The 72,089-nt window shown below is 42.2% G+C and overlaps 4 protein-coding genes across 5 annotated transcripts; 2 read left to right on the top strand and 2 right to left on the bottom strand.

The window, feature by feature from the left end:
• Positions 1-17,625: 17,625 nt before the first annotated feature.
• Positions 17,626-20,090, top strand: LOC117473479. The gene is given in 5 exon segments (XM_034119068.1): positions 17,626-17,719; positions 17,858-18,363; positions 18,427-18,508; positions 18,600-20,022; positions 20,024-20,090. Coding segments are annotated over 5 exon segments (2,172 nt in total).
• A 4,867-nt stretch (positions 20,091-24,957) lies between these two features.
• zgc:171971 (uncharacterized protein LOC569690 homolog) lies at positions 24,958-35,998 on the top strand. Of its 2 annotated transcripts, none has more exons than XM_034120014.1 (8): positions 24,958-25,771; positions 26,319-26,365; positions 26,927-27,084; positions 27,701-27,825; positions 30,370-30,472; positions 30,641-30,909; positions 34,656-34,805; positions 35,015-35,998. In XM_034120014.1, the coding sequence occupies exons 1-8, from the start codon at positions 25,580-25,582 to the stop codon at positions 35,153-35,155; spliced, it is 1,185 nt and encodes a 394-aa protein (XP_033975905.1). In that variant the 5' UTR covers positions 24,958-25,579; the 3' UTR covers positions 35,156-35,998. The 2 variants fall into 2 exon arrangements, with proteins under 2 accessions (XP_033975905.1, XP_033975904.1); XM_034120013.1 differs by having other exon boundaries at positions 34,653-34,805.
• Positions 35,999-36,842: 844 nt separating this feature from the next.
• tfam (transcription factor A, mitochondrial) lies at positions 36,843-45,395 on the bottom strand. The gene is made up of 7 exons (XM_034120043.1): positions 45,142-45,395; positions 43,922-44,064; positions 43,614-43,684; positions 41,241-41,390; positions 39,888-39,983; positions 38,439-38,495; positions 36,843-37,990 (listed from the first exon to the last, which is right to left on the bottom strand). Exons 1-7 carry the CDS (start codon positions 45,225-45,227, stop codon positions 37,766-37,768), a joined length of 828 nt encoding a protein of 275 aa, XP_033975934.1. The 5' UTR covers positions 45,228-45,395; the 3' UTR covers positions 36,843-37,765.
• Positions 45,396-46,959: 1,564 nt separating this feature from the next.
• LOC117473848 (ubiquitin-conjugating enzyme E2 D4-like) lies at positions 46,960-53,035 on the bottom strand. Its single transcript, XM_034119776.1, has 7 exons — positions 52,831-53,035; positions 51,452-51,515; positions 51,178-51,209; positions 49,607-49,684; positions 49,003-49,108; positions 48,116-48,209; positions 46,960-48,018 (listed from the first exon to the last, which is right to left on the bottom strand). The coding sequence occupies exons 1-7, from the start codon at positions 52,852-52,854 to the stop codon at positions 47,973-47,975; spliced, it is 444 nt and encodes a 147-aa protein (XP_033975667.1). The 5' UTR covers positions 52,855-53,035; the 3' UTR covers positions 46,960-47,972.
• Positions 53,036-72,089: the final 19,054 nt, after the last annotated feature.

Here is a 72,089-nt window from a genome sequence, read left to right as displayed (position 1 = left end):
GACACGAATGGACACCCTACGACAGGATCTGCCGATCACTACGCTCTTTATGACACTTTCCATGAGGCAAACACGAAAGACCCTAAAGATTGCCTAAGAAAAATTGGCCTTGTCCCAGAACTCCGCGGCTTGATCAACTCTCAAACAGCTGAGCAGTTATTCTCCAAAATGAGAAAAAATAACTATTTTCTGAACATGATGTCTCCGGGAAGCCATGTCTTTCTCATGCGATGTACTATTCATCATCATAACATCCAAAGAAATGAGAGAACCCTGACCGAACTTAGGAAAATATCATCGGAGGAGATCACTCTTGATCCAACTGGAAAGGCTGTAATGGGTACGTAAGCGTTAATGTGAAATATTTTGATTTAAAATAATGTCTTCACATTGTGTTTGTTTCTTATTTATATTTTATAGCATCTGCACTGTTTCCAAGTGGCACTTCAACTCCAGCACACCCCAAAGGTGAGTTGACAGCCGGTTATGGAATATCTGTATAACTGGTTCCAGTGGACAAAGATGTGTATGGATCAAGGCATGGTGATCTACTTTTTTATTTTTATAATTTTTTTTACATTTTCTTTTTTATTACAATATAAATAGAAGCACAGAACATGGACCAATGTTCAGAAAAATGTGAGGCCTTAACAATCATCTCATCAATCATCTCATCACTCAAGCCCTGCAGAGCCTCATGATCCCTAAAGGGTGATCATCCCCTTCAGGAGCATCTGGTAAACTGAAGTTTCTGCATACTATCATTATTGTCCTTAATATTTTATTAATTTGGAACATGACTGATCTTCATGCTCTGTTATTTGTTTTCCTTATTTGTACACGTCCAGATCAACTATATCCTGGATGTTGATAGGCCAGATGGGGAGATAATAATCAAAGATGGACCAACTTGCCTGACCAGGAGTAACTTGCTGACCCTTGGACTCCATAGAGACATGGACTCAATGGTGCATTACAACTGTCCAATTTAGTGGTGAAGGTATGTTTTGATAAAAATATGTCAGGAATTCATTGTCTGAACTATATCAACAGGTAGGAAATGGGTGCCTAAGGCTGGTCCAAGACATGGCTAATATGCAGGTGTGTTTATTTATTTATGCAAGATATTTTTATACTGAAAAGTTTATGTGATTTGGTGAAAAGGTCATGGCTTACATGCATAGTTGTGTTCAATACATAGGTGGTACTCAGACATGTTTTACATACCTTTTTTTTAGCATTTCATAATTTTAGGTATGGTTGAATTCTATACAGGGAAAGGATGTTTTCATTGGAGACCTTCATCTATCCCCAACATGGCTCCCCCCCCTCCAACTGTGATCCTTTGCTCCATTTCCCAGTAAGTGAAATGATTGAGCAGATATTTTCAGTCTAATATTAAACATGATGAACCGAGATGTAGACGAGATGTTATCCTTAACTTTACAATTGGCATGCCCCTCATTGGATATGTGCACATTGGCTGTGTTGGTTCTAAATACTAAACTAAACTTAAATGGTTTCCAAACACTTAACTAAAAGGTCTTCTGATTTTGCAACACCACATTACTAAATTACTTTATGAAAATGCAGTACATCATTTTCAACAGAAGGATGCTGATCAGAGGGAAGCCCTGATCATTCCACTGTGGGTTCCAGGGCATTTTCTCCTGTGTGTAAGTTCATTATACCCACTGAAAATATACAGACTTTGTATGCAGCATATGACATCCTGTTGTACATTGAAAGGATGTGCTTGTACATTTCTTAGCTTTAACCTTCATTACTCATGCCATTTGCTTGTGAATTTGTTGAGGCAATGTTATTACCCGCAAAGTGTACTATTTGCTTATTGTCCATATTTCAGAAGAACAGGGGGTTTCCCCTGTGAGCCCTACAGGAATCTATTAAGGTTACCCTGGATGTGTGTGTTCTGGTGGTCACGTTACCCTGACCTGCCTATAATGTTAAGACTATGTTTAAAAAAGAAAAGTTCAAACAGGAGGCACTGTAGTCCTTAAAGGTGGGGTAGGTAAGTTTGAGAAACCGGCTCGAGTGCGCTGGAATTTGAAAGTACGCAGCCGAAAACAATCTGCCACTTCCTTACAGAGCCCCTCCTCCAACACACACGAACGCGCACATGACCAATGAGGGCACGAGATAAGTTTGTGCTCAGATGGAAGGCTGACAGGCAGGTAGGCCATCCAGTTATTTTAGCCGGGCCGGCTAAAATGATTGGTCGTACTTTTTACAGTACTACGGCTTCCACAGATGACATTTTTTTTATGGATTTTTTGTCAAAGCACTTAAAGCTCCCATGTCATGCTTTTCCGGTTATTACCCGTCCCCTTGTGTGTTATGAAGGTTTTTATGCATGTAAACGGTGTGCAGAGTCAAAACCCTCAAAGTACACCCTGTAGCGAGTAAAACTCTAACACAGAAAATACCTCCCCAAAACGCCTCGTTGGAGATACGTCACTGTCCATTTGATTCTTCCGGGTACCGCATGATGTCATGCGGTACCCGGAACAAAATGGACCAATCCGGAAGAGCTATGGCCACACCCAGCGACGCTGGCCGCACCCTCTGCCAGCCTAACATTTACTGTTGGAAGCTCTGGTTCAGTTCACAATCGATCCAGTCATGCCAATGCCAAGGACCTGTTTCCTGAAATGTGAGGAGAAATCTGAGCTGTTTGTCCTACCGACGGAAGAACCACGACGAAGTCAGTGGTTGAAATTTCTTTTTAACACTGTTCCTTCAGAGGTTCGAAGAACGTTACTGTGTGCGCGGCATTTCACAGACGAAAGCTTCCAAAACATTGCCCAGTTTGAGGCCGGATATGCACAGCATTTGAAACTGAAGGACGATGCTATTCCTAGTTTGTTTGGACCGTTTGGAGCAGGGGAAGATTCGGGTACACAACCTGTAAGTTTGCATTGTTATTTGTGTATTTATCAAACAAGACTGTTTAAATGTGTAAACTGTGTCGGACTGCTAAGCCATTGACACAGTGCTAACTGTGCTAACTAAGTTGCTAGCGTTTCCATATATCAACTCTAATATCAGCAGATGGCCTTGCATACATGTATCTCATAGCAGGAGAATGTCTGCATTCACACACGAAATACTCATAGACAGTATACTCCGGGTGATTTGCCGTACGGTCAGTCGTGAAACGTAATTACATTATAGCTGGCGTAGCGTGTATGCTACCGAGCTAACCAACGGAGCTAGACATGGGTTTGCTCGGGAAAACATTTTTGTTATGCAAGCTACAATGAATGTAGCAGACTACCCGTATAAGATTGCAATTGTAAACACGTTCTTGCTAGCCTAATATGAATCACTAGCTTTTGTTCATAGTGGTTTTATTACACTAAACAAGCCCAGCTTACTGGGCTAACGACGTTGCTAGCGTTTAAATATATCAACTACAATGTCAGCAGATGGCCTTACATGTTTGTCATGGCAGGAGAATGTCTGCAGTCACACACGGAATACTCATACAGTATACTCCGGGTGATTTACCGTACATTGTGACAGTACATGTACATACTGCATGTATAGCTAACGAGGCTAGCTATACATGCTAGCGCAAAACAATGTATTCATGCCAGTTACAATGAATGACCGAACGTAGCAGACTACCCGTATAAGATTGCAATTATAAACACGTTATTGCTAGCCTAATATGAACCACTAGCTTTTGTTCATAGTAGTTTTATTACACTACATTATAGTTGCCGTTCCTCCGAGCTAGCGTTCATATCGTGTTAGCTACCAAAGTAAACAAGAAAGCTAGGTTAGCATATTAGCTGGCAAGCTTACTGTGTTCATTAGATAGATGGATTAGATAGATCCACACTCCTACCACAACTACTACTAACGAATCTAAAACAACTAAGTTTCTCTAATATTTTGTGATTTGCATTTGATTTCGTCCAGCCAGATCCTGCCGGACAATACATGACGGGACTACCACACTGATGCATCGTCCTAAAAAGCCCCGGCTGTGATAGGCAAGATGCCGACAACGGGGAGGAATTGATGATATACCGTGTATCAGAGGTGGGAGTAAGTCCTACATGTGCAAGTCATGAGCAAGTCTCAAGTCTTGACCTACAAGTATCAAGCAAGTCCCAAGTCACTGTGGTGAGAGTCAAGCAAGTCAAGTCAAGTCATACAAAATTCTGATGAATAAGCCCAGTTTCCGCATTTAAATCAGTTAAAAGACAGTTATGAAAATGGATTCAACCCACACTATGATCTTCATTACATACACAGTTAATCATTTGAAATCTAATTTAGACCGATGACAATCATATTAGATTAATATTAACCCTAGAACTGCAGACAACTAGGACTCAATCAAAAAGTCTGTTCAAAAAGGCAGAATTCCAGGTAAGAAAAGCATATAATGGCATTTGCCATTACATATATTTAATTTAAATGTCTGTTAACACTAGAACTGCCAACAGCGTCAGCACCTACATAGATATAATTTTCAAATCATTTAATTTGTTTCTCTTCATAATTTCCTTATAAACTAAGTAGGACGATTTAAAACTCAGTTAATTTAGAAATTGCTTCAGTTTATCATCATAACAGATCAAAAAGTTCAGATTCATTTTACAATAAATCAAGGAATGATGCACTTCTACAAACAAAAACAACATAATTAAAACATTTAAACAAACTACTAAAAGTAGATGAACTACATTATTCAACAGTTCACAGTAACTTCTGATAATAACACAGGGGAAATAAACGAGGCATCTCTTTTCCTCTCTCTCTCTCTCTCCCTCTCCTGACAGCCCGTCAGTATCGGGGTTAGTCAAAATGAATCCCTTGGCGGTTCTAGTGTTCATTTACTGAAACCAAGTCTAACGTAGCTTAAACTTAACGTTAGCTTTCTAGCTAACACAACACATTCACGCACCTTTCTCTGTGGGTTTTTTGTAGTGACGAATGAAGTTGGATGTTGTTGTGGTCGTGTCACTGATCTTTATGCTGCAGACCCTGCATACCGCTGTTCTCTTCTTATTAGCGTCATCGACAACATAATCCTCGAATCCAAACTTTACTATTTTTGGAGTAACGCTAGCCGCTGCCATGTTAACTGACACTCCTGCCGTATAGTGGGTTGCCAGGTTTGCGCGCACGGCGCTATAATCACCCAATCACGTTTTTCGAAAAAACTAAACGTAATATCTCACTACAAAAACAAACGCAAATATTTAATTTTAAACAGTCAAGTCTTTTCAAGTCATCTGTCTCAAGCTTAAGTCAAGTCTCAAGTCATGAATACCAAGTCAAAGTCAAGTCAAGTCTTTTATCAATGTTAGTCAAGCAAGTCTCAAGTCAAAAAATATGCGACTCGAGTCAAATCATGTGACTCGAGTCCCCACCTCTGCCGTGTATATATGTATATTTATGTTCATTTTGTACATTTCTAAAAATAAAGTTGAATGGAAATACTTAGTAGGCCTATCCTTTCTTCCCTGAATTATTTGCTCCTATAACATATCATTCATATATAGCAAACCATGATTTGATTTCTCATCAAACAGTAGTAGTTTATTACAGGTAAAAATAACTTACTCTTTGTTATGACCGGCTCGTAGGCCACAACGGAAAGACAAGGAGACATACACGAGTTTACAAAACCACGGCACATTTATTGTGGTAAATGCAGAGATAGGTGGTCGAGGGGAGAGGATCGCCGAGTTCGTCCTTCTGCAGCCGCTTTGGAGAGAGACAGGGGCCGTCGTGTGACTCCGGGCAGCTGGGCTTAATAGCATCTCGGCTCCGGCCAGGTGTCTGTGATCACGCTGATTAGCCTCTTCAGCTCCACCCCATCGTAAGACCTGCAACACACCTGCACAAAGGCCCTGGGGCCGTCACACTATTCTATAACAACAGTTGTAGGTACAGTTCAGTTAGTTAGCGTATAAAATATACGGCTGTACCGACGCCATTATAAGACTGATGTTCCGAGATCGAGCTGAAAAAAGCACTGTTAGACATGGGCGGAGCCTCTCTGGTGGTTGACTAATCAGAACAGAGTGGCCGAGCTGACCAATCGGAGCACACTAGGCTCACAGGGAGGGGGGGGGCAAGAGCTCCAACGAGTCGTTTAGTGGAGAGAGTGAATACTGCTGAATACACATACTTTACAGAGATGCTGTATGCGAAACCAATGTGAGTTTGGAAAATTGCACAGTATAAATCTATTCTTCAAAGAAGATGATGACCAGGTGGACCGAGTGTTGTCATTCCTCTCACAAGTGGTTGAGAAAACACAGACAGAGAGAAGGTTCACAGATGAGGTGGCATTCGTCATGGATGTGCTTCTGCCAGAGGTTAGATTTCACTGACTTTTTATTTTTATTTGTCGACTACACATTATATAAAATGACATATGTTGCACTTAAACTCATGGTCAATGTCCAGTAGAATGTTGATGCCAATTGGTCTGGCATAATTGTCACCTGCAGAATGGCACAATCTTTATTGGATGTCTACATTTTACTCTAACTGTTAAACGTGTGGCTTTAATCCCTTCATGACACAGGCGACAGTCCACGCCCTCGCAGCTGTACTCTCGGTTTCCCTTGAAAGAGCCAAGGAAACGTATAAATGTGGACCCGAGTATGACTGGAGGTAAGCTGGAAACATGAGGAGAATGCTAATACAATTTCCATTTAAAGTGTACAACCCCTGATGCATGTGAATTTATAATATTACATATATGACTTCTTTATACCATCTTGTCTTATCAGTGAGATGGAACTTTGTTCTCATTACCTCACCAAGAACATGAGTGAGGAAGCGCACCAAAGGCTGAAGGACTCCAGTGAAAGATTCCGAAGAGCTTTGGATTCCGAGGAGTATTTAAATAGGCTTTAACCTCCTGCAGGTCAATCCTGGCTGCTTACATTTTTATTTAAAATCATGTTGATTTTACTGTTGGGATCAATTTAAAAGGTTATTTTTTTTTTTTTTAAGCAGACCAGCTTGAATAGTGCCCCTCTGATTTTCCACATGATGTTCTGTTCAATAAATGTTCATTGAGGAAAACGGTATCAGTGTCTTATTGTATATTCATCACAGTGAATGCAGTGAATGCTGAACTTGCCGGACCATATACTGTAGTTGAAAGTACACAATGAAACACTGGCTTGCTTGTATCAAATCAATACAATTCCCACATGCCCTACCCCGGAACCTGCGGTCTTCAGACTCTGGCCCCCCGCACCAACCTGCGATCCTTCGGGGACAGAGCCTTCAGTATGGCAGCCCCCACTCTCTGGAACGCTCTCCCTGCGGAGATCTGCAACATCCCCACGCTTGACGCCTTCAAAAGGGCCCTCAAGTCACATCTGTCTGCCAAGGTCTTTGGCCCCAAATCTATTTGTTGTTTTGTCTGTCTAACTGTTCGTCTGACTGCCTTTTGTTATGTTTGTTTCTACTCCTGTTCTTCTTTTTAAAGCGACCTTGGGTCTCATGAAAGGCGCTATATAAATCCAAGTTATTATTAATACATCATTGGAACGGTAAGAATCTCAGCTACAACAATGACTAAAGCCTTTCCATCTCCAGTATGCCTACATGACAAGCATTTTTATAATATACAGTAAACATATCTTTGACTTATTGCAAAATTATAAAATGAAATTCACCCCTGCTGTCATTCTGTCTTTGACTGTTCAAATGAGATGTCAACCATCAAAATGGGATAAGGGGTTCCAGAAATATCACTGTGCAAAACACACCGGCCAATTTTGACCGAAAATAATATGGGAAGGGGGGTATGACCGAACGCAAGAGAAGGGTTACCTTGTGTGTTGAAAACCATTTTTAGTTCATTGCAAATAGGACTTGTTATACAGAAGATGTTATAGGAATTATTTTATAAGATACAAATATTCTCCTTTAGCAAACATACTATAATTGTTAGTCTTATATTCATATTTCTAACATCAGATGTCATTTAATTTCAAACCTTTATTTAACCAGGTGAATCCCATTGAGATCATCGACCTATTTTTCAAGGGAGACCTGCAGCAAAGTCGGTTACACATGAAACAGAAAACAACAGAAAACAAAAAGGACATCATACAACATATTTACAGGGCTACATTTACATACCTATCGACAATGACAGGTACCAACAGTATCAAATTGCATAGCATCTATCCGAGCTTTAAAATCATGCAGTGGAACCAAATTGCTCAGTTTCAAGTCCTTGCACTTGGCACATGTAACAAAAACACATGAGATCTCAGGCAATAGCTACTTGCAACTCTCCGTGTGATCAGAGAGCAGATATAAGATGGGAGTTTACTCAACATGGCTTTATAGATGAACATGTACCAGTGACTGAGCCTCCGTACAGTTAGTGATGGCAAACCTGCCTTGGCATACAGGGTACAGTGATGAGTAAGTACTTTACAGTTAGTAACAAATCTCAGCGCACTGTGATAGGCGGCATCTAACTTGTTCAGGTAATGGGCAGGTGCATTCATATAGATCAGATCACCATAGTCCAGCACAGGTCAAAAGGTCACAGAGCCTTTTCCTGGCCTCAAGCGAGAAACAGGACTTGTTTCTGAAAAAGAAACCTAGCCTAACCCTCAGCTTTCTAAGCAGATTATTGACCTGAAGTTTAAAAGAGAGACAATCATCAAGCCAGATACCTAGGTATTTACAACAGGCAACCACTTCAATTACTTTTCCTTTATGTTATTGTTATTTGGTTTTTATTAGTGCTTTTGTCGTTTTGAAGGAAATTAAAATACTGTATTGAGTTGGTTTCTTCTGTTTTGGAAGCCTTGTATATCTTTTTGGTCTTGTTAGAAATACCCCATGGTAAAACTGTGTTCTAGCAGCAGTTAAAGAAGCTTAGTTTGCTGTCTTAGACTGCCAGATGTATTAAGATGGTTTGTTCACAATTTACACATAAAACCTAAATGTTCATCTGTTTATTGTTCTTCTTCCTTTATATTCAAAGCATGTTGATTGTCTATTGGCTATATCTTGACATTATGTTAATTTGATCATACTTGCCATACATTTATTTTAATTGATGCGATTCCTTCAAAGTTTTTGTAATAGACCCCTAGTACTTTTAATTTATAAAGTAATAATAATACATGTGAATGATTGAGCTCATTAGTGGCCTGACTGGCCCTCCTAATTTGGTCCTTAATGACCCCATGATGTGATTATGTATATCTTAAAACCTTTAACAACTATATTTAGATGTTCACAAATATCTACATGTATGTATAAATACATGTGTAGCAGTTAGACAAACATAATTAATAGATTATCTCATTAATACCTATTTTATATATTAAAAAAATGTTTACTAAACCACCGTTTGTTGACAAAATGATTTGGGTTGAAAGTTATACTGTTGTGTCTCAAACGGATAGACTAGGTTATTAATTTATTTGCCTAATAGTTGCTTAAAATGCTACAATAACATTTGCAATTCGTTTTTAATCTGCCATGTACGATCTCTCAGCCACCGTAGTGTCGTGTCAGGTGGGCGTGTCGTGTAGGGGGCATGTCGTGTAGTGTCGTGTACTTGCCGCGGCCGCAGCTAGACCATATTGATTGTGACGGCGCGTGCGGCCCCCCTCCCCCGAGGGCGGGCCGCGGTGCGTTCAAAGACCTCAGTAGAGAGAAGAGTCACCGCAGCGCGCGCTCCTCGTCCTCCACAGGCTTTCCTGCAGACGAGGGAGCGCAGCGCGACGGTGAGACGAAGGGAGAGGTGCCGGCACGGAGATCCCGTGGAACCGGCGTGCCGGCACTCACGGGGACGGGCTGCCCGTCTTCACGGATCTGACTGGCGGGGGGAGAAAATCTCTCCGCCCGGGACGAGAGGGCGAATCCCGCCTCCTCCCTGTATAATGCACAGATCACTACGTTTTTTTTATAGAAATGAGGTTGATCTGTATCCAAATCTAAGTGTCTTTTGTTTCAACAAATGCTACACTTACACACAATGTTAACCGTACAAATTCCCCATTCGCTGCCCCAGCTGTAGCTCCTGTAAGGGAGGTGGCTAGTGGGCATGCGCAGATGAGAGGGATGAACCGCAGGGAGTGCTATCTAAAGGAAAGCGCTATGCAGGGTACAGGGACATTATGGCCGGCGTATTGCTGTCAGAGAACACACTACGCCTAGAGCAAAGACTCCAGTTAATGCAGTTTACCGTAGTGGTAAAGGCTGCATTATGGCGGGCCCGCACTCACACAAGAGCGCGTGGCGGTGCGTTCAGGGACCTTAGTAAAAACACACTACGCCTATAAAGACTCCGATTAATGCTGTTTACCGTAGTGGTGAGAACAGCATTATGATGGAGCGCGCGCTCACACAAGAGCGTGAGGCGGTGTGTTCAGGTACCTCAGTAAATAATCGGCCCTTTCTGTGTCGACCCTCCATGGGCAAATCTTCCATTCATGGGGAGTTTTGCGGCGGAACGGGTCACCAGAGAGTATCACAGCTTCATAGCTGCGGCCCCACAGCTGAGGGCTTGTCCATAAACACAATGTTATGGGGAATGGAAACTCAGCTGTGTACTAATAAGGTGGATGGACATCTCCTTTTATGGGCATGCGAGAGGTAAATCTGTCCTCCCAGGAGGAGATGGGTTTCCTCTCAGCAGAGATTCAGGCTCTGGTGCAGAAACAGGCTGTGTCTGTTGTGCATCCTCAGCACAAGGAAAAGGGTCTTTATTCTATGTACTTCCTGGTTCTCAAGAAGACAGGGGAATTCAGACCTATTCTAGATCTCCGCGGCCTGAATCGCCACATTTCCTGCAGGAAATTCTGCATGTTAACTGTGAAACAGTTACTGGGGCTTGTGCAGCCAGGCGATTGGTTCACCACCATCGACCTGAAAGATGCGTACTTTCATGTAGAAATTGCTCCAGAGCACAGAAAGTATCTGCGTTTTGCCTTCCAGGGAATAGCCTACGAGTACAACAGGCTGCCGTTCGGCTATTCCCTATCCCCACGCACATTCAGCAAATGTGTGGCCACAGCGCTTCAACCGCTGCGCGCCCACGGCATGAGAGTTTTCTTTTACCTAGACGACCTCATAGTCATGGCTGGGTCACGGGAACAGGCAATGTTTTGAACAGCACGATTGATCACACACCTAACCAAATTAGGCTTTGCGATCAATTGGAAAAAGAGCACCCCCATACCTCACCAACAGGCATTGTATTTGGGAGTGGTGCTCGATGCAGACGCGCTGCGTGCCACCCTGTCAGAGAGCAGGCGTGCGGCCCTTCTCCGGGCGGTGCACAGGCTGCGACAGGGGGCAACAGTGACAGCTTTAAACTGTCATGCAGACTCTGGGTCTCATGGCGGCTGCTCACATGGTGGTCCCGCTGGGGTTACTACATATGCGCCGCCTGCAGAGGTGGTTCTCCAGCCTGCGTTTGGATCCCAAGAGGCACAAACGGCGGCTGGTGACCATCCCCCCCTCAGTGGAGGGCAACCTCCGGTTTTGGGTGTCCCCGGATCACCTCCGGAGGGGGTTTCCACTGGGACGGGTAACCTCCTACATCACAGTGTTCACGGATGCGTCCAGAACAGGATGGGGAGTGACCTGCCTGAAGAGGGCTATAGGTGGGCGCTGGGCTCTAACAGAGTCTCGACACAGCAACCTCCTAGAGCTACGGGCGGTAGTGTTAGTCCTCCGGCATTTCATGCCCCTAATTCAAGGGAGACATGTAATGGTCAGGAGTGACAACAGCACCACAGTGGCTTATATCAACAGGCAGGGCGGAGTTCGCTCCGCCGCCTTGTTGACCACAGCGGAGAGGCTGTGGTTATGGGCTTCAGAGGTGGTGTTATCTCTGACAGCCCTCCTCATCCCGGGACTGGAGAACAGAGGGGCCGACCTCATGTCGAGGGGCGGCCCCCTGCCAGGCGAGTGGGTGCTTCACCCGGAGGTGGTGAAGCAGAGCTGGGCCCAGTTCGGGAGAGCGGAAGTGGACCTGTTCGCCAGCCGGCGCAACAGCCACTGTGCCCTGTGGTTCTCCATGGCCCTGAGCGGCGACCCGCCCTTGGGGGTGGACGCGTTTGCACACGAGCCATGGCCAAGGAAGCTGCTCTACGCCTTTCCACCGCTGCGTCTCATTCTACCTCTCCTGGGGAGAGTGAGGCGAGAACGTCTGTCAGTCATTCTAGTGGCTCCGGACCGCATCGGGGCGCCGTGGTACTCAGAAATGACACAGATGAAGGTGGGCCAGCCCTGGGCGGTTCCCCAGTTCTGGGGGGCGATGTCTCAAGAGGCAGATGCAATCGGGGCGTTACCCACTCTCGGCCAACCTCTCCAGGCTTGGCTCCTGAGAGGGACAGGCTGAGACAGGGTGGATTGTCTGACAGTGTTATTCAGTCGATCCAGGCAGCTAGAGCTGGATCCACCACAGCCTGTTACAGGCCAAAGTGGCTGGGATTCCAGCGATGGTGTGAGGAGCGGAGAATAGAGCCCCTTATCTTGTGAGTTAGGCTCTATTTTATCCTTCTTACAGTTACTGGTGGACAGAGGGCTTGCGCATTCAACAGTGAAGGTGTATGCAGCAGCCATCTCGTCCTGCCATGAGGGATTTGGCGGCAGGTCAGCCTTTAGTCAACCACTGATGTCGCGGTTTTTGCAGGGGGTCAGGAGGCTGCGCCCAGTAGTGCACGCCTCCACCCCGCAGTGGGACCTGCCCCTATAATACATTTAATTTATATAGCGCTTCTCATCTGCCAAGACAAATCTCGAAGCGCTTCACAGCAAAGGACACTGATACAATTTGAGAGATTAAACAAATAATAATAATAAAAATTTAAAATTAAAACAAAATTAAATAAAAATTAAAAATTAAATATAAAATTAAATACAAATAAATAAATTAAATATAAGTCGGAGATAGCGATAAAAATGGCAATACTCCAGGTGTACCATGCTCAAAGTTTATTGGAAGGCCTGCCGAAAGAAGAGGGTCTTAAGGCCGGTTTTGAAGACCTCGGTGGAAGGGGCAGATCTCAGCTGATCTGGGAGGGAGTTCCAGAGGCGCGGGGCGAATGAGCAGAAGGCTCGGTCTCCCATTGTTCGGAGACGTGTGCGGGGGATGTAAAGAAGAGGAGCGTGGCTGGAGCGTAGAGAGCGGGTATATGTCTGGGTATGGATGAGGTCACAGAGGTATTTTGGGCTTTGTCCATTCAGGGCTTTGTAAGTGAGGAGCAGAACCTTAAACTGGATCCTGTAGTGGACTGGGAGCCAGTGTAGTTGTGCAAGTATGGGGGTTATGTGTGCGGACCTTTTTGTACCGGTGAGAACTCTAGCTGTACTGTTCTGGACAAGTTGCAGGCGGTTGATGGATTTGGCTGGGAGACCGGAGAGGAGTGCATTGCAATAATCTAGTCTTGAGAAGACGAGTGCATGAACCAGTTTGTTGGTGTCATCAGTTGAGAGTGAGGGCTTCAGTCGGGAAATGTTTTTCAGGTGAAAGAAGGAGGTCTTGGTGATATGTTTGATGTGGGCTTGGAAAGACAGAGTGGGGTCAAACCTTACACCGAGGTTGGTGACAACGGAGGAGAGAGAAATGAGCTGACCATCAAGAGAGGGGCTAATGTTGGCGGCCTTGGCAAGCTAGTGCTCGAGGCTCTGGTCTTAGAACCATTTGAGCCTCTGGAGCTTTCCTCCCTAAGAGCACTGTCGTGGAAGACTTAACGTCAGCCAAAGGAGTGTCCGAGTTAACCGCTCTGTCGGTGCACCCGAGCTGTTTACTGATTCGGGGTGACCGGAGCGGCGCAACACTCAGACCGAACCCCTCCTTTGTGCCCAAGAGCCTAAGGAGTGCGTTCAGGTCGAGGGCTATTCAGTTAGGGGGTTTTAGTCTTCCCCCCCAGGGTGGGGCCAGGGAAGCTAAACTGCACCTCCTCTGCCCGGTGCGTGCGCTAGCATGTTATGTGGAGCCCACGGCTGCCCTTAGACGCACCAAACAGCTGTTCGTGTGCTTCGGGGGCGGTGTGATCGGGAAAGCTCTGTCCAAGAAACGCCTGGCAGGCTGGCTCTGAGAGTGCATTGCACATGCCTACGGACAGGCGTGGAGGGCCTGCCCTACGGGGATTCGTGCGCACTCCACACGGGCTGTGGCTGTGTCAACAGCCTTATTCAACGGTGTGAGTGTGGAGGATATATGCACAGCGGCGTCTTGGTCGACGCCAGGCCCCTTCATAAGGTTTTATCTCTTGGACATGTCTGGCTCTTTCTCCTCGTCTGTGCTTGCTGGGGCAACACAGGACTGGTGAGGAAGGGGGGGGCTGTGGGTCAGTTGGCATCTGACCCCCTCCCCGGACGTAATGCGCCCTTTGAGGGGTCCCGGGATGGGCGAGGTGCGCGCTGGGCCCTTACAGGGCTGGGGGGCTACTCGGCAGGAGGGGGGTAGCCCTCCACACTTTAGTCCAGACATGCTCTGCACGGGGTCAGTGTTTGAGTGTGGGGCATGGGCACTGGCGCTCTCCCTGTGATCCTTAGGGACTCAGGGAGGTGGGTGCACAGTGAGCCCATACAGGGCTGGGGATTCTCCCCATCTGCCTATGGGCGGAGGGGGGGGGGGGGCCAGCACTGTTTTGTGAGCACACTTTCTGCGAGGTAAGCGCAGCAGAGTGTGGTCTGTCAGCTGCAGCCCAGACTTCTCCACGGTCACAACCGGGTTAAGGGGGAGTGTGGGGCAGCAGCTGCTGACCAGAAAAGCCGGTCAGGGGCAGTAGGGTGGAATGATGTTGTTGGACGACAGTGCACGTATACATCAGGGCTCCACCCACTGTACCCATAGAGTCCAGTAGAGGGCGGAGCCTGTGAGAGATATAACGCTGGGTTACGTATTGTAACCCTTGTTATATTAACACAGGCGGAGCCTTCTACTCAGGGCACTGTCTGTCCTATATCGCTCGCTGAAGAGAGGTGTAGGATGATAGTCAGGAGGCGAGGCCTCCTTTTATACGGTGAGATGCACGCGCATTCAGGTAGGCCTGCCCCGGGGCCGGCTACGTCTATAGAAATCTCAGTAGGTGAATGCTTGCATAGAGAGTAGTACCCATATAGTCCAGTTGTAGAGGGCTCCGCCTGTGTTAATATAACAAGGGTTACAATACATAACCCAGCGTCATAGTATGCAACAATTCAATTACAGTAATGAAGTAAATACGTTTCACACAACAGATGTAAGCACTGATATATCATGAATTATGCGGAGCTAAACACTGGTAACTAACCTGTTTTCAAGTCTTGTTTTCATAGGTTTCTCATTTCTCTCATTTCCCCTCCTCGGTCCTCCGGTAGTGAACCTGAAATGGATTTCAGCGCGCCATGTTGAAGGACATCTCATTTCTCTAAATGCACATCGAGGACCGAGGATCGAGCATCGAGGAGGCTCTCTGGAGGAGCTATAACCGAGGATACACTGATGAAGCTTCCGCGGATGTATTTCCGGCAACAGTGATGTTTAAAAGAGTCGTGGCGCACGGCCGGACTTATCTCAGCCAATGACAACTCTGCATGCATCCCCTGGATAAACTGCTTTAATCACGACGCGATGTTTACAGTGAGAACAGCTGCTGAGGTCCGTGCAGAAAGCAGAGCAGTGTGTATAATATATATCACTCAGTATAACAGGCCTACATTACTCTCTTTATTGGTATGCTTTAGTTTAATTTATATATCTACAAACAAAGAATCGATACAGGTTCAAACCCCACTGCAGTCAGCATGTCGTTGTTTCCCTGGGCAAGACACTTCACCCCAAATTGCTCCTGTGGGGATTGTCCACAGTGTTGAGTATGTAAGTCGCTTTGGATCAAAGCGTCTAACAAGTAACATATAATGTAATGTAATGTTTGGTGTCCTATGCTTTCTTTTAATACTTGTAAATAAAACTTTTGGCCCGTAATTTCAGTTCACCATTGTAGCGACCAGAGAGGGGGGGTCTGATAGTGTTACGTTATTATGAGAGTGCTCTCATACTTGTTTGATTCTGAAATTGTATATATTTATATAAATATGTGCTGCAGGAGTATGTGGTGAGGGGGTCTCTACTCAGGGCCATCCAATCTCTGTACTCCCAAAGCGAGAGCTGTGTCCGGGTCCTCAGCTGTAAGTCGGACCCATTTCCGGTGAGGGTTGGCCTCCGCCAGGGCTGCGCTTTGTCATCAATCCTGTTTGTAATATTCATGGGTGGGATTTCAAGGCGTAGTCGTGGGGGAGGGGGTCTGCAGTTTGGTGGACTAAGGATTGCACCACTGCTTTTTGCAGATGATGTGGTTCTAATGGCTTCATCGGTATGCGACCTTCAGCACTCCCTGGATCGGTTCGCAACCGAGTGTGAAGCAGCTGGGATGAGGATCAGCACCTCCAAATCTGAGGCCATGGTTCTCAGCAGGAAACCGATGGACTGTCCACTCCAAATAGGGAATGAGTCCTTACCCCAAGTGAAGGAGTTCAAGTATCTCGGGGTCTTGTTCTTGAGTGAGGGAGCAATGGAGCGTGAGATGGGCCGGAGAATCTGAGCAGCGGGAGCGGTACTGCACCGTTGTGACGAAAAGAGAGCTGAGCCAGAAGACAAAGCTCTCTTGTCTACCGGGCCATTTTCGTTCCTACCCTCACTCAGCGTTTCCGCCAGGGGGGCGTCTTGCCGTCATTTGACGCCCTTATTCAGCTCGGAACGCCCTGAACTCGAATCGAGGGCGTCCAAAAAAATTAATAATTCGAGAGAAGATCGAGAGTTTTTATAGCTTGAAATAACAAAAAGGAAAAAGGACAAGGACTCCCTCTGTTTGAAGGGCAAAGGAGTCTGGTGGGATTATTTTCGCCGCCAGCAAAGCGTGTTCCTGTGACGGAAAGTGTACTGCCGGCGAGCCTTGACGGGTGGTGCTAGTGGAGCACGCGCGTGAACTGCGAGCGCCGGAGCCTCGCAGCGGCGAAACTGAGGCTCTGTGGTAAACTGTGGTAAAATGAAGAGCCGTTCAAAAAAAATTCAAAATTCAAGTCACGTGACACGACGCTGTGCCTCCTGTCATCATTAATGGACGTCTCTTTAAAATGACCGCTCAGAGGAGAGGATTTCTCCTTTCTCTAAACGCCTGCTGCTTCCCCTCCTCTCTCCTCGGTTCCCCTCCTCGACTCCTCCGCTCGCATCTCCTGTGGGCGGGACTAAGACACGAGGATAGGAGTCGAGGATAGGAGTCGAGGAGGGGAATTAGAGAAATTAGAAGTGTCCGGATTACAGAGGCAACAGTAAATCGGCTTAGATTAGGCTGAACCCTCTGTCCAGCCTCTCTCATCGTCAAACCATGGTTGATAACATGGTCAACCAAAGTGGCCCGGATTTCATTTGAGAGTAATGAGGTTAAATTGTTAACATAGGTTCAGGAGCATGGCCACACCTAAAACTCTGCCTCGAACCACGGCCACCCCTATTTATATCCGGCAAAACTTCCGGCCACTGCTTGTCTCCATCCTTTCAAAGACTGACAGGCAGACCATGATTTACGCCGCGCGTCGTCACAGTTTAAACAAGCTAAACGCTACCACGAGAACATTCAACTCACCATGGATCCCGAACTGCTGATCAACTCGCCAGAGTCAGATGAAGACCTCTTAGAAATCGGCTACCCGCCATCCGCGGTTCAGCAGTCGGATCTAGGTAACTATGTAGACTTAGCTCAGCTACTACAGCCATAAATCATCGACACTAGCCAGCCCAGGGAAATGCAGACCAACTTTGGTTTAGTCCAGCTGCGAAATCCATCACCTCTGAGGTCTAAGGACTTAACCCCCGCAGAGTTCGCCCTAGCTTTTTCCCTTTACCGCGACGTCATCTGCTCAGTCTATCCCACACGCAGAACTGATTTAGACGAGTACCTCCTCATAGAGCTCGACATGGCCTTACGCTTCGGAGGCGCAGGTTTTTACACCTACCACGTCCACTTCGCTAGCCAAGCCGCCGGCCGCATCAAGCAGTTCAACCAGGGAACATACTGGGGCGCTCTGGACTCCGAGCTTTACTGCCGCATCTTTACAGCACGCGCATCCCTCTCTTGCCAATTATGCGGAGCCCCCTCCCACCCGGCCTCAGCATGCTCAGTCAGCGCCCCACCACCCGAGCCACCCCGCTCACTCCCCTTTCCATCAAGAGGCAACGCCTCAACCTTCAACCGCCTATCACCTGCCGCACCCCCACCTCCCATCATCCCTAGGCCCGCAAACAAACGTTCATCAGCCAACGCCCCCGTTTCAAAGGGCGTCGACAGACGCGGAAGGCCAATCCTCTACCAGGGAAGCAGGATGGTATGTAACAATATGCTCTCTTTCTAGCTGCCGCCTCATGCACATCTGCTCTTTCTGCGGCAGCGCTCATGCCAGGAGCACCTGCCCTCACAACCCAACTACACCAGCAGATTGACTAGCACGGCACCTCAGCACACCCGTCAAGGTAAGCAACTTAGCTACCGCCTTAGTAAATCATCCAGATAGACAGTTTGTTTACTTTCTCACCAATGGCTTCTCCCATGGTTTCCACCCAGGCATAGCAATACTGCCTGACACATCTCACATCTGCCACAACCTTCAGTCCGCTTTAACAGAACCTCACACTGTCGACACCTTACTGGCCAAAGAAGTCAAAGAAGGATTCATGATAGGCCCATTCGATAGTCCCCCCTTTCTAGTGTTCCGCATCAGTCCAATAGGCATAGCTACTCGGAAATACTCCGGGAAAAAGAGGCTCATAATAGACCTGTCTTCTCCACACGGCTCAGCCATCCCGAGCATTAACAGCGTCATTCCAAGCCCAGACTTTTCGATGCAATACGCAAACATCGACCACGCCATCACCCTCATCCGCTCAGCAGGCCGCGGAGCATGGCTCTCTAAGGCAGACATTACCAGTGCATTCAAGATCTTGCCTATTCACCCAGACTTCTGGCGTTTCTTCGGAGTGTACTGGAAGGGAGCCTATTACTTCTCAGTACGCCTCACATTCGGCTGCAGAAGCAGTCCCAAAATCTTTGATTCCCTTTCAGAAGCTCTGAGCTGGATTTTGACAAACAACCACAGACTCCCCTATGTGCTCCATCTTCTTGACAACTTTCTCATCGTCACTCCACCATCCTCACCCCCCTGCCACGGGCTGAGCACACTCATACAAACATTTTCAGACCTTGGCATCCCTCTGTCTGAAGAGAAAACCTCAGGGCCTAAAACCTCCATTGAGTTTCTAGGCATCACCCTGGACTCAATGTCTTTCCAAGATTCTCTACCCTCAGAGAAAGTACAGCGCATCACTCTCCTCTTGTCAAACTACTTACAGGCAAACAGATGCACGAAACGGCAGCTGTTAGCCCTCCTCGGCCACCTAAATTATGCCATCCGCATAATACCTCAAGCAAAACCCTTCTCGTCCAACCTGCTGAACAGAGCGGCGTCAGTTCCCTCCATCCACGATCGACTAGTTCTGGACGACGCATGCAAAATGAAAATGCACCTTTGGCAGGATTTATTGTCCTCGTGGAATGGCATCTCTTTCTTTTATGATGACTTCATTACCAAACCCGAGGATATCCAACTCTTCACTGATGCAGCCCCCTCCATAGGCTTCGGCGGCTACTATGCAGGGAGATGGTTCTCATCCACCTGGCCCCCAGAGTTCACAGCTCTCAATTCACAGACGCTTTCTCCTTCATCCGCACTTCACAAACTGTATCATATCATCATAGCTGCCATTCATTGGGGGCACGAATGGTCTAGGAAAGCCATACTCATCCACACCGATAACAGCGCAGTCGTAGAGATCCTTAACAAAGGCCGATCTCGCTCCCTAGCCATCATGCAGTTCCTCCGCAGACTCACCTTAATCTCTGCCCAACACCAGTTCATCCTCAAAGCAGCACACATCCCAGGTCATGAGAACGGCATCGCTGACTCTTTGTCTCGTTTCCAATTTCAGAAACTTGGCCCCAGAGGCAGATCTCCATCCCATACCAGTCCCACCGTTTTCAGCCACCACATTCAACTAAACCCACAACTGGAACTACTCTCACACGCTTCACGGGAAGCCATCCTCAACAGCCTTGCCCCAAGCACCTTGTCAGCCTATCTCACCGGCTGGAATTGCTTTAAGGCATATCACGGCGCATACCAGCTACCATTCCCCACTCTGGACGTCATATCCGTCTGCAATTTCATTACTCACACTCATTCGATCCGTAAGTGCCGGACATCTACCATTCAGACATACTTGGCCGGAAATAACTTCTTCATTAAAATAGCCAGCGGCCAACCATTTCCTTCCACGTCCCATAGCCACGTCACAATGCTTATCAAAGGCTTACGTAAGCAGGAACCCTTCCTCACAGCCAAACGACTGCCACTCACTTCCAACCTTCTCAGCCTCTGCATCCGTTCCCTACGATCAGGATACTTATCACCAATGGTCGACCTTACCCTAGAATGCATGTTCCTGCTAGCATTCTTCGGCTTCCTGCGATGCTCCGAATTCGCACCCACTTCATCCGCCTACAACCCTCACCACCACCCCAGCCTATCCGACATATCCCTCCACACAAACGACTCTCTCATATTCACACTCCGAAGGAGTAAAACAGATCAGCTGGGAATTTCTTTCCCCATCCACATCTTCCGCCTGAACTCGTATCTCAGCCCATACGAGCCACTAACCAAATACCTCAGCGCAAGGTACGCTGCACACGCAACGCCTCAACACCCACTCTTTCTCACCGAAACAGGGAAAATGGCCACAGGTTTCTGGTTCCAGAAACACTTCCACAATGTCTTGCTTATTTCGGGGATACGCTCAGAACACTATTCGAGCCATTCCTTCCGCATTGGCGCAGCGTCCACAGCAGCAAGACTGGGCATCTCTGACCAAACCATCCAGGTCCTGGGCCGCTGGTCATCCCAAGCTTACCACACTACATCCGTAACAATCTCAATGATCTCAGACAGGCACACGCTCAACTCAGTTCCATTTAATCCGACTCTTTTGGGGGCCCGTAATCAGCCCACGCAGATCATGCCGGAGACGGAACCCCCACTCTGAGTCTCCCACTGCACGGACCACAGCTCGTCCTCCCAGAACATCCCTTCACCCCTCTCATATCATTCACATGTTACTTCAATAAACTTACAAAGATCACACTGTTTTGGCATGGTTCCTGCTAGTGAAATGAGGTTAAATTGTTAACATAGGTTCAGGAGCATGGCCACGCCTAAAACTCCGCCTCGAACCACGGCCACCCCTATTTATATCCGGCAAAACTTCCACTGCTTGTCTCCATCCTTTCAACCCACCCTCCCTCTCCCTTCTACCCATACAGTTCCCCTTCCGGCTCACACCGAGCGATAAATCCATCCATCCCTTCTTCCCTCCCTCCCCTCAACATCCCTACATCCCTTCATCCCTCATCCCTACATCCCTACATCCCTCCATCCCTACATCCCTACATCCCTCAACCCTTCATCCCAACATCCTCTGCCCGTCACCATTTATATTTAAAGGGGACATATCATGCTATATCTGAACAATATATTGTAGGGCCATACCTATATAAAGTATATAAATTAGGGCTGTCAGTCGATTAAAATATTTAATCACGATTAATCGCAGGATTAATCGCACATTTTTTATTTGTTCTAAATGTACCTTAGAGGGATATTTTTCAAGTTTTTAATACTCTTATCAACATATGAGTGGACAAATATGCTTTATATGTTTGTTTATTATCATTTGAACAATGACAAATATTCTCATGAATATTAAACACAACAACCTCTGAACATTACAAATATCCGCCTCAATTCAACCTGGAACCTCTCTCATACAATACAAAGTGTGTGTGTGTGTGTGTGTGTGTGTGTGTGTGTGTGTGTGTGTGTGTGTGTGTGTGTGTGTGTGTGTGTGTGTGGTGTGTGTGTGTGTGTGTGTGTGTGTGTGTGTGTGTGTGTGTGTGTGTGTGTGTGTGTGTGTGTGTGTGGAGACACTGTGATAGATCGTTGGAGCTATGTGCAGCTCAAGGCATATATGCTCGAACGGGAGCTGCCTGGACGCTGCAATCATGTTGCGCGCACTATCCGTGCTGAGTGTGCTGACTTTTCGTACAATGTCCCACTGTCTGGCTACCTGCATAAAGTCAAGTGCTCGGCGCAGTTGTCGGCGAAATGTCACTCCTCTGTTTTCATTGAAACAGCTCCTTATATCCGTTAGCGCAGCTAGCTAGCACCAGATGCTAACAACAACAACAACACGTAAGGTGTGCCTCGCTCGCGCCACACATACACACACCCTCCCGGTCCTCCCGATGGCCAGTCCGGGCCTGCCGGTGAGCGTGGAAGTGTGGTCTGCCACAAGCGGGCGGCAGGAGCGGGGCTGTCAGCATCAGCTTGTAGATGGTATTTTAAACTCGATGCGCTCTGAAACTACGGGGCGGCCGAGGACAAAAAATACACATGCGTTAATCGCGTTAAAATAATTAGTGGCGTTAATTTTTTTTGCGTTAACTTGATAGCCCTAATATAAATATAGTTTTTTTTTCAAAATACCAAACAGATCCTGCATTTTAGCCATGCCTCATTTCGCTCTATTTGCTCTTTCCAGCCCTGTTTTTGCAGGGGGCTGATTCTGTGAGCTGCAGCTGACCACGCCCCCCTGCAGGAGAGGGGAGCGTGCTTTGAGATCAGCTGCTGGGCTGTCAGAAGAGGAGGAGAAAAAGAGATCTCCGTCCTCCGTGTTTTATTCTTATATATGATTATATAGAGTCATTATTCATTTGTTTTAAAGCTCAATAAATAACAAAGAAGACCTTTGACCAGCACTTTTCTAATTTTGTCCGGAAGATTTCAACTTTAACGGACATGTTGACCGGCGAAAAAAAATCTAACTGAAACTCTGTCGCACGGTCCCCTCGTTCCTTGGAAGAGGCGGAGAGGTGGGTGTTTGTCATCTGCTGGTGGACTACCGGAGAGAATTACAGTGCTTGCCTCGACGGGGAGGGATTGCATTGAATTACAGCAGCAGGAGGCGCAAACGCTTGCCTCGGGGAGGGAGAAAAAGAGCCACAGCGGAGAATAAACAGAAGGGCAACCATGGCAACCATGCAAGGGACGTCTTCTTCGCTGCTTTTGTGGCAGACTACAGCGCCACTTACAGGCCTGGCATATGTACTACAGCGTCTCCAGCGCTTTCGAGCGGCAATGGCCGGCCGTGGCCCAACCTCTCATTCCCCTGATAGGTGGAGAATTGACCACTAAGCGGAGCACCACTTTTGTGACGTAGAAAATAATTCAAATCTGGATCAGTCTGTATCAGATCCGTTGCAGCCCCGTTTTTAGAGATTTGGGTATAGAGGAAAAGAGAGAGGGTTGTATTTTCTGACACTTGGTGAGTTCCCTGACACACCGGGGACACATATTCATGTATAAAAGACGTACAAGAGTGCATTTTGCATGATAGGTCCCCTTTAAACTGTGTATACTAACATTTTATCGAGACAGGTATCGTCTGGGGGCCCGTAATCAGCCCACGCAGATCATGCCGGAGACGGAACCCCCACTCTGAGTCTCCCACTGCACGGACCACATCCCTTCACCCCCCTCATATCATTCACATGTTACTTCAATAAACTTACAAACATCACACTGTTTTGGCGTGGTTCCTACTAGTGAATTCTTCTTTGTCCACGTCCTCCAGCTCTACCTCTACCTCTCATTCTTCCTCTTCTCACTCTCACCCCACCTCTTCCTCCTCCTCTCACTCTCAGCTCAGCCCAGCTCTTCCTCTTCCTCTTCCTCTTGCTTCCATGTTGGCTTCCATTGTTGCTAAGAAAGTACTCACCTGTGGTCTTTTTATAGTGCTAACATCCTGATTGATGAGCCAACAATTATGCAATCAGGTGCTTGGTCAGGTGGAACGTGTTTCTTGATTATTGGTCCATGTGTGAGGCATTTTGAATATCAGTGTTTTAAACCAACTAACACGTGACTTTATGTCAGATTCCTGTGTCTTACGTGGAGAAACGTATGCAGTGGTTTGCAAAAAGTGCCATGTTGATTTGCAAATTGTGTGAAAAGCTGAAAACGTGTTTAGAGTTTTAGAGATTTGAGCTGATGTTTTGCTCTTTGAGTGTCAGTTAAAATAATTGTGCTTTATGTATAATTTGTGTGTGTTAGCAATCGAGAAAAACTGTAAACTCTTCCCTCTCTCTTATCCTCCCTCTCTCTCTTATCTTTCCTCTACCTCTTCATTCCTCTTGCTGCTATCCATATATCCATTGTTGTTGTAAAAAGGTATTATGTGGAGCCTTGTTCAAGTGCTTGCATCCTGATTGATGAGTCAACAATAAAGCAGTTTGGTGTTTATGTTCATTTGGCACAAGTATTTGTTGATTGGTTCATGTGTGTAGCATCTTTTTGGCAGTGTTTTGAAAATGGCAAACAAGTGAACATTTCAGATTTGTGTGTCTTTCTTAGAGAACCGTGTGCAGTGTTTTGCAAAAAGTGCCACGTTGAACTGCAAATTGGGCGCAGAGCTGAAAATGTGATTAGAGTTTTGGAGATTTGAGCTGAGGTTGTTAAAATAATTAGGCTATGCTTTATGTGAGATTTTTGTGTTAGCAACTGAAAAAAACTGTAAGTAAGATTTTGAAAGTCAAGCTCTTTTTGTCGTTTAAATGGATTGTAACGGAGCAGTTTTAAAATTAAGTATTTCTACTTTAGGTAGTAGGGTAGGTAAAAAATATGAGTACTTTCACCACCACTGGTAACTTGTAATATTATTTTTGATTTGACCACCTTGTCATGGAACACATCTCCCACAGGAGACAAACAGCTCCATCTTGTGGTTCAGTCTGTGTAGTACAGTATAAGAAAAACAATGGCAACGCAGTTGGCTACGGAAGGAAAATAGCCACTATCCATTTAAACTAGAAAAACAGGCAGCAAAACGAAACCAGTTTTACTAACTGCTTTAGTATTTTCTGTAGTTTTACTCAGTCTTTTATGATATTCTCCAACCACCGACAGGATATTCCGCTGGGTTAACTACCAAGACGATGTGAAGAAGTCTTTATTTGTATGTAGCCGACAGGAAGGATATACCGTGCAGTGCAAGGCTACCGAAAATAACGAGTCTGCTCATAACATTTCGTGTTCCGGTTTGCTAAATTGAAACGTTTTTGTCATTGAGAGTGTAGTTTTACATGTCTATGCACTCTGTTTTGATATCGCTATTGCAAACAAAATGGAGGTTGCTAAGTTGTCTGTACCATGGACCAGGCTTAGTTTAACAGCGAGTGTTATTGAACTGTTTCTGTGAAAGTCATAGTTACACATAAATACATTAAACTCATAGACGGATTCATTCCAGAATAAAAGCACAATATGTAACGTTAATGATTATGTTTACAATAAAACAGGGTGTTTTGTTATGGGACACGCCTCACTAACAGGCATTAAAACAATAGAATATTAAAAGGAGGTCCAGACACACAGAATGACCGACTCCGAGGACACAGCCAGTGTTCCCGGCTGCTCCGGCCTCAGCAGCGGGGCAGGGCTGAGTTTCCCCCCGGGCAGAGGACTACTAGGCCGGGTAAGGAGTCTGTCCTCCCCCGCCCCCCCTGCAAGACTGACCTCGCTCAAAACCAGGGACTTGACACTGGGGGGAGTCTTTAAGAAACCAAAGGTAATTAATGATACACCTTTTTGAAACATGTGGTCATGTGTTTCATTGTTGGTCTTATATAGGCCTATGCCTTAATTAAATGCCTATAGGATTTGTTTCAGTATTAGACAGACTAGGCGCCAAACAATGTTATCTTAAAAAATCAGCAAATGTTAGAGAGTCAAATTAAATAACAAATGTCTTAAACTAAATGAGGTAAGTAACTTAAGGTAGTCTCATATACTCTTCACTGCAATAGAGGCTAGGCTACTGCATATACTCAGTTTTTGAAAGTACATATACTCAAGTAGGTGTACTTAAATACAAATTTGAGATGTATATATTTGATTTGAGTATTTCCATCTCAGAATAATTCATACTACTCCACTACAATTTGAAAGAAAAACATTGTGCTTTTTGATAGAACACATATCCTCAAGTTACAGGTAGTGGGGGGCTCAGACTCTTATTTTACTGTAGAGGCTAATTGCAAGTGCATGTTTGAATCCCAATAAAGAGATATGTGGTATTAACAATATTTTTCTTTCCTCATTGTGCTCTTCTTCAGAAATCCTTTGAGCCAAATGTCCACGCTGTGAGGAAAAACAAAGATGAGTGAGTGGCGTTAACAATATCATTTCAGTGTCCTGTTTAGTAATATAAGTTTACCAGTATTTATAATTTTTTGCTGTTAGTTTGTAGTGTATAATGATTATAAATGTTAGGTCCACAGGCTTCACTTTGTTAGAAAAAGTAGTGGGGACACTTTTTTGAGATAAAAAAAACATACTACTGCATTGAGCACCCCCCACAAATAATACATACATAATGTAAAAAAAGTATTGTAAGCATATTTCTGATATATAAATACATACATATGCCTACACTGCTGCAAAGCTATTCTCTATTCAATTCTTATTTATATTAAACCTGTCACTGGTCCAAATTGCACCACTTAGGTTAGCAGACATACACCCAAAAAGTGTGAACAGTCCTTGAGATTGTACATGTTCTCTTGTGCAAATAAAAGTGTACATCACTTCTCAAAGTGTACAATTCTTTGAGCACGCTGTTTTCAGATTACTTTATCAAATTACCTAATGCAAAATGGTGGGGACATTTCCCCAGTGTCCTCAGTATAAATGATGCCTATGGTCATGTCTGAATCTACCCCAGGTTAAAGGAAGAGATCAGAGCGGCTCCTAAAAAAGAGAAGAAGAGAGAGAGGGATGAGAGGAAGAGGGAGAGCAGGGGGAGGAGGAGAGAGAGGCCGCAGACCATCCAGTCTCACTCCATCTTCGAGCAGGGTCCTGCCGACACCGTACGCAAAACAGGTGCACATATTCTTCATTTTTGTTTTTAATATCCTTTTTATTTTCATTGGAACTTAAAGGGGACCTATCATGCAAAATGCACTTTTGTACGTCTTTTATACATGAATATGTGTCCCCGGTGTTCCAGGACACCAAGTGTCAGAAAGCACAACCCTCTCTATTTTCCTCCATACCCAAATCTCTAAAAAAGGGGCTGCAACGGATCTGATAAAAACTGATCCAGATTTGAACACTGTCCTGACGTCAGGACGGTGGCGCTACGGCTATTGGGCCAACTCCACCAATCATTAGGAGACAGCCACGGCCATTGCCGTTCGAAAGCGCTGGAGACGCTGTAGTACATATGCCAGGCCTGTAGGTGGTGCTGTTCTCACATCTCACATCAGCCCTTGCAAAAACAGGGGTAAAAAAGTGCAAATTGAGCGAAATGAGGCATGGCTAAAATGCATGATCTGTTTGGTATTTTGAAAAAAAAAAGTATAAATATGCCTTATATAGGTATGGTCCTACACTATATTATTATAATATAGCATGATAGGTCCACTTTAAGCATGCACACTACAGGTTGGTTACAGTCGCACTTCCTCTCTCATCATCATCACGCCTCTGTGTTCAGGCTGGCGTGGTGCTACAGACCTGCACGCCTCCACCACATCTCCTGCCTGTAAACTGGTGAAGAAGGAGAGGAAGGAGTCAGAGGAGGATGAAGATGAGATACTCAGTAAACTACAAAGGGACGATGTGAGTACTTTCCACCTTAAGGGATAGATTCACAATTTTTCCAGTTTGTGCCACAGTAAACACGCAAATTAGTTACGTGACAGGCCCACTGAAGATCATAAATTGGTTGGGTTATTTTGAGTGGTATTGTATTTATTCTTGCGCTGCTGTTAGTAGTTAATATGCTTTTTTAACTTCTTAACATTTATTTTTTAACAGCGATGAAGACTAGGACAATACAGCACAATCAGTGAAATAAAACATGTATAATAAAAGCATAGGTTCAGTTCACAATGCATATAAATGAGGTCAGACATAAAAATAATCAGAATCAGGTACGTTTACACAAACAAGGAATTTGCTTTGGTGTCTGGTGGTGAAAACATAAACAATCTAATAAAATAAGTTGCAATAGTAGGTAAAAAATATAAAGATAACAAAAATAAGTATTTTTAAGAAGACAAGTATTTACACCAAATTTAAATGTAAATATACAAAGGCATTGTTAAGGTCCTACACATTTGTAACAATCCTATTTTTCCCAATAATTATTCTCTTTTTGGAGTCGTAGAGTAAAAGTTACTTTCTTTGTTGAGCAGATAGATTAGTCTATTTTTTGTTGATAACTGGTGACTACATTATTATTGTATGGAGCCAGTTGCAGAGGTGATACGCTGCCTCTATTTCTCTGGAAAAACTGCACATTAACCTCTTAAGCACGGCGGTCCCCCCATTGGACCCCTCCCACCGTTTTTTTTTCGAGATAATGTCTCAGGGCTTCTTAACATTTATGAAACTATTAATGTGTAGCACCAGATTAACGGGAAGAATCTCAGCTAACTGAAGATATGAACCATTTTTACCAAAACAAAACACAAGTCTCATAAGAAGCGTCTAAATGACCCCTGAGCGAAAAGATTCTAACGCACTGCGGCACACAATTCAAGATAAAGATACCCTTATTACTTATCGTACTATACTGCACATACAATATAGCCGATTAAAGCTGAGACTCCACTGATTATTTAGGTATAGTATCATCACTGAGCGATCCCAACTTGCGACAGGGGAAGCAAACACAGACATCACAACACGTACCTTTACGGAGCTTTTACGGCAGATCGTCTCACCGTAGCTGTCAATTAGGTCAAAAGACGTGTTCAATGGCATTAAAACGAAGAAAAAAAAATGCTACAACTGTTGATCCATAGGTTGATAATGTACCTGTGCCTTTGAAAAAATTATTTATAATCCATAATTCCATTTTTTATGTAAAAATCGGAGCGGAAAAGTTAGCTGCTAATGGTAGCCACCAGAGTGTATGCAGCTTCCGGTTTTGGTAACGCGTCACTCTCACTCCTTATTTGTTAACGTTTTGGTGTGTATATAACTTTCCCTCGATTCCATTGGCTCTAGCGGTTATAAAGAGATTTCATTCATCAAAAGGGGGGATAGGACCAGAGATAGGTCAAATCCACCCAAATGACCCCAGAAGTGGGTTTTTTTGGCTAAATCTCTCTAAAAAGGTCAAATTTCACTTGTTTTGCATCAATCTTGATACAGGGTACTTATTATATGTTGTACTTTGGATTCCTAAAGCTTTTAGTCTACTAACCCATCATCCAAGGGTAGTTTTCACTATAAGTAAAAAATAATTTTTGGACGGACACTATAATTTACAGTTTTTTACTATGTAAAATCTGAATTTTCTTTAAAATAAAAAACATCTATATTGATTCTGACTTTTCTACATCCAACTCACAGGTTTATCATTACTTTGAGAATAAAGATGATTAATTTTCCCCTTTTAGAAGGGAAGATATGGTCATTTGTTCTGGGAATGTCATTTTCGAGCCTGAGACCTGAAAAACAGGCTCAGGGCTTAACAGGTTAAAGCTTTTAAACAGACACATTGTGGACCTTTCTAAAACCTAATATTTGACATAGTGTCACCTCATGAGGTTGTTGTTGGTATTTTATTATTACTCTGATGCCTACATACAGCATGCACAGAACAACATTAGAATGTATTGGTAGTGGTTTTGTTCAGCTGATCTTTGTAAATCCAATATTTACTCCTCTTGTATCTCTGGTTGGTTCTCCACCAACTCCTGAGAAAAATATCTGGCTCTGACGGACAGACGCCTTTCACTTTAGAGACAGTTATTTGATCAACTGTTAATATACAAATAATGACTTTTAGATCAAATCATAAACTAAATTAGGGCTGCCATGCTTTTCCTTAGTCCTTGGAGTGACAAAGCATAGCTTATTTCAAATAGTCTTATTCACAATTAGGAAGTAAACTCTGATTCACTGTGACAAAACTGACACCATCATTTTTCCGTCTAAACCTGGAAGACAGTAAAAGTGTGTTTTTAGTGAGTTTAATGTGGCGGTTTGCCAGCAGACAAAGAAAGTTCTGATGTTTTCCAAATGTTTATCTGCGTAGCATTCGTTTATAATGACTGGTGAGTCAGTAAGTTGTAATTGATACTGATATCAATAGTAATATAATATCACTAATCATTTTGGTCATTACTTGTGTTATATTTTTACCCTCAGTTCATAGATGATCCAGGTCTGAGGAACGATGAAAAGCTGACACCCATCCAGCTGCCTCTGTGTCAGCCCAGCAGTTTCTCAAAGACACGGACGTCCAGCACATGTGAGAAAACCTCCTCTGACTAAAGTACTGCTACTGTCTGATGTTTAGTAGTCTCATTACGTCTTGTTTAGTCACTGAATCTGCTTTTCTAGCAGCTACTCTCAGTATAAAAAAAATGCAGAATTATTTCAGTCCATTCTGGTGGTGAAGTGTTTGTCCTGTTGGCAGGTCCAGAGAAGCCTCGTGTGTTCAGAGCTCCATCCTGTAGAGCCGGAATCAGAACAGAGCTGCCCAGAGCAGAGCAGCCGTCTGTGGGAGAGCTGCTGCAGCAGCTCAGCCTGTCGGACAGAGAGGAGCTCTTCTTCATGCAGCTTCCTGACAGCATGCCGGGCAGAGCTGCACAGAAAGTGGACCCCCCTCCAGCACCTGCAGCAGAGAAACCTGCAAAGAAGGAAGGCAAGCTTGCAGACAAGAGGCCAGCACAGCTGCAAGCACAGGTGAGTCAGAATGAAGCAGTGCTGTGTTATAAGACAGTGTTCACCAGTGGACATACGGCTGAACGGCTACAAGCTAACCACTAGGGTTTCTCTGATAGCTTAAAATCTAGATATCCAATTTAAAAACCTTATCCGGTCTGTATAGTGGTAAAAAAGACCAAGATCTAAAAAGAATGTAGCTTAAAACTGGATAAAAAGTAAATTTATGACAGCATACTCAAAGGGAAATTACTGTTACCTTGATTAAAGTTAACATTTCCCTTTGGATTGAACATTTTTGGAAACTTTTGGGATGGCGCCGCGGATGGCTGCTTCGATGTTACGGTGCGCTTTGTTTTGTGCGTTAATTCAGTGTTTACATACTGTACACCGAACTCTTTCACTAGGGAAGAGCTCCTAAACATTAGAGAAACAACTCTAGCGGATTACTTTCCCACTTTTCTCTGTTCTTCCGTGGAATTACTGGACATTCTCGTAAAAGGTTCCCTCACCTGCATTCAAGCACTCAAACGCCACAGGAGAGGGGAAAGGGCCGGGACACTGGTGCGCCGCCTTTCGTGTGGCAAAAAGGACTATACGCAAGAGAAATATGCGGATACAACCCGTTTTTGTTCCCGTGGGGCACCAGCCTCAAGCTGTTGAGAGGTGTCATGGGGGATGGTGTCAGGACTGAACTCTCTGTCTTCAAATCTGCAGTAGAACTGATTCAGATCGTTTGCAAGGCGTCGGTCGTTCATGGAGAGGGAGGCTTTTGGCTTGTAGTTTGTGATCTGTCTTAGGCTGGTGCCCCACGAGGACGAAAACGGGTTGTATCCGCATATTTCTCTTGCGTATAGCCCTTTTTGCTACACGAGGCCGTAACGAAACGATAGAAACGGACCCCGCAAACGATAACGGGTCCAAAGGTGGATAGATCTGGGAACGGAGCGCTCTGGGGGGTCCAACGGCTCCGTGTGATCGCCTCTATACGATCATTTTGTGATAATGATGATGCAATAGCCCCGCCTCTCCCCGCCTCTGCTGCTCACCCCCGCAAAAGTACACTGCACACTGAATTCAGATTATTTATCTTTATCTCGATATGGACATAAACGCGAGTGAAGTCTAATCTGACAGGACGGAGACACGCAGCTCCTCCCACTGTGATGCAGCGGGAGGAAAACACACACTTCAAGTCAGATCATCACCCTTAGCTATTTTAATGACCTCTCAAACTAGTTATAAATATGTTTATTTTTACTGTCGGGTCACTCATTACTGGATCAGCTGCTGCATGAGACAGACACTGACGCTGTCAGAAGAGAGGGAAAAGAGATGCCAGGCTCCGTGTATTTTATTATTATATATCATTATATATAGTCGTTATTCATTTGTTTTAAAGCTCAATAAATAACAAAGAAGACCTTTGACCGGCACTTTTATAATTTTGTCCGGAAGATTTAAACTTTAACACACGCTGACCGGCGAAAAACTCTGCCCGGTTCCCTCGGCCCCCACCAAGGAGAATAAACAGAAGCGCAACCATGACGACCATTCTTCTTCGCTGCTTTTGTGGAGGAAGTTACAGCGCCACGTACAGGCTCGGCATATGTACTGCAGCTTTTTCCAGTGGTTGGAGCTAAACGGAGCTGTCTCGTGTGAACAGACACTATCCGGTGTATATTGCGTGTGGACGGAAGCTTTTTTGCGATTGCGTTAATCCTATGCGTTTTGCCGTATGCGTTCCCGTGGGGCACCAGCCTGAGTCTCACACCTCCACATCCCCCTCCCCTTCAGTGTCCTACTCTCCTACACCACTGACCTCCCCCGACACATCAGACTCTCTCTCAATCAATGAAAGGGATGTAAACAGACTTTTCAGAAAACTCAATACCAGAAAAGCGGCTGGGGCTGACAATGTCTCCCCCTCCACCCTGAATCTCTGTGCTGATCAGCTGTCTCCTGTGTTTACTGACATCTTTTAACACCTCACTGGAGACATGCCACGTCCCAGCATGCTTCAAAACCTCAACAATCATCCCGGTTCCCAAGAAAGCAAGGATCACAGGACTAAATGACTACAGACCCGTCGCCCTGACCTCTGTGGTTATGAAGTCCTTTGACCGCCTTGTCCTGTCCCACCTGAAATCCATCAGACCCCCTCCTGGACCCCCTGCAGTTCGCCTACAGAGCCAACAGGTCTGTGGACGACGCTGTCAACATGGCCCTTCACTTCCTCCTCCGGCACCTGGACACACCAGGAAACTACTACGCCAGGATCCTGTTTGTGGACTTCAGCTCCGCCTTCAACACCATCATCCCGGCTCTGCTGCAGGACAAGCTCTCCCAGCTGCACGTGCCCGACTCCACCTGCAGGTGGATCACAGACTTCCTGTCTGACAGGAAGCAGCACGTGAGGCTGGGGAAACACATCTCTGACACCCGGACCATCAGCACTGGTTCCCCTCAAGGCTGCGTTCTTTCCCCTCTGCTCTTCTCCCTGTACACCAACAGCTGCACCTCCAGTCACCAGTCTGTCAAGCTCCTGAAGTTTGCAGACGACACCACGCTCATCGGACTCATCTCTGGTGGGGGGGGGGGCTCTGCCTACAGGTGGGAGATGGACCATCTGGTGACCTGGTGCAGGGACAACCACCTGGAGCTCAACGCTCTCAAGACAGTGGAGATGGTCGTGGACTTTAGGAAGAGCGCAGCCCCACCCGCCCCCATCACTCTGTGTGACTCCCCATCACTCTGTGTGACTCCCCAGTAACTGCTGTGGAGTCTTTCCGCTTCCTGGGCACCATCATCGCCCAGGACCTCAAATGGGAGCAGAACATCGGCTCCCTCACTAAAAAAGCCCAGCAGAGGATGTTCTTCCTGAGGCAGCTGAAGAAATTCAACCTGCCAAAGACGATGATGGTGAACTTCTACACCTCCATCATGGAGTCCATCCTCACCTCCTCCATCACCATCTGGTACGCCGCAGCCACAGCCAAGGATAAGGGCAGGCTGCAGCGTGTCATCCGCTCTGCAGAGAAGGTGATCGGCTGCAATCTGCCATCCCTCCACGACCTGCATGCCTCCAGGACCCTGAGGCGGGCAGGGAAGATAGTGGCCGACCCCTCCCACCCTGGACACAAACTGTTCACCCCCCTCCCCTCTGGCAGGAGGCTGCGCTCCATCGGGACCAGAACCTCTCGCCACCTGAACAGTTTCTTCCCCTCCGCTACCGGCCTCTTAAACAAGGCCCGGACCCCCCACAGACACTTTACCTCTGCCACATCATAGACTATATGCATTACATTAATGCACACAATGTCATACTCCTTTCTGCACATATTCTGATTTCACATTTCTTAGTTTATATGCAAATATTCATTCATAGCATTCTATTTCCATGTAAATTACTGCTTTATTTAATTTTTATTTTATTGCTATTTAACTGTATTTTATTACGGTGTAAAAGATTTTGTGTTTTATATTAGATTTCTAGTTTTTTATATTTTATGTATGCACCATGACATCAAGTCAAATTCCTAGTATGTGCGAACCTACCTGGCAATAAACCTGTTTCTGTTTCTGATTCTGATTCTGATTCTGATTCTGATAAAAACACACCTCAACAAATTAAAAAAACATAATTACATTTTTTAAAGATATTAAAATGCGATTTACAGATAATTGGAATTGGCAGCCGTTGGTCATTTAAACCCAAAAATGCTTTTTGCAGCCAGTTATTAACAGTCTGTGCCTGTCCTCAGCAGGTGCCGCTGAAGGAGGGCTGTCCCATGCTGTCCCAGCTGCCAGAAGGATTTCTGGGTAAACTGCAGATCAGGAAGTCCGGAAAGGTGGAGCTGAAGATGGGTCAGGTTGTGATGGACGTCTCTGAGGGAGCTGCTTTCTCCTTCCTGCAGGTACTGGGTGGTGACTTTTCATTTTTTACGACTTAATTCAGGGGTGCAAGACAGGTTTCTCTCTTTGTATTTTAGATTGTTCAGTTCACCATATACACCCATATACGTGCAGTTAACTGAACTTAAACATTTGCAACACCAGAATATATCTGCTAATAAAGTGAAACAAATCCATATTAATGTGGAAGCTTTCTCTCCTTTCTACTCAGCAACTGGTGTCTGTGCGTCTGTCTGACGGTCGAACTGGAGACATGATGGTGTTGGGAAACGTCCGCCACAAACTGGTATTATCTCCTGACTTCCAGGCGTTACTGAGAGAAGCTTCACCACAGCAGCCACAAGGACCCTGAAGGCATCTCGAGGTCACTGACTCTTTGACACTGTGTGAGAACTGTGTACGATGGCTGATCGGATGTTGTGGGACCACACCCACACACCACTGTGAAGGAAGTGACCTGGAGTCTAATATATTCTTCATACCTCTGGTTTGAGGTTAAGGCAGCTATGCAGGCTATCAACGGCAACCTGCATCATTTGTATGCTAGAATTGAGCCTAGCACATTTTGAATATCGTGTGATAGAAAAACAAACTCATAAACAGTTTTTACCTCTGATGTGAAGACACTGCCAGTTTTTGGAAAGATGCTTTAAAATCATGGTATTAGAACCCTCCCCACTGATCTACAAGGACTCAATTGTAGATGTTACCTGAGCACTGAATACCTGTTAACTTATGACTTCTCTCACTCTATCAGTTGTACATGCACCAGCAGAGCACTCAGAATGATAGTGACACCATGTTGTTATCATATGGCGGAAGCTTCCAGACTGTAGTCCAACACTGAGTGACTGTAATTTGAATTTACAGATGCTTTCATAACAGAACTTTCCCATGCTTCAGTGTATCAGTCTGACAGTGTGGATGATAGTTGATCCAGTAGATGCACTTATTGCAGTTACATTTTCTCTCCACTAGATGGCGCCTACTATACATTTTGTATTCTGATCTGCTGTTAATCTGTTACTTCCTCTATTTTTAATTGTCTGTTTTAACATGCTTTGTATATTCTATTTTTGTAAACCTGTAATTATCTCTTGAAGAAATTAGATTTGAATGTTAAGGGACTTCCTGGTTAAATAAAAAACAACTGTTGTGTAGTATTTTGCTAACTGCAGTATTATTGTAAGATTCACGTTGTGTGTTTTTGTTAAACTTGAAAACACGTTCACCTCGAAGCTTCATGGAGAATCTTCAAAGCAGCTGCAAATCCAGATGTTGATGGCCTTCAGTGTTTTAAATTGGCACAGTAAAAAAAAAACTGGGCCCTTTCAGAACATTTAGAAAAATGTCAATCAATTGTTTAAAACATTGTTAATTAACAGTTTGCTTGAAGCTAAATTGTGTGGTATGTGATGCTACAAAGCAGTAAATAGCTTATTCCATTATTTTTAGAACTGATGCAGATCAATGATTCAAGGTAATTTAATTTCATTGAAGATCGTATTGTGATGGCCATCAGAAAAAATGGGACTTTAAAGACCCCACAGAACAGAATCTGCTGTGTTTTTGCTCTGTATTTTACACATTTTGCTGGGTTGGCGAGGTAATTGAAAATCTATACACACGTCTAATGGATTTGACTTTGGCTGAAACTTCTTGATTATAAAAATGTATAACTAAACTAAATTGGGAAGGTTGTTTTAACACGTGCCACATTCATCCGTAGTTACAGTACTGATGACCAGAGGGGACCAAAACATGGGCCCCTCTTTGAAACACAAACTGAGTGTTTCGGCCATTCTGAACCAACAAGCCTGAGCAGACACATTTAATGGGGCTTTGACTCCTATGAGAAAATTAAGTCTACATGGATGCTTTTGTACTTCAGCTTTGACTGTAGCTTTGCTAGCGTAAACACGTGCATAGTCTCACTGAGGCAGTTTGCTTAAGCATAAAGGAAGGCTCTTTTGAAACATACCAGAGATGAAGGGTGTTTGAGCATTTATATTAACAAAACAATCATTTGGATGAAGGCGCAGTAGGAAAAAGCACATTTTATTATTAACCACAACAGCTTTTTTACAGCAGTAAAACAAAAAAGCATCTCATACAAAGCTAAACAAAAAAAAAGTATATTTTTGAAAACCAAAATGTCAGTCAACTGTCAATGTTTATGGCATAAATGAAAGTTAACAGTATTTCAGTTTGAGGTTGCGACTGTAAAAGGTGACACTACATCGACAAGAGCGATGAGATACATACTTCAGTGAGGTTGGTTCATCTTTAGGGGAAGCAGTGTCTGTGAATATATATATTTTTGTCTTTTAATTAAACAAACAATTGTATGGTGCTCTAAGCCTGAGAGCCAGACAGGTACTGTAGGTATTGATTTTGGACATTTCATGGATTTGTTGGCAAGTACAAAATAACATCAGACGTTTACTTTGCATCAATACTCTTTATGAAATACCAAAAATATTTAAAAAAAAGTGTTTGCTTTGGGACTGCAACAGTAACCTTTATATTCGCTCAAGTATATTGTGGTAACACTCAGGGCTATGAAACCTTTTACACACTGCAGACAGAAATGTAGAAACCTTATCTGAAACTCCTTTAATAACTTGATTTAAATGTCTAAGCTTATGAAATCATTATATTTCATCACTTTCTTAGCCAGGAACCATCGCACTTTATCAATCGAATGGATTTAACAAACCAATAAGTCAGGGTGAGTATTAGGGTCACATTGTGCTTGTTATAATCCTGCTTTCCGGGTTTAAATTGTTACATTTCACTAAGCACAGGTGATAATGGGTGCTGTGAAATGATGTTGATCCGTCTGAATTATGTAAAAGCGTTGCCCTGTTGAACCTAAGGAGCATTCATGACAATTGGGAACGTTGTCAAAAACCAAGCAGAGCATGTCATGAACACTTGGTACATGAACACACTGATGTGTTCATTTACTCCTGACAGTTTTGCTTGCAGTGGCCTTCTTCACTGTATCTATAACCTTCTTTGTTCCCTTCTTGATTGTTTGAGCTTTAGCTGCAGGTTTCCTCTTGGTAGGCAGGATATTCTCTCGGACCAGGTCTGGTCGTCCAATCTCCACCATGTGCTCCTCCCACAACCTCATCTCATTCTTATAGCGGATCTTGTCGTCCTCGGCCAGCTGTGTATAGATCTGAGATGAGGAGCAAACAAAGGAGATATAAATACTGAGCAACAGGTCAATTCTTGTTTCACATTTGCAGCAGCATTGATGCCTTATAGAGTGGTGCAGTGATGAAGTATTTTTGTAGAGCGATCTGGCCGTTAGCATAGAAAGGGCTCCCTTGACAAACAGCAATGGCATTGTCCCGTTTTTGGAAAACAAAACGTGAAAATCCCTTATGTTTGTGTCACCTACAGACCTTATTTCAGGCTCCTTACCAAGGCCACATTTAAAAAAACACTGACTTCTAAACGAGAGAACAGGAAGTGGTAATATGCCAACTAATTTATAGTTTCAGGACTCATACGCCAGCTAAAATCTTGCCTAGGGCAGCAAATTGGTCAGGGCCGTCCCTACTCATACCGGCACCACTCTGTAACTGTAAGAATAAAGGATACGTAATGATTGTGCAACCAACCTGTTTCTGATGAAGTGAAATATTCTTCCAGTCCTGCATCAGTGACTTCATCTTGTCCTGAAGGAACAAAAGTGGCACATTAATGACTGGTATTATGAAAACAAAGAAACCGCTTTGTAATTGTCTCTGTGTATTAACAATAATAAGCACTGAATCCTAACCGTTTTTACATGTCAAACTAGAGACACACTGGTCTAAGTCTAATTTATCCAATTTCCTTTTTGATAATAAAATGCACACTAATGCATGTGCTGGTTTTATGAAGCACGGATGATGTTGTCAGTGTGGAAGTTCTTCAGTGTGAGGGAACAAGACATTTCTTCCTATCAAAAATGTGTTATATATTGTTTTTCACCACTAGGTGGCACTATGACTCCTCAATTCTCCATTTTATAGGTAGAGCCCTCATGTCAATCAAATGAATGTTATAGATATGTTGCACCTGTTTTGTTCTAGAATGTAAAACATGGTAAATAAAGTACAATATGGTGCAATTATAATTCAGTTGGATTGTATTGGTCAAGTTTGTTTGAGGCAGGGCGAGACAATCCTGAAACTTGGTAGAGTTTGAGAAAATGAATTAGTTATATAGTTAAAGGTAGGGTAGGTAAGTTTGAGAAACCGGCTCGAGATACACTTTTTGTTATATTCCATGGAATGCTCTTAACATCCCGATAGCAATAAATATCTTAAGTGCTTTGACAAAAAATCCATAAAAAAATGTCATCTGTGGAAGCCGTAATACTGTAAAAAGCACGACCAATCATTTTAGCCGGCCCGGCTAAAATAACTGGATGGCCTACCTGCCTGTCAGCCTTCCATCTGTGCACAAACTTATCTCGTGCCCTCATTGGTCATGTGCGCGTTCCTGTGTGTTGGAGGAGGGGCTCTATAAGGAAGTGGCAGATTTTCTCCGGTTGTGTACTTTCAAATTCTAGCGATCTCGAGCCGGTTTCTCAAACTTACCTACCCCACCTTTAATGTGTTATTACAACATAACATTGAGTTTGAATCTTTTCCATGGAAGAAGGTCTAAACATGTCTTTGAGAGAACATTTGAATGGATTGGTCAGACTTTGCCCTTTTTCCATTCTGCCCATACTAATGTCTCTGACCAATCAAATAAACCCTCTGTAAATCAGCAGCTATGATGCATGTCACATCGATGCAGCTGAAAGAGGATACATTTAACATCACTACATTATTTTACCGTATTATATTTATGTTAATTACAGTTCATTCCTTCACAAGCACTCTGGCAAGGTCTCTGAGCTGAGGTCACTGCAAAGGTAAGGGAGCTAGCTTTAGCTATCTTACTTTTGTGGGTTCATGTGTAGAAAGTCCATGCAAGTTGTTTTTTTTTTACTGGCAAACCACTTCATCCATCAATATTACTGCAGTAAGCATCTCATACCATTTGATCTCAAAACAATCTGTCCCGTTACTGACCTTTGGGTCGAGCCCTCTGGCATCCAAAAAGTGCTCCGAGTAGAAAATGTTGAGCGAGTTGCGGCTGCGCTTTGGCTTCCCAAGGGTGTTTAACTCCTGGAACACACACACACACACACACACACACACACACACACACACACACACACACACACACACACACACACACACACACACACACACACACACACACACACACACACACACACACACACACACACACACACACACACACACACACACACACACACACACACACACACACACACACACACACACACACACACACACACACACACACACACACACACACACACACACACACACACACACACACACACACACACACACACACACACACACACACACACACACACACCATATTGAGAGTGTGTGAGTTCATCAGCCTATGGGCATGCATTTTGTGTACAAGTTCAAGTCAGTACACTGAAAAAGCTGAAGCGTTGACTTTAATTAAATGTATTACGTCAAACATTTTCACATAACTGTTGTAGGTTAGTTGAAAGCAATAATATTATATATGACACACACAACACAACAGTGTGACAACAGCTGATGTAATAGGGTTAGATATTCAGATTGTTAGCAGCGTCAAACTTCGAGATTTTTTAAAATAATCTAGTCTTTGACGTGTTTCAAAGAGCATATCATATTAAATTTCATTAAGCTTAGGGGTTAAGTGTCTTGGCCTAGGACACTTTACCGTGTTGACAGCAGGGACTGGGGATCGTAATACTGACCCTCTGATTGTTTAACACTAGGGATGCTCCGATCGCCAATTTTGGGGCTGATCGCCGGAATCAGTATCGGCCGATACCGATCGCCGATCCGATCGAGTGGGCGGGGCCTATGGTGATCTTCCATTTAAAGAGATGTTTAAAACTCAGTTAATGGGGCTCATTCACTGGCGCTTCCACAAACAACAACCAACATAATTATTACATTCAAATGAAGTACATTATTCAAGTTTACATTAACTTGGGATAATAACACGGGAGAAATGAGCGGAAGCGCTCTCTTTTCCTCTCTCCCTCTCTCTCTCTCTCCTGACAGCCTGTCAGTATCTCCTGCAGCTCACTGATCCAGTAATGAGTGACCCGACAGTGAAGAATAAACATATCTACCTTTATAGAGAGCACCGATCGATCCGCAGAGAGTGAATATCGGCCGATATTGATCGGCGGCCGATCGATCGGAGCATCCCTAATTAACACCCATTTACCTCTGAGCCAGTCACCTATGAACATGTTATCTTGAAGCTCTTGACAAAGAGAACCCCAGCCCTCCTTGATCTCTATCAACTACTATATATATATATATATATATAATTACCCTCTTTTGGATAATGGACCTCCTCTTGGTCAGCCTCTGCATCCTCGCCTGGGTTTCTTGCTGGAACTGTTCTGTGGTCAGCAGGGCCTGGTAGCGCTGGAGGTCAACCTTAAACTGCTCCCTGGCTCGCTGAGCGGCTTCATTAAAAGGCTACAAGGAGGAAGACAATCAGTATAACAGTGAGGATTTGCTACAATGTATGCACATAATATTCTAGTTGTCATCTCATAGAATCCTGTTGTGAAATGTTGAGTACATCTCATTTAACATTACTTGCATTTTTTGGGCAATTTGCCCAACTAGCATGAATTACAATTAGGGATGCTCCGATCGATATCGGCCAATACTCACTCTCTGCCGATCGATCGGTGCTCTCTAAAAATGCCGATCGCATGACGTAAAATACATGACACTTTTCTCTGTGCGCGGCAAAACAAGCTCGCCAAAATGGCTTCACCAGTCTGGCAGTATTTTAAGGTGTCCGAAAATGACAATAAAATAGCGGTATGCAACGTGTGTGAAGCAGAAATCCTGCAGCTCCACCCGCTGTGACGGACCGGTGAGCGGAGCAAAACACACACTAACGCAGCGTCCACACCGCGGCGTGCGTTGAAGCTTGCCGGTGGGCATGTCTGAAACTCGACCAACAATCAATCACATGAATCTCCCGCCCCGGACACACAAGCACAGGGTTTGATTGGCTAGAGCTTGTACAGGCATATGATTTGATTGGCTGACGCTTCCGTCGAAGCTTCAAAAGTAGAACATTGCTCTACTTTTGAAGCGAGCAACGCAAGCAAAGCGAATCGACGGAACCACAATGCAGTTCGGCAAAGCGTGACGTCACCCCATTCAAAGTGAATGGGCAGAAGCGTTGAAGCTTCAACGCACGCCGCCGTGTGGACGTGCCGTAAGAGTTAGACCTAACACACTTAGCTATTTTATCTACCTCTGGAACAAGCTAAACTAGTTATAAATATATTTATTCTTCACAGTCGGGTCACTCATTACTGGATCAGTGAGCTGCAGGAGATACTGACAGGCTGTCAGGAGAGAGAGAGAGGGAGAGAGGAAAAGAGAGCGCTTCCGCTCATTTCTCCCGTGTTATTATCCCAAGTTAATGTAAACTTGAATAATGTACTTCATTTGAATGTAATAATTATGTTAGTTGTTGTTTGTGGAAGCGCCAGTGAATGAGCCCCATTAACTGAGTTTTAAACATCACTTTAAATGGAAGATCCCCATAGGCCCACTCTATCGGTATCGGCCGATACTGATTCCGGCGATCGGCCCCAAAATTGGCATTCGGAGCAACCCTAATTACAATTAAGGCCTATGGGGACATTAGTAACAAAAAAAATGCAAGTTTTTATCCTGAAAATGTCAGAAATTGACTCTGCATCATCAACAACCCCCAAAACCACTCCAACATTGTCTAAAGTGGCCAAGCCATTATTTTACTATTGTCAATAAAGGCTTTAATGCCATTAGATTCAAAGGCTTTAATGTCATATGCACACAAGCTACAGTGTAGAAATGGCAATGAAAATCTTAAGTCCCAAGCTCATCCAACAATGCAACATAGTAGAATAGAACAATGCAGATTATGTTGCACTCCAATGTGCAAGTTATGCAGATGAAGATGAAGTAAACTATATATCCGTCAGGAAAATAAATACATACAATAAGCCAAATAGAGAGAGAATGTTGTAAGTGACCAAGTAAATTAATGCTAATTAACGCAACGTGTACTAATTGTGCTAATTGCCAAACATATGCAAGTTAGCATCCGGCAGTTTCTATGTGCTGATGACCCCTACTATACATTTCTAACATAAAACTTTGGGGTACTCAACATTTCCAGGTTGACTAAGCTGGCAACTAGACGATAAGGCACTTGTGGGGGAAAACTTCTGTGTAGCAATGCAGTGAGAGTCACCGACTCAGGAAGGAGACACGGGGAGAGCTGGAGCTTTGATGTCAAACACTGATGGTTTATTAGGTGCTTCGGCCGGAGAATTCACAAAACAAGTCCAAGAGCCAGAGGTTCTGACTTCACAGTAGAGTTGCCACGTAAATTCTGAAGAACTCTACCCCAGACCCATGTATTTAGCTAGTTCAGAGAGAATAATCAACATTGTGCATAACAAGATAGAATGATAACACCTCTATCAGCTGACGCCAACAGGCAGGAACAGGGATACAAAACACTGAGAGCACAGCAGCCAAGGTTACAGGTGCGTGTGCTCAGTCAGGACGGTATGAACTGATAAACTGGGTCAAAGTTATGGGCCTTGGGAAATATTTAACCAACAGCACTATTAAAAAAAGGCATACAGTTTGTACTGTTTAACAAAAAAATGAGTGAAATACCTTCTTCTGTTCTGGAGTCAGCATTACCCACTGCCCGGCGCCCTTCCTCATGATTTCAGTTGACTTGATACCTGAAGGCAACAATTGTAAATGTGATCATTAGACTCTCAGACTGATCAAGTCCAGCCGTTTGCTCTGAGATAACATTTGTATTTGTTTTTATGAAGCTTCCTTGTTGTTCACTGCTTGTTGTGCCAAGCGCCGCTTGTTGTGCCTAGCGCCGCTTGTTGTGCCAAGCGCCGCTAGTTTGTGAAATCAATAACTTAGGCTGCCTTTTTTTATTAAAGTAGCAAGTGTTGCAGATTTACCTGGGAAGTGTCTGGTTATGTCTGGCCGCTGTTGTAAAAGAAATCTCAGGTATCCGCTTACTGGCCTCTTTGGCGGTCCGCTGGCCTGAGAGCTCAGATATTTCACTGGAGTGATGTATGTCGCTGAGAGGACACTGGAGCACCTACAGCATGAGCCAAACACACAAACATAAATATAATCCAATGCAGAAAACATCGTAGCACCCATTTGTTTTAACAGAGGGAACTCTTATCCAAACTCCATTCACAAATCTGGCCATTTAGTGGTACTTCAATGGTGACTAGTCCAGAGTAACGGTACAGTAAACACTTTTAATTAAATTACAGTAAATGACACATAAAGAAGTCTCCTTAGGCCTCTGGAAGTAGCGAGGGATGAAACATCTTTTTACATTAGTTCTTGACATTTCTAAGACTTATTTGAATTAAGTTAAATAATTGCTCAAAGAAATTAAACTATGCAAGCAATATCTTGTTCATTTAAGTACTGTCAGTCATGCACAACCCGCAAAATATTTACAAAACTGCATCTTTTAATATCTGCACAGCTTTCCACTTTTTGTAAAATACTGCACATATTTTATTATTGAGTATTATGTCATATTATATTGAATAATTATTTCTCTATTTTAATGTTATAATAGTTTTATTTTGTGGTGGTTTTTCTTACAATGATATCTTCTTTAACTGCATGTATGTATGCACCATATACACCAAGGCAAATTTCTCGTATGTGTTAATAAACCCGTTTCTGATTGTGATCTGTGTTAAAGGCATTGAGTCATACTCTATTAGAAAAACACCAGACAGCATTAAACTGCAAGAGGATTCCAATGGGGTCAGAAGTTCAAACTCCTCTAGCCCTCACCTAAACACACGTGCTTTACTTTCGATGTAATAAATATATTATGAATGTTGCTTAACTAGCTGTTATTCCTTTTATCACACAAAGGCCCTAAATGCCTGTAAAATACATCCAAAAGTGTGTGAATCAATAACAATATTAGTTATGACTTAGTAACTTAAGATGATAAAAGTATTTTTTATTTACCAGTAACATATGCTAGTCATAAGTCCAAAACACATTTCAGTAAAAGTATCCAAAGTGATTTAATGACCTTAACATGCTTACAGCCACAATGACAGCTAAAGCTAGCTAGCCTTTGCTTCGACTTGAGCTAATGCCATCTAACACAGTAAAGTGACTTCAGGATAGCTACCTTGCCAGAGTGCTTGTGCAGGAGAACACACTGAAGGACTTAGCCAGCCAGCTAGCACCTGCAGTCATTAAGCCGAACGGAGCCATGTTGCTGTCAAGGATGTTACGTTAATGAATGGAAGACACACGTATTGTCCCTAAAAAGCAGCGTGTTATTATATTCACACATTAATTTTTAATTGTAGCCGAGCGTCTTCCTTTCCTCCTTGTTGACATGCATGTGCTACAACAGGCGCCTTCTGTTGCCCCGGTGGATTGTGGGAAAGGTCAAAGTAATTCAGCCGGATGTGGATATGATGTGCAGCATGTAGCAGTTCCGAAGATGTTCTATAATAAGGAAGGAACCCTTTCCTTAAACGGCATAGTGCATGCGATAGCGTGGTTTTAAAAATGAATACCTATTTACAGACTCTTAGGAAGCCTAATTATCTTTACACTGTGCCAGAGATGGAAGAAGTACTCAGATCTTGTACTTGAGTAAGAGTAACAATACTACATCGTAAAAGTACTTTGTTAGAAGTAAAAGTCTTGCATTCAAAATTGTACTCGAGTAAAAGCACAAAAAGGGATGACATCAAAATATACTCAAGTACAAAAAGTCAAACTACTCATTTTTCAGTATTGCCCATATATGATTTTAACATAGTGTATTATAATTATTATGTATTAAGTCAATATTGCACTTGGTAAAGGTGGAGCATATTTAAATGACTAGATATACCCCTGGATAGCTTAACCTATAATAGTAGATAATGACTTATTGCTTGATTTATATTCTATATTATGAATCCATACCTGGAAAGTAGCTAGTTTTCTAAAAACAACATAACGTGTACCACTGCATTCTGCATAACATCTACCACTGCATTCTGTTAATCGTATTATCATTATGTTTATCTTGTCCTATTTCCTATATCTTTTCCTTACAGCATTATTTCTAATGGACTATTTAGTATTTTTCTTTTATGTTCAAATGATTGTATGTTGCATGGTTCAAAGAGGCTGAGACTTTTCTAAACTGTCATTGCTAAAACTAGGCTGTGCATATGACAGATAAAGATTTGTAATCCTTTAATCCAATCATTGTCTATGCCACATGCACATAGGCAAGGTCATTAAACAATGTAATAATAATCTTTATGTCATACTACAATATCAATAATTGTCAATCTAAAAATTATAGCAACCTTTCTCATAAGAAATTGCAGTTTAGTTCAACTTTATTTAACTGATATTTGACTAAGTATGAAATATAATAATGAATCATGTTTAATGTATATCACTGATGTTATTATAATGGTTACTGTTGCACACAACATTTGATCTACTATATTAGATATTTGTGAATGATTATCAAATGATTTGTAAACCTTTAACAAATGAAAACACAAATGGAGCAAATACTTTTTACAATTTCTTGATGATTATTAAACTGTGCATTATTTGGATGGCTGTAATGTTCAAACTTATAATACCTTTAAATGTTTAGAAATACTTATAGCATCTCTATACATTATTGAGATGTAATACTTGGTCAAAGGTACATATTAGTTATCTGATCTATTTAAAGATGTAATGTTTAAATCAGTTTTACAAGTAGTTATCATTAGTAGTTATCATTAACAAATACTTAACACAGAATCTCAAATGTTATCAGTAATGATCTTTTCTTTTTGCTAGAAGATACAACACTGAATTCAGAATACAGGCGAAACAAATGGACTTTTGGGAATATGCACCATAAAAACATAGCAATGGGAACAATAAATGTATAATACCTTCACACATCACATTAAGCTCAGTGATCCAAACCATAAAGTCGTGATAAAAACTGTACCTTTCTTTAATTCAGTACAAAAGGTGCCACACAGGCCTCAAAGACACAAGTGAGACTATTTACACTGGAACAAAGAAATACATTTTCACCACTTTTATAGCATAGATGGATATACAGATGAACACATGTAACCCTTTATTACAGGTCAGTCAGTGGATTAAAATCTCTTCTTTGTTCCCGTGTAAAACCAACCAAAAAGCCAACGTCACTTCTACTCTCAGGGGAAAAGAGAACATCGTTTTAATGACAGATTTACATAGTGATAACTCTAATTTAAATGAAATATCCAAGACGATTTTAATGCTATACAATTAATAACAATAGGAAGAAGAAGACTGTAATACGTAACTTGTAATTTCTCCCGTTTTCAGGGAAACAGTACATTGTTTCATTCCACCTCGTCCGCTACAAGATGCAAAAAAAAAAAAAAAAAACCTTGATCACCCACTACATGACATGTGTCAGAATGTTGGGCTCACATATTTGGCATTCACCCATCCACATTTCCATGGTTGGGGGTTTCCTGCAGCTGATGTTGCAGCAGAGACTGAACGTGGGCTATTCCTCTCCAGGAGCAGCTAGCATGTATGCTGCACAATCACTCAGCTCCTCTGGAAAAAAGGCTTCTCGCTGAATGGCATATGTTGGGACTTAAATCCTACAATCTACTAGTCTTACTTCAAAAATGAAGAATGCAATTTGTAATAAACTTGAGTTATAAATAAAAAATTCCTTGATGCAAGAACAACATGCCAAACTTCTTGGAAACATCATCGTCCATATAGCGACCGCAGGGAATCATTCTCTTCTGCTTCCTTTCAAAAACAATCAATGTACATGTCATGGATTAATGATATTGTTAATGACAGTTCAGTGTGATGGAAGTTACCTAGGATTACTTAATGATTCCATACTATAATGTACAGTGTGTTGTGACTTTTAAAAAAAAAGGAAGGAAAAAGGAAAATTCTCAGCATGTTTTCTTCTTTTTTTCTTTACATGGCGTACTTTTGGGTCCAATCTTTTGCTAGTTTGTTGTATCTGAGGAGAGAAAATACGAGAGTGGATGATTGGACAACAGGTCAACACATGTCACATGATGTAGATCGATATCAGTGGACGTCTCGTTTACACTCACTTGTCTTTGTCGTTCTTGTACATGTGTGCTATGTCTGGAACTAAGGGGTCATCTGGGTTCGGATCACACAGCAATGAACATATGGACAATAAAACTGCAATGAAAAGAAATACAAATTAACTTTAAGGGGTTAAAAACTGCGATTATTCAAGTTAAAAAAAGTTCATTGTTTTCCTTGTTCATTTAGATTTTGTTCATTCTTTTATTTAAACATACCGTAAATACATATTGCAGCATACTACCTCACAGGATATATTTTACTTTAATTTCAAGGTAATGTACATTATTTTTTTATGTAAAGAGTACACTCTGTTTATATGTTTAGTAGATTGGTATATTCAAAATTATTCACATTTATTGTGTATATTTTATAGTGTTTAGATACTCCTTTGAAAATATATATATTTTACTGAGAATATGTAATTATGTTTTTTTAAATGTGTAATGTTTATCTTTATTATATTTGTATTTAATTCTATTTTTAAGACATTTTGTAATTCTTGTTGATTGACTTTCAAAATGCTGCAGTGACCGATTTCCCAACTTGGGATAAACAAAGTATCTCTCTATCTTAAAGCAAATATATTTTACAAATGTATATATGCACGTTGTATTTGTTCTTATTTGTGCACTGCTTGACAATATTGTATGTCATTTCAGTCTTGCCAATAAAGCTTTTTGAAATTTGTATTACAGGATATTATTACATTAATTTAGTAATATAGATAGGCCCTGCTGGAAAGCACCACCACTGCTTTTTTTTTTTTTAAATAAAGTACAATTTAATAGGTTCATTATTTTTCATTTTACAAACAAAAATAAAATAAAACACTGAAAACATAAAAAAAACACAAGACATTAGATAAAGTGGATAACAGTGAAGTTACCTTTAGACACTGTAAGTGCTGGAGACCACTGGGACCGTAGAATGTCCAAACAGATACTGCCGTTGCTGTTTATATTTGGGTGATAAATCTTTGTTGTAAATGCTACCTGTAAAAAAAAAGATAAGAGATATACATTATAAATCCTATAATGTACAACTTATCAGGTATTATGGTTTACATCATTTAGGTGATAAGAGAGAGTCTAGGACCAGAGGACTTCCTGACAGTAAGGTCCACAGTAGGACTCTCTCTTAGGTGATAAGAGAGAGTCTAGGACCAGAGGACTTCCTGACAGTAAGGTCCACAGTAGGACTCTCTCTTAGGTGATAAGAGAGTCTAGGACCAGAGGACTTCCTGACAGTAAGGTCCACAGTAGGACTCTCTCTTAGGTGATAAGAGAGAGTCTAGGACCAGAGGACTTCCTGACAGTAAGGTCCACAGTAGGACTCTCTCTTAGGTGATAAGAGAGAGTCTAGGACCAGAGGACTTCCTGACAGTAAGGTCCACAGTAGGACTCTCTCTTAGGTGATAAGAGAGAGTCTAGGACCAGAGGACTTCCTGACAGTAAGGTCCACAGTAGGACAGAAACATGAGCAGCTCTTACCTTTGGAGGCTTGAACGGGTAGTCGGTGGGGAAGTGGATTGTGAGGAAGAACACTCCTCCTTGGTACGGACTGTCACCCTGACATGAACACATGGGAGACATAGCTGTCAGTCAAACATGGAAACAGCTGCTAACCAACTTGAGTGTGTCCACATTGAAAAAGTAACATTCGTTATTACAAGCACATAACAAACAACGCTGACAAATCCAGAGCAGTAATCTTATTTATCATTTAATGAAAATTACTTCAGCAGTGTAAAATATTTAGAATTTAAACACACAACTAGAATAGAATAACATGCAACAAATACCAAACATGACCTATTTGCCAAGCTTAAAGAGGGTCTGTCAGTGTCATGACTAATAAGCACTTCATAGGTTGCCATGGAAAAGGTAAGCCAGCTGTGAAATAATGATTGTAGTAAAGCACATTTCTACTTCTTATGTATGTTTTATTCTATTTGATCTTTTACTGGATATTTGATTTCAACGTCTTATGTTTATTAAATATGTTTATTTAATGTTGTTAATTCTTACTTTAACTTTGTATGTCTTTAGAAATATATATATTTTTGAATAATTAGTATTATTTTCATTCTTAAATGAAGCATATGTCTAGAAATCCAATTTCCCCAGGTCAATTATATTTGCTCATTTCACTTTGGTAAATGTGTTCTTGTGTCCAACCTGTTCAAACACACAGTCGGGCTGTGCAATTCATCCTATTTTAATCGCAATTACGATTTTGGCCTGCCACAATTACGAAAACAACATAATAGAAAAAAACGATTATTTTGCTTTGCTAGGTTGTGACAGTGCACTGCAACATATTTGATCTAATTTATTTTAGTCTAATTTATTTTTATTTATCATATTTATATATGTTTAGTAGCTTGTTGAAGTGCGCTCAAATATTTGTTGATCTTGTTTATTGGTATTTATTATTTTTGATATTATTTATTTAAAATGTGAATATAAATGTATCATTTATTTAATTTAGTTTTGTATTGGTTTTTCAGTTGAATTATACATTCAGGGTAATCAACAGTTAAAAAGATACTGTTCAAATTATTATTTGTATTTGTTTTAAAGTTCAATAAATGGATGTTTTCAAAGTCAGTATTTAATAATCGTGATATCAATTATTGACCAAAATAATCGTGATTATGATTTTTGCCATAATCGAGCAGCCCTAACACACAGGCTTATATTTCAACATTACATTCATGTGAACCCGTCCACCACAGTATTGAATCGGTTCATAGATTTTTCATAGTTCAGTTTTTATACGAGTATCTGTTTTTATTCACTATTGGAAGAAAATATGCTTCTCAGTTCAACGTGAATACAATAGCTTGTTTAGATGCCTTACAGCGTAACCGCAATGAGCCAAGTAATATGAGGAGATGTAAAACCATTAAAAGGAAATGCAAAAGTGTTCCAAACAAATCCCTAGAGTGGTTTTAAAGGCCTACGTCAAGCAATGGTAATCATTTCCAATAGCAGCAATTAAGAGACTATTTCCAGTGTAGCAGAAGTGTGTATGAGAGGACTGATGCTGTGATACTCACCGGACCCATTATGGTCGCCTGCCAGTGAAACACTAAAAGCATTTCAGGGAGAAAGACAGACAGACAGAGTCTTAGGATGGAAAAATGGGAATGTGTACTACACAGTAGTTTACAACACTTGGTGCTGTCTCAGATAGCATTATCTGCACAACAGATATGCTGGATTGGAATATTCATCCCCACTTCCTCCATTGACTATGCCTGTAGACCATTTAAAACAATAAAATGACAAAATAATCATTTGAAAAAACACATGAAATGCATGTGTACTCACAGTCTTCCCCCACTGGTCCAGCAGAGCACTGAGCTGGAGGGTCTCTCTGCAGGTCATGCAGTTCCTGCTCAATGCAACAGAAACACAACTCTTAGTTATTCAGCTTAAATCATATCTAATACTTAGTCTTTAATTTCAATAACAAGTTGAGATCACATTTTGAAATTTCAAATTGTGCAGGCACTCAAGGTCAACTAAATGTGACTTTTGCTCTCCAGTTCATCTCATGGTATTCCTCAAGTGAAAGAGAAAGTAGACACTTGAATCCAAGTTCAAACCCCAGTTTTCACACAGGCTAACTTATTATTTCCAAGGACATTTCACAGCATGTATATGTTGCCCCTTAGGAAAAAAAAGTTTGTAAAACAACTGATCCAGCAGAGAAAAAAGTTTGAACAAAGGTTATTTATGTAATGTGTAATGTGACTACTAATTCACAAACACTAGCAGAATCAGCTGGACTATGCATTAGCTACTGGTTATTGGCGGGTATCAGTTTGAAGTGCCACTTCACCGAATAGCAGACATTGCTTCTTGATGATTCAATGGCAAATAACTTGTCTCAAGAGGCCTGCACTTTGCCTCAGCCCTCCTGCCCTCAGATTACTTCCTGGTTAGAACGGAGCGACATGAAGGAGCAGCTATACCTATTAAACCTATATGTTCAAGCTTATATTAAAAGGTCCCATGTCATGGCCATTTCTACTGATCATAATTCCATTGTACACGGCTTGTTGGAGCTCCACTTTTACCAGCTGTAAAGAGCACGCTATTGCTAAAACAATTCAAATCCAGTTACTTAGTACATATATTTGTTTATGAAATGGGACAGAATAAGTACTTTTACTTTTGGAACGTTAAGTATTTTTCTGAGGCCAATACTTTTGTTCTTTTACTTAAGTAAGATTATGAATGCAGGACTTGTCACAGAGTATTTTTACAATTTATTTTTCTACTTTTACCTAATCAAAATATCTGAATACTTCTTCCAGCACTATAAACAATAAAATGGAGGACAGTGAGACTTTCTTCTTAATGCAGTATGTTTACCACAAAGAGGAAAAGTACAAATGGACTATTGTCCTGTTACTTTAAAGAACACACAGTGACAGATTGTCAGGGAGTAGTTACTGAGCTAGCTAAACTGTTAGCAGGCTAGCCCGAAACTTTGAAGTTGACACCGGCTGCTAGCTGTTCTAGGCGGTGTCAACAGACAAGTTATTTGCAAAAAGCTAAAAAGTTAGATATAAAAATGCTTAAATGCGAGGGTAGCGTTGAAAATGTTGTTAATAAGCCGTTTTGTGGAAATTAACTCTTTACGTTAGCCTCTGCTGTTAGCTACAGTTAGCTGGCAACCGTAGCTAGCCAGTCACATTTACCTTCTGTATTCTTTTCAGTGCCATGATGCCCGGTGCCGTTTTCTCCTCCACACAGGTCGACTCGCTCTTTATCTGGTTTTAATAGTATTGCTGGCGATGTCAATGGCTGTAGTTTATTCCCTGAGTGCTTCGAGAGCCGGAGATGTGTTTGTGTTTTCAGAAAACCTCTTTTGTTTCCGCTTTCTCCTTCTTCTTCTCGTTCTTCTTCTTCGTCTCCTCTGGTTTATTGTAAACTTCAAGATACATACCGCCACCTACCGTCCAAAGAGTTTAACATCCTGTTTTAAATTCCATATCAGGTCTGATGTCTTAGTTATATTCGTTTGAAGAAAAGGTGTCTATTAACTTTGGTTGCATATTTTCAAAAATGTACTTAGGCCAAACGCAAATGATACAAAAAAAAGTAGTTTAAATCACTCAATTTCCCCATTCACAATATCTCTTAGATAAAGGCAATATGTAATACATATATACTTACCTTTCTACATTTGTCTTCAGTCATTTCTTCAAATTATGCAGATATTTATCAACTCATGAAGCTTGTTTGTTTTTTGTAAATTCACAGTTGACTTCATGTTTGTGTTCTTTATTGTCAAAGTCTCATTACCATTTAACCAATTGTTCATCTCCTCATAAAACACAAAGAAAGAGAAATGTAATGAAATGCATTGATTTGTTACAACTTACTGGTATGTATTTGACATTGTAACATTCAGAATATAATTACAATATTTGTTAAATAAAATACAGTAACCACAGCAATAACAAAACAACCAGATGCAAAGGTAATGCCAATGTCATTGATTGTCTACTTTAAAGGGCCAGTGTGAAATATATATGCAAAGAATAGAAAATAATAATATGAGCACTTAAGGAGTAGGTCCTCTTCTAACGTCAGCCACCGGCTGAATTCCATTTCTTCTAAAGTATGGTGTTATGGCCTTAACGACGAGGCAAAGGTCCTCGTCAGGCCCATGTCGTAAACACTATCATGATGTTGTTTGGAGCCAGAGAACTAACTGTAAACAGAGCTTCAATCTGTTTACTGTTCCCAGAACTTGTGTTTATGGGACTGTATGCTGATATGAGTGATAACATAATCTTTCTAACAGATAAAGGTAGCCTAATTGTCAGAGCAATTATGAACATGGACCTTTCTGGATTTATGAGGAGAGGAGGCTCTTAAAGTGTCTGACAGAGAAAGTCTCATGGGGGATCATTTGATGTCAGGAACACAGATGATTTATTTCACATGCATTCCATACTAGACTGTTGTGCTATATTTCAATAAAACAGTTGTTTTGTCACACTGGGATAAATAATCAACAGTTATCCATCATAACACTGAGGCGTTTTATTGTAAGAAAAGGCTACCCTTGCTTCTTCAAATGTTATTGAAGGGTCATGAAGCAAACCCCAAAATGAAATACATTGTTTAAAGTTTAAACAAATAAGAGGCCCAGAAGATTTAAACCTATCCCTTACAAGTTATGTTCATATGCAGTTAACTTTTAGTTGAGACTCATGATCACTCACAACATTCAGTTTCAATTCAGGAAGAAGTGTGACATGTAAATGGCTCAATCAAACATATCTATGACATGTTCTACTCCCACAGCAGGGAGAAGAGTAACATATTAAATACAGAGGGAAGCATGCGTTAACACTAGAACCGCCAACGGGGTCAATTTGACCCCGAGCTGTTTTATATTTGATGTAACTTTTTTTCAATAAAATATTAAAGTCTCCCAGTCCGTGACTTTTCCTGAAAGTGTGTTATGTACCACCCTCTGTTGTTAAAAATTGTCAATATGAAGTCAGATTGAAGAAATCACCCAAAAAATTGCCATTTATACCTATTTCCGCCAAGCGGGTCATATTGACCCCACCCCTTTTCATATAAACATGACGTGTTGCTATAGCAACGCCTTTTGTCTACTGCGGTTCCTCCTTATAGATTGAGAGATAGATTGAGAGAGAGAGAGATAGATGGATAGATATATTGATAGATAGTTATAGAGAGAGAGAGAGAGAGAGAGAGAGAGAGAGAGAGAGAGAGAGAGAGAGAGAGAGAGAGAGAGAGAGAGAGAGAGAGATAGAGACAGTCTGTAGTGAAGGAGTGTGCTCCCGCTCACGGGAGACTGCTCGCACTGCGCTCCGCAGCAAACAGCTGTGGGGCGAGTTGAAAGTACGTTATGCTGGCCGCGGTGTCTAAATAATGCTTCCGGCCCAGCGGGCCATTTATAATGTCGAGCCCTGAGAGTCCACAGATTATATTGGTATACGTTTCATCCCTGTGCGATCAAAACTCTCTGTTCAATAAAAGAACATTTTACCTTGAAAATCAATGCATTCTAATAGCGGGTCAATTTGACCCAGGTGGCGGTTTTAGGTATAAAAAATCTCTGGCGGTTCTAAAGGAAATCAAATAACTAAACATCCATTGTAAATTATAATATATAAGTAAACATATATTAGTACTGAGGTAGCAGCAAGTGGCAACATTAAGTGTGTAAAAAGTGTATATTCCACATGGCAAAGTCTTTTTTTCAACCGTGGTGTTACAATCTGAGTATTGAAATAGCAGCCAAAAACTAGAAAATGCATTTCCTGCAGAAAATGCGTGCGAATGCTGTAAACTGTGAACATTTGTGGCTGAATTTAGCTGAAAATGCAGAAAAAGCTGAATATGTTATTAGCTGAATGGTAGCTGCTTTTAGCTACAAAAATGCAGAAAAAGCTTAATATTTAAAAGAAAAGGTTTAAAAAAAGGTATAAACAACAACATGTACTGTATAGCCTTGATGTCCTGAAATAGCTGAATAATGTAATAGTTGAATGGTTTCTGCAGCTGAAAATAGGCTGAAGGAGTTAAATATCAGATGTAAGTAGTAGTGAATGAATTTGTATTAAGATGAGAAAAGAAAGTAAAAATGCTTGGGAAAGCAGCAGAATCTTTGAACTGCAAACTTTTGAACTAACTTGATGGTGAATTATCTGTCGCCATGGCAACGGCATTTGATGACACCCCATAATAAGCTTAGATGTGTTGATGGCTGCATCGTTACCAAACCTGTGAAGTTTTGGGCCATTTCGAGCATTTTCACTGAAGTTATGAGAAAACCGTGTTTCATGGTGAGCATTGTGTTGCCATGGCAATGGCATTTGAAGAAATCTCAAAACCATCCCGTAGATGCCTTCACGGCTGGACTGTTAGCACACATGTGAAGTTTGAGCACTTTTTGAACATTTTCATAGGAGTTATACATTACATTAGGAGGTTACATTACTCTCTCTCTTCTCTTGATCGCCCTCTCTCTTCTCTTGATCACCCTCTCAATCTTCTATCGCCCTCTCTCTCTTCTCTTGATCGCCCTCTCTCTCTTCTCTCTCTCTCTCTTCTCTTGCTCGCCCTCTCTCTCTTCTCTTGATCGCCCTCTCACTCTTCTATCACCCTCTCTCTCTTCTCTTGATCGCCCTCTCTCTCTTCTCTTGATCGCCCTTTCTTTCTCCTCTTGATCGCCCTCTCTCTCTTCTCTTGATCGCCCTCTCTCTCTTCTCTTGATCACCCTCTCACTCTTCTATCACCCTCTCTCTCTTCTCTTGATCGCCCTCTCTCTCTTCTCTTGATCGCCCTCTCTCTCTTCTCTTGATCACCCTCTCACTCTTCTATCACCCTCTCTCTCTTCTCTTGATCGCCCTCTCTCTCTTCTCTTGATCGCCCTCACTCTCTCCTCTTGATCGCCCTCTCTCTCTTCTCTTGATCACCCTCTCACTCTTCTATCACCCTCTCTCTCTTCTCTTGATCGCCCTCTCTCTCTTCTCTTGATCGCCCTCTCTCTCTTCTCTTGATCGCCCTCTCTCTCTCTTGATCATTCATCATCATCGGTGTGTGTCTGTGTGAGAGAGAGAGAGTGGGTGTTTCTCAATCGCGAGTACGCTTGCTGGTAGCACATGTCTTCCGAGTCACTTCCTTCAGAAGCTAGGCAAGAATCCTTCCTGGCATTCGGAAAACGAAGAGTGGAACAGGCTAGCAAGTGTGCAGGTGTGCGTCATATGAGAGGCCCCGCCTTACATTTTCCGCCACAGATTTGGGGAAATTGGTCCGTGCGCAAAGCATTGTGGGGATTTTAAGGACGCGAAGTCTACCCATGTGCAGCCTCGAAATTTCCCCCAAACCAAGGACGCGGCCTCGGTGGAATTCCAAGTATGCTGGAGATTGGAACAGTCCTTCGGCGTCACTCGATGACGTAGCATCCTTGAAATATTGGCTTGGAAGCCAGTTTCCTCGAGATTGAGAAATGGCCAGTGTGTGTGTGTGTGTGTGTGTGTGTGTGTGTGTGTGTGTGTGTGTGTGTGTGTGTGTGTGTGTGTGTGTGTGTGTGTGTGTGTGTGTGTGTGTGTGTGTGTGTGTCTGTGTGTGAGAGAGAGAGAGTGTGTGTGTCTGTCTGTCTGTCTGTGAGAGCATGGGCGTAGGAAGCATCCTAAATGTGGGGGGGACATTTTTAACGGGGGGTGTGGGGGCGAAAAAAAATATAGATTTCCTGTATTCTGGTGCATTTTAACAGGTGGTTTGATACTTTTATGTGGCTATACTAGCATGAGGAAAATGATGGGTACATTTTGTAATTTCATCCAGTAGTAAAGAAAGGAAACACATTTGATTATTAATTCAGAGCTGTCTTTGAATTAATAAAAAGCAGTTTAAATGCCCATTTTTTTGTACATTTATATACAACAATAAATATTTGTGAGTGCATTGAGAGATATTGTTGTGGAGAGTCATTTATATATAAATCGCAAAATACATTTGTGAATCCTTCTGTGAGCATTTATTAATATTGAGACTGATCTGACTCCATACGGATGTTAAGTTCACCTAGGAATGGTATCATTGACTTAAATGTTCAAATAAATGTTGCTCTTCTGTCTATATTGGTCATATGATGCCCCTTGACTGAAATGTTTCCTGTTCAATATCCCTACTGATTTCCTTAAAATCCTGGGATGAGAGTCCACATCACAATTTACTCTCAACTGTCATTTCCCTTTCATCACTCACCTCAGCAATGGACCTCTCTCTCTGTCCCTGTATTCTGCCTCTGACTCACTCTCAAAGGCCTAGATGTCAAGAGAGGTGGTGAAGTGATCATTATTTATTGAGCAGTATACTCTTTCACATTGAATCATAACAAGTCATACTGAATGTAAATACAACTGACTCTAAAGTAAGTCCCAGTCTGTGAAATTGGACATTTTGAAGACTCAAAGTCCCAAGCAGTAGGTATCTCTCTACCATGACATAAAGACGAAACTCCTCTCCAGAAGTGAGACGCCGCCATCACTGTTAACTGCTACCAGCTGATGACTTACTTTCCTCTTCTTTGAAAAAAATGTTCTTATGTCCATGTTGTCTGGGGGAGAAAACATATCAAACCAAGAGATCGTCAGCTTTGATTTTCGCTGTATTAACCATTTCCCGAACATTTGGTGTGTGTGCCTTACCTCCGCCACCGGCATCGCTTCATACAACAGATGTGAGCTGTCCAACTATGACAACACTCCTTGAACATGCGCGCGCTATGTGAGAATCTGCCTTGGTACAAAGTAGCAGTGAAAACATGGTACGGAGTTTCATTGATTTGGGCATTCTCTCAATAAGCAAGTGGAATGGATTTCATTTGATAGTGAAGCACTGACACAGCGCTCTACAAAGTGCGGCGAGTGGATAGACCGATTCACGGACTTTCCGCATAGTAAAAGTGGGGGGGTCTAAACTAATCATTTGAAAAAGTGGGGGGGACTTGTCCCACCCTCATATAATGGCTGCGACGCCCATGTGTGAGAGAGTGAGTGAGTGAGTGAGTGAGTGAGTGAGTGAGTGAGTGAGTGAGTGAGTGAGTGAGTGAGTGAGTGAGTGAGTGAGTGAGTGTGTGTGTGTGTGTGTGTGTGTGTGTGTGTGTGTATGTGTGTGTGTGTGTGTGTGTGTGTGTGTGTTTGTGAATTGTTACAGCTCAAATGCATTGCAATGACTTCCATGTTAAAAAAAGACTTTAAAAAGCTGAATGTTTTAAAAAGTATAACATATTTTGAAAAAGTTGAAAGTTTCCCCATCATGTGCTGAAAAGGCTGAATAGTTTGATATTTGAATGGTTCCTGCAGCTGAAATTAGGCTGAAGGAGTTAAATAAAGATATTAAATGTAAGTAGTAGTGAATGAATGTTTACAAACACCTGTGCGTGTAAACCCAGAGATGAAAGGTTACCATGGTGACGACTTATGACGATTTACCAACTGCAGCACTGAGTCCCATTAAGTATGCATTGAGGATTATATCTGACAATTTTGCCACCTGTTCAAAAACTATGGCTCCTATCAAAAAATTACCAGACCGTGAGCATCAGGGAACCCCAATGTTGTTTTTTTTGGTTTTGTGTGTAAAATGTGGAGATGGGAGCAGTTTGTCTAAAGTGTACTTCTGTCTGTTCTGAAGAAAGTTCCGGAAAGATTTAACATGGGAATCAATTGGGAGCTAGATGGACTTTTTGTCTCTTCATGCCATCAAGAGGCATTTTGTTTAATATTTCTTCGTAATTTTTTTTTATTTTCCAACCTAGGAGAGGTTTTCCTACATTTTTCATGAAAAAATATGTCTGAGGAGTGTAGGGTTTGGGAATTATGGCAAGTTTAAAACATTTTTGGGGGAGAATTTGAAGAACTGCTGCACTCTGTTTTGAGATCAAAGCACTCTAGACTTAACGAGCTGCTCCATCCACACTAATGTTAAAATCTGAAAAAGGCCTCTCTACCAAGCTCCAAACAAAGTTAAATATCTCAAAAAGTGTAAAAGATATCAAAAATAAAAGTCTGAATAGCTGAAGGTGTTGTGATCATTTGAAAGTTGGAATGAAGTGTCTAGCTGAAAGTATGTGGAAGGAGTAGCATTTGGCGCAAAGTGTAGGAAAAGAGGATTTGAAGGCATCTCCCATTGACTTCAATGTTAAAAAAAAGAGTTTAAAAAGCTGAATATTTCAAAAAGTATAAAATATTTTGAAAAAGTTGAAGGTTTCCCATCGATTCCTGAACAGGCTGAATAGTTTGATATTTGAATGATTTCTGTAGCTGAAAATAAGCTGAAGTTATGGAGAGCCAAAGTATTGGCTGAAATAATAATAATTTTAAGCGGAAAGAATAAAGATTTGAAGTACTATAGTGGAATGCTGTAAACAGCATTCGCACTAATAACGGGAAAATATTGAGAGTTGCTTGTTTTCTTACGAATTACCGACTAAGTGTTTCTTTTAACTTCATGCAGCATAGAGAGAACACCCAGTTTTTCTTTGAAGGACTTTCAGAATGTCTTGCCTTATTTATTATCAGTTAACAAATCCTCAACTGATTACAAGGGTGATTCATTCAGTCATTCATCTTCCACTCTTTAGCAACTAATCATTGCCTGTAATGTACTATGTGTATATTTTACCACTAATCTCCATTTCCAGCATTAACATTAATCATCTTCTGTGGATCTGTTTCCTGCTCCTCTCAAGATCACCTGCGTATACAATAATCTACGTTAAATTCATTAATTTACAAAGAGTACTGTAAAGGCTAAGGTCTCTATAATGAAGTTGTCATTTGGGATATGTTTTGATTATTTAGCGATCTTCCTCAGTACAAAAACATTTTACTGTTACTTCTCAGTGACTGCCTTTTTCCAAATGAAACACAGAGAATCACATAGGCATCAACAACATTAATACATTGATTCCATAATCAAAAATGCTTATTACCCATCATTCACTAAACAAAAACAAATGTGGAAAGGGTTTTACTGGTAACAATAATATCCTTAAAATATAGATGTATTATTTTGAGAAATGAATTAATGGATTAGAAAAGGAGCCTACAATATAAAAAGGCACTATAGTTTCCATGCAGTAGACTTGAAAGAGCCTCCTACGTGAGGACCATAGTTGTCAAATTTCAGAGTGGGTGGAAAAAACAGCAGCAGTCTTTACTGCGGACCCATTGTTCATCAGAATCCCTCTGCTGCACAGAGCCTTTTGCTATTTCACTTCCTAATGGAATTCCACTGCCATTTGAGGCCCAATGTACCATGGATGATCCAGTGCCTACTGGAGCCACACTGAATAGTCATTATTTCTCTCTTTTGAGGCGTGTTGCCTTTACAGTCCAACTACTAACTGGAGTTCCACTTTTGCTTGGATACCATTGACTTTGCTCTACACTAAAAGGCTGCTGATATATTGCTGGAGTTTTATCACCAATGTAGGTTGAGCTCACCCTGCAAGGGTTCCATAACTATATTGGACATTTTGACATAGATGTAGCTTCTGACATTAAAAATGCTTTCATGGGTGTATAGCAGGACACATTCAGGGTCCTACTATTCAGCTTCGTCAGAGCAGACATGTTGATATATAATATCAGAAAAAGCCCAGGTGTGATTTATTATGATGTCATATTTTGCATTGTGGGTCACTGCAAGGGCCTAATGAGACACTTGTGGTACTCGGCCATCATCTGCTGTTCTTGCTTTGACAGGGCAAATGTCCATCATATTGTATTAGTTTGTTAAGATTTGTCATACAGAAATAATCAGAAACGAAGGATATTTGAGTTAACGGAACCCTTAAATCAAGTTTCTCACACATCATTTAAACATTAATAAACCTTAAACACTAATATCTCTGTTAAAAGCCATCCACTATATCAACACAAAACCTAAATATGTATATTGGTCGGTATATAACATCACTGTCGAACCAGGATTAACAACTATTTAGCAACTAATCATTGCCTGTAATGTACTATGTGTATATTTGACCACTAATCTCCATTTCCAGCATTAACATTAATCATCTTCTGTGGATCTGTTTCCTGCTCCTCTCAAAATCACCTGCGTATACAAAAAAATCCAATAATCTACGTTAAATTAATTAATTTACAAAGAGTACTGTAAAGGCTAAGGTCACTATAATTAAGTTGTCATTTGGGATATGTTTTGATTATTTAGCGATAGTTTGAACCTTGGTGGAATACCAATGAGAAATCACTAAAACCACTCAAACAGTAACAGTTGTAACAAACAAGCTATTATCCACATGGTGTCAAATACATCATTTTCATTTAATATTTACACTTAAACTGAAAATAAAACATTTACACATTTTAGTTAGATGTATCCTAGAGAGTAAGGTTTTATTATTTTTAACTAAACACATATTACCTCATGTTATCCAAATTCATGCTTACATATTTTAGGTTATATCCTTCCCTGTCCGTGTTTCTGTAGAGTATATTGGTTTTGCTGTTTTATAAATATTTATAAATACAGAAATGTAGGCTTTCACTGTTTAAACATTTTAAAGTAACTTAATGGAAATACTGAAGTGAAGGCCCAATCCCAAACCACGCCCTACACCCTACTCCTACACACTACCCCTCCGTTTGCGCGTTCGTGCGGAGGGTCCGCCACATTAAGTGCTGTTCCAAACCAACGAGTGTGGAGCCGTGTGGAGGGGGAGTGGGCTATCAAGCCCTCAAACAGCGAGTCTGCAGCGGTGCTGACTGGAGACCGGTCTCTACCATGGATGTATAATAAGAGCGGTTGCGGTCGAATAGTCCATTTAGCTTAGGAACCTTCCTAACGGAGTGAAATGACCCGGAAGTCCCTCAGTGGCAGCCATGATAAGTGCCGTTCGAATTCTCTAAATGAAAGGAAAGGAGGTTTCAAACTTCCTTTATAACCTCCTTTAGCTTAGGAACCACTGGACCTCCCTAACCGAAAGGAGAGGAGAAAATGCTGCCCCACAATGCCTTGCGGCCGCAGCATTTGCCGTCACACAACAGTCGGCCGTTCACGGAAACAACCGATTATGAACGAGAAATTATATCATGAAAGTTACGGTGCTTATTAAGCATTTTAAAACGTATGTGGTAAGTTGCCAAAGTGCTTTGTTTTGAACGTTCATCAATATTATAATCAAAAAGAGAAATATGAACGTTAGTTTTTACTGAAATGATCAAATAAAGTCAACGTTTACTGAGCTGTGTGGGGTTTGTTCAACTTTTAAAAGATGTTTGAATGGTGATATACACAGTGATAGATGTTAAGGACTAACGTTTATAATAAATACATTTGTATTGATTTTAAGATCTTTTTATACAATCATACGTATTGGGATCATTTGTATAGAGTGGCGAAGTCCCTCCCCTTCCGGTGGACCTCCATGGGACCTTATTTCGGAAAAATGATGTATTGAAGTCAATGGAGAGAGAAAGATTATCTTTCGATCCCGTTTGAATTGTGCCACGAATTACACATATGATGTTTGTCAATTTAAAAGATAATTTTGCAAGTCAAAAAAAAAAAAATGTGTCGTAAAACTGTGAAGTAACACATTTGTTTGTGTGAAACGCTCAATGAACTACATCTCTGGTCAACAACACACGTCACCAAGATGGCCGTCACTACTGTCTTGTCAACAAAACGATTGACTACCCTCACTATCACCACAATGAAACACGTCCTGAAGAATGTCATGCAAAGCTGCCTGCCTGCCTTCCTTTGATTCTCTCTGAACTGCCTGGTCGTTTTAATGTTTAATGTCAACCATTTGTGCAGATAGCATGAAGTAGAGAAGATCGCTAGTGTTAGCGTTAGCATTTCTCCCCCGGGCTTAAATTGTGTATTATAGAATGATCACACCGGTGACAGTACTCTTCAAAGGGTTCACGAAATATGACTACTACTCTTACTGTTTAACATGTTGGGTTACTTAATGTTACTTCATGTTAAGGCCAATACAAATGACAAGGCTGTAATGCTAACTAACGTGCTAGCTACTAGCTAGCTTGATCCAGACACTCCTGGTCCTTTCATCAGACGGGAAGCGAAAGAACGAGCAAGACCCATTGCTGGTATAATAACAACCTGGTACTAAGCACACAGGCATCTTGTTAAAGTTATCTTATCTTAGCCAGCGCCATATAGATAGATTCTATCTATATGGCGTTATCTTATCTTAGCTATCTCTATTTTAGTGAAGGAAACAATTGTGACATCACATACGCGACTCTGGGATTTGTAGTCTTTCTAGTTGCGTATTTTTCATAGTCTTATATTTCAACAGTTTTACAACAAACTGTGACTTTTTTGACATGGAAATGATTTTTTAAGATTGACAAACATCATATGTGTAATTCATGGCACAATTCAAAGGGGATCGAAAGATACGTTTTCTCTCTCCATTGACTTCAATACATTATTTTTCCGAAATAAGGTCCCATGGACCGGAAGTAGATGGGCGTGACTTCGCCACTCTATAAATGTGGACCGGAGGGAGAGGGTGACGAGCATAAGTTTCACTTTCCTTTTTTATTTCAATTCCAACTTTGGTCATGAAGAATATGTTTCTCTGTTGTCCCCGTTCATAAAGCATAAAACAACAGCATCAGAGCACGGTGCAGAGTCTCTAGATGAGTTTACAGTAGTCCCTCGTTCTTATTAAACATCCATGTTGTAGTCCGCTGTATAGAAAACTGTAGTTTCCATAGTTTCCCCACAGCAGCAGGCGCACATTTATGACCTCCGCTGGCGCATCATAAACACGTCGGATAGTGAAAGTGCAGTCGAGGCTCGTCTCAGGCTGCGTTTCACTTCTCTTATTTTTAATTTCCTCGCTCCTCGGTCTCGGTCTCACCGGAAGTTGATTTGTCTGCGCCATCTTGAGTAGCGTCCCAATGGCCTTATTTTTGCCGGAGGACCGAGGATCGAGGAGCGAGGAGCGATAATGGAGGAGCTATAATCGAGGAACCACCAGACCATCCTTCGATGAAATCCTCAGACACTCGCCCCGCCCCCTTACTGTGTATCGCTCACTGATTGGACGATGCAGCGCATGCAATGATCTGATGCTTCTTGACATGAGAGCAGTTTCCCAGCGGAGTGAAGAAAACTAGGGCTGTCAAGTTAACGCGTTAATAACGCGTTAACGCAAAAAAAAATTAACGCCACTAATTATTTTAACGCGATTAACGCATGTGTATTTTTTGTCCTCGGCCGCCGTAGTTTCAGAGCGCATCGAGTTTAAAATACCATCTACAAGCTGATGCTGACAGCCCCGCTCCTGCTGCCCGCTTGTGGCAGACCACACTTCCACGCTCACCGGCAGGCCCGGACTGGCCATCGGGAGGACCGGGAGGGTGTGTGTATGTGTGGCGCGAGCGAAGCACACCTTACGTGTTGTTGTTAGCATCTGGTGCTAGCTAGCTGAGCTAACGGATATAAGGAGCTGTTTCAATGAAAACAGAGGAGCGACATTTCGCCGACAGCTGCGCCGAGCACTTGACTTTATGCAGGTAGCCAGACAGCACACTCAGCACGGATAGTGCGCGCAACACAGCTCATACACACAGGCATATATGCCTTGAGCTGCACATAGCTCCAACAATCCATCACAGTGTCTCCACATTCTCACACACACACACACACACACACACACACACACACACACACACACACACACACACACACACACACACACACACACACACACACACACACACACACACACACATACACACACACACACACACACACACAGTATTGTATTATTGTATGAGAGAGGTTCTAGGTTGAATTGAGGCGAATATTTGTAATGTTCAGAGGTTGTTGTGTTTAATATTCATGAGAATATTTGTCATTGTTCAAATGATAATAAACAAACATATAAAGCATAGTTGTCCACTCATATGTTGATAAGAGTATTAAAAACTTGAAAAATATCCCTCTAAGGTACATTTAGAACAGATAAAAAATGTGCGATTAATTTGCGATTAATCGCGATTAACTATGGACAATCATGCGATGAATCGCGATTAAATATTTTAATCGACTGACAGCCCTAAAGAAAACACATGAAACTCACGGGACTCACTCCTCAGTTCATATTGTGTTTTGTTTCAATGAATGCATCATTCAGTTACAAATATGTGATATATCTGAACAACAAAGTGGACAAAAATTATTTCATTCATTTATTGGAAACATTTTCGTGATCGCTTTTTTCGTTTTACATTTTCATTTATTGTCATTTCCATTCAGTCAGTCATTAAGTGCTATTTAACATGTTAATTTGCTACATATCCACACAAACAAACTAAGTGTGCAATCCAATGAATGTTAATCTAACTGGGTTTTGATAGATAACATATCTCTTTTTCTTCTCTCAATTCTTTTATTTATATTGTGCACTCTAATCAATATTAATCAAACTAATATTCGTTTCTACATTTTAAGAATGGCGTTTATCTTTTTTGAGAATTAGTTCTTATTTGATTTTATTTATTTGGGTCTACAACAGATGATACAAATGTTTGTGTCAGTAAATGTGTACTAACAGAGGCGGGGGTGTTTGTGAAAATAACGGGGACAGAGCTGGCTGCTGTCAGACGATCAGCTGTGCAGCGTCATCACAAACGGACGTCGCTTCACGTGACGCTCCGGAGGAAAGGACGTCCCATTGCTCTTAAAACTCATTTCCCTGCTTCTCGTGGTTTCCTTGCGTCTCTCCATGCTTCCCTGGTGGGAGGGACTAGTCGCAGGGAAACGACGCAAGTGAGGGACGCAAGGAATCCATTTAACCGAAGTGAAATGCAAGCCTCGTCTCAATACCCCTCCTCGACTCCTCCTTTCCCTCACTCGCGTCCCTTCCTTGCGTCTTAGCTCCGCCTCCGTAAGATGCGAGCGAGAGACACGAGGAGGTGACGCGAGGACAGAGGAGTCCTCAGGTATTAATTGGGATGTCCTCGTTCACTCAAACGTCACTCTTAAACGACGTCTGTAAATGATGACATGTGCACAGCTGTATCCCCTCTCATCGGGCTTAACTGAATAACCCTTTAGAACCGGCCCATTTGTTGTTAAATATGTATTTAAAGCTCCCATGTCATGCTTTTCCGGTTATTACCCGTCCCCTTGTGTGTTGTGAAGGTTTTTATGCATGTAAACGGTGTGCAGAGTCAAAACCCTCAACGTACACCCTGTAGCGAGTAAAACTCTAACACAGAAAATACCTCCCCAAAACGCCTCGTTGGAGATACGTCACTGCCCATTTGAGTCTTCCATTTAGTTCCGGGTACGGCCTGATGTCATGCGGTACCCGGAACGAAATGGACCAATCCCGAAGAGCTATGGCCACACCCAGCGGCGCTGGCCGCACCCTCTGCCAGCCTAACATTTACTGTTGGAAGCTCTGGTTCAGTTCACAATCGATCCAGTCATGCCACTGCCAAGGACCTGTTTCCTGAAATGTGAGGAGAAATCTGAGCTGTTTGTCCTACCGACGGAAGAACCACGACGAAGTCAGTGGTTGAAATGTCTTTTTAACACTGTTCCTCCAGAGGTTCGAAGAACCGGCATTTCACAGACGAAAGCTTCCAAAACATTGCCCAGTTTGAGGCCGGATATGCACAGCTTGTTTGGACCGTTTGGAGCAGGGGAAGATTCGGGTACACAACCTGTAAGTTTGCATTGTTATTTGTGTATTTATCAAACAAGGTATCTACCACGACTGTTTAAATGTGTAAACATGTTTCGGACTGCTAAGCCAGTGCTAACTGTGCTAACTAAGTTGCTAGCGTTTCCATATATCAACTCCAATATTAGCAGATCGCCTTACATACATGTTCCTCATAGCTGGATAATGTCTGCATTCACACACGAAATAGTCATAGACCGTATACTCCTGGTGATTTACCGTACGGTCAGTCGCGAAACGTAATTACATTATAGCTGGCGTAGCGTGTATGCTACCAATCTAACCGACGGAGCTAGACCTTAGTTTGGTCGGAAAAACATTTTTGTTATGCTACGTTGCTAGCGTTTAAATATATCAACTACAATGTCAGCAGATGGCCTTACATGTTTGTCATGGCAGGAGAATGTCTGCAGTCACACACACGGAATACTCATACAGTATACTCCGGGTGATTTACCGTACATTGTGACAGTACATGTACATGTATAGCTAACGAGGCTAGCTGTATGCTAGCGCAAAACAATGTATTCATGCAAGTTACAATGTATGACCGAACGTAGCAGAATACCCGTATAATATTGCAATTATAAACACGTTATTGCTAGCCTAATATGAACCACTAGCTTTTGTTCATAGTAGTTTTATTACACTACATTATAGTTGCCGTTCCTCCAAGCTAACGTTCATATCGTGTTAGCTACCAAGGTAAACAAAGCTAGGTTAGCATATTAGCAGGCAAGCTGTTCATTAGATAGATCCACACTCCTACCACAACTACTACTAACGAATCTAAAACAACTAAGTTTCTCTAATATTTTGTGATTTGCATTTTATTTCGTCCAGGTAGATCCTGCCGGACAATACATGACTGGACGACCACACTGAGGCATCGTCTCAAAAAGCCCTGGCTGCTATAAGCAAGATGCCGACAACGGGGAGTAATTGACGATATACCGTGTATATATGTATATTTACGTTCATTTTGTACATTTCTAAAAATAAAGTTTAATGGAAATACTTAGTAGGCCTATCCTTTCTTCCCTGAATTATTTCCTCCTATAACATATCATTCATATATAGCAAACCATGATTTGATTTCTCATCAAACAGTAGTAGTTTATAACGGGTAAAAATAACTTACTCTTTGTTATGACCGGCTCGTAGGCCACAACGGAAAGACAAGGAGACATACACGAGTTTACAAAACCACGGCACATTTATTGTGGTAAATGCAGAGATAGGTGGTCAGGGAAGAGGATCGCTGAGCTGCTTGGAGGGAGAGAGGGGCTGCCGTTTGACTCCGGGCAGCTGGCTAGCACCTCGGCTCCGGCCAGGTGTCCGTGATCGCGCTGATTAGCCTCTTCAGCTCCACCCCATCGTAAGACAAAGGCCCTGGGGCCGTCACACTCTTCTATAACAACAGTTCAAAATATATATATGTATATAAAATATACGGCTGTACCGACGCCATGATAAGACTGATGTTCGGCTGAGAGCAGCCGTTTAGACATGGGCGCAGCCTCTCTGGTGGTTGACTAATCAGAACAGAGTGGCCGAGCTGACCAATCGGAGCACACTAGGCTCACAGGGAGGGGGGGGGGCAAGAGCTCCAACGAGTCGTTTAGTGGAGAGAGTGAATACTGCTGAATACACATGCTTGACAGAGATGCTGTATGCGAAACCAATGTGAGTTTGGAAAATTGCACAGTATAAATCTATTTTAGTATACCTCAACAATGTAATTATGATCAGTGGAAATGGCCATGACATGGGCCCTTTAAATGATGAATCTTTCTCTTGTTAGTCAAGGAATTCAATGTATGATGGTTGGTCCTGCTTTTGTGTTCCGTTTTGGTGTAAAATGTACATTTCAATAAAATTATAATTATAATAATGTGAAAGCCTTTACTCTGAACATGTGTGTCCTGTAGATCCCCACATTCACCACAAACCCACATTCAGGACTGTGCATTTTAAATAATTTAACTACTCAATATTTTAACACAAAACAAAACAAATAATTGTTATTTATCAAGATCTAGCCATTTATGAAATAGCTTTCTTAATAGCTATGTTTTAGTGACGTTCAAGATCATTAAACATGACTTAAATTGTTAGTATAACCTTAAGAAATGAATTGCACATAATAATTCCCACGGAGCTGTGAGCACTTATACATTTATGTGACGCTTTTCCACTCATTCTTCCAGTTCTCCGTTTTCCTCTCTTGAAATCGACCAGCTGTGAGGAGGAGGGGAAGAGAGGAGTCGAGGAGGGGTATTGAGACGAGCCTGCAGCCTCAATACCCCTCCTCGACTCCTCTCTTCCCCTCCTCCGGGACTTGACCCGGAAATCGATCAAGACACGCCATGTTGAAGGACGTCCCAATAGCTGAAATGCACACGGAGGAGTCGAGGAGGGGTGAGGGAGGAGGGGTGCGGGAGGAGACGAAAGGGAGGATACACGAGAGCAGACTACGCGGAAGTGTTTTCACTACTCGCGTATAAAAGCCCCGCCCCCACCTTCACAGCTGGTCGATTTCAAGAGAGGAAAACGGAGAACTGGAAGAATGAGTGGAAAAGCGTCACATAAATGTATAAGTGCTCACAGCTCCGTGGGAATTATTATGTGCAATTCATTTCTTAAGGTTATACTAACAATTTAAGTCATGTTTAATGATCTTGAACGTCACTAAAACATAGCTATTAAGAAAGCTATTTCGTAAATGGCTAGATCTTGATAAATAACAATTATTTGTTTTGTTTTGTGTTAAAATATTGAGTAGTTAAATTATTTAAAATGCACAGTCCTGAATGTGGGTTTGTGGTGAATGTGGGGATCTACAGGACACACATGTTCAGAGTAAAGGCTTTCACATTATTATAATTATAATTTCATTGAAATGTACATTTTACACCAAAACGGAACACAAAAGCAGGACCAACCATCATACATTGAATTCCTTGACTAACAAGAGAAAGATTCATCATTTAAATACATATTTAACAACAAATGGGCCGGTTCTAAGGGGTTATTCAGTTAAGCCCGATGAGAGGGGATACAGCTGTGCACATGTCATCATTAACAGACGTCGTTTAAGAGTGACGTTTGAGTGAACGAGGACATCCCAATTAATACCTGAGGACTCCTCTGTCCTCGCGTCACCTCCTCGTGTCTCTCGCTCGCATCTTACGGAGGCGGAGCTAAGACGCAAGGAAGGGATGCGAGTGAGGGAAAGGAGGAGTCGAGGAGGGGTATTGAGACGAGGCTAAGGAAATCACGAGAAGCAGGGAAATGAGTTTTAAGAGCAATGGGACGTCCTTTCCTCCGGAGCGTCACGTGAAGCGACGTCCGTTTGTGATGATGTTGCACAGCTGATCGTCTGACAGCAGCTCTGTCCCCGTTATTTTCACAAACACCCCCGCCTCTGTTAGTACACATTTACTGACACAAACATTTGTATCATCTGTTGTAGACCCAAATAAATAAAATCAAATAAGAACTCATTCACAAAAAAGGTAAACGCCATTCTTAAAATGTATAAACGAACATTAGTTTGATTAATATTGATTAGAGTGCACAATAGAAATAAAATAATTCAGAGAAGAAAAAGAGATATGTTATCTATCAAAACCCAGTTAGATTAACATTCATTGGATTGCACACTTAGTTTGTTTGTGTGGATATGTAGCAAATTAACATTTTAAATAGCACTTAATGACTGACTGAATGGAAATGACAATAAATGAAAATGTAAAACGAAAAAAGCGATCATGAAATTTTTTCCAATAAATGAATAAAATGATTTTTGACCACTTTGTTGTTCAGATATATCACATATTTGTAACTAAATTATACATTAATTGAAACAAAACACGGTATAAACTGAGGAGTGAGTCCCGTGAGTTTCATGTGTTTTCTTCACTCCGCTGGGAAACTGCTCTCATGTCAAGAAGCATCAGATCATTGCATGCGCTGCATCGTCCAATCAGTGAGCGATACACAGTAAGGGGGCGGAGCGAGTGTCTGAGGATTTCATCGAAGGATGGTCTGGTGGTTCCTCGATTATAGCTCCTCCATTATCGCTCCTCGCTCCTCCGGCAAAAATAAGGCCATTGGGACGCTACTCAAGATGGCGCAGACAAATCAACTTCTGGTGAGACCGAGACCGAGGAGCGAGGGAAATGAAAAATAAGAGAAGTGAAACGCAGCCACGGGGTGTTTCTCAATCGCGAGTACGCTTGCTTGGTAGCACATGTCTGCTGAGCATCTTGCTTCAGAAGCGAGTCAAGAATATTTCCTGACATTTGGAAAACAAAGAGTGGAACACGCTAGCAAGTGTGCAGGTGTGCGTCATATGAGAGGCCCCGCCTCTTACATCTTCCGTCACAGATTTGGGGAAATTGGTCTGTGCGCAAAGCATTGTGGGGATTTTAAGACCGCGGAGTCTACTCATGTGCAGCCTCGATATTTCTCCAAACGGAGTACGACGGGCTCGGTAGATTTCCAAGTATGCTGGAGATTGGAACAGTACTTCGGAGGCACTCGATGACGTAGTATGCTTGAAATAGTGGCTCTGAAGCAGCTTTACTCGCGATTGAGAAACACCCCGAGGGTAAAGCTGCTGCAGAGCCACTATTTCAAGCATACCACGTCATCGAGTGCCGCCGAAGTACTGTACTGTAGAAATAT

The sequence above is a fragment of the Trematomus bernacchii genome, unplaced genomic scaffold (assembly GCF_902827165.1).
Source record: "Trematomus bernacchii unplaced genomic scaffold, fTreBer1.1, whole genome shotgun sequence".
Lineage (NCBI taxonomy): Eukaryota > Metazoa > Chordata > Actinopteri > Perciformes > Nototheniidae > Trematomus > Trematomus bernacchii.
Note: the sequence above shows the minus strand (reverse complement) of the source record. Positions and strands in the feature narration are given on the sequence as shown.

Coding starts and splice junctions, on each gene's coding strand:
- zgc:171971 (XM_034120013.1), top strand. CDS start 25,580: ATGACCGACTCCGAGGACACAGCCAGTGTTCCCGGCTGCTCCGGCCTC. Junction 30,473..30,640: donor GACACGGACGTCCAGCACAT/GTGAGAAAACCT, acceptor TCCTGTTGGCAG/GTCCAGAGAAGCCTCGTGTG. Junction 30,910..34,652: donor CAGCACAGCTGCAAGCACAG/GTGAGTCAGAAT, acceptor GCCTGTCCTCAG/CAGGTGCCGCTGAAGGAGGG.
- tfam (XM_034120043.1), bottom strand. CDS start 45,227: ATGGCTCCGTTCGGCTTAATGACTGCAGGTGCTAGCTGGCTGGCTAAG. Junction 39,984..41,240: donor GGTCCATTATCCAAAAGAGG/GTAATTATATAT, acceptor TGTGTGTTCCAG/GAGTTAAACACCCTTGGGAA. Junction 37,991..38,438: donor TTTCACTTCATCAGAAACAG/GTTGGTTGCACA, acceptor TCCTCATCTCAG/ATCTATACACAGCTGGCCGA.
- LOC117473848 (XM_034119776.1), bottom strand. CDS start 52,854: ATGGCACTGAAAAGAATACAGAAG. Junction 49,685..51,177: donor AGGCGACCATAATGGGTCCG/GTGAGTATCACA, acceptor TGTTCATGTCAG/GGTGACAGTCCGTACCAAGG. Junction 48,019..48,115: donor TACAAGAACGACAAAGACAA/GTGAGTGTAAAC, acceptor TTCTCTCCTCAG/ATACAACAAACTAGCAAAAG.